Raw genomic sequence first — 72,089 nt, forward strand, 5'->3', positions numbered from 1 at the left:
GCATCCTATTGGACATATATGCTCCACTCATGCCCAAGTATACACATGGTCTAGCAGTCAGTCCAGGCTGCTTAGATAGCATGTTTTAGGAGGCCCTATTTCCCCTGTTATAAGAACTGTTGGGAACTGTTATTGTACCTGCAGGATTTTTGCCTATATATACTGTAAGTTGCTGCAGGCAGAGTCTGTAGTGTTTAGCAGTCAACATCATCATTGCTTTCTGCTCTTATTGTGGTTCCTTAAACTAGATTATTTTCAAGTGCAAGTTTAGTTACTTTAAAGCATAACTCCAGCAAAATAACAAAACTACCCCTGCACGGGGCTTCCCCAAACACTGCAAAAGTTGAAGGCTTGTTTTTGCCTAGAGTACTATTAAAAATAACTTTAATTACCTTACCCTGTCCTCCTCTAGCAGCTGCCTTGCTTCTTAACTTGCTGGGATTTGTGTAAGCCTGTTGCATTGTATGACAACAGGCCTGTTACCAACAAATGGAGAGCCAAAGATGCGTTAGCTGACTTCTAGTTTAGGCAACAACATGTAAGACTCCAACTAACACTCTACTCCTGAAACCCAGACAAATGGGAAGGAACAGGATCAAATCCGGATATGCAGCTTACTGGCCTAGCTTTTTTTTTTATATTGGGAACATATTCCCGATACTCTTTTATATTGGGAAGTGTTTCTAAAAAGCTTTAACAGTGGACCACGTTATCTGTGCATTCTTTCTCTCACAGCAATGTTTTGGGAATAACAATCTAATTTCTACACTGTGCTGAGCCAATGTAATTTTTTTCAAGAAGAAGACATGTGGTTGTAGGTAAATAATTTGTAGCATCAAGACTCCAGTGTAATGTTTCAATATCAGTAAAAACAAATTGAACTGTTATGAGATGCCCATCTGTCCAGCGACTCCGTGCTGTGCGCCATTGCAGTATAAAACACTGTTATTCTGTCTATGCTGTCATTTGCAGCATCCAGGAGAACTAAGATAGCAGCATCCCCTGCTTCCCTTTAGTCGTGCATCCTGATAGATTTATGGCATCCCCAGCATCCATTGTTAGGCTGTGCACAGCTGAAGGGGATTCTAGAGGCTGATCAGCTCCTGATTCAGTCCTGCCCTGCTATTGGCTGCTGGGACTTTATAGCCTCTCTGCTTTCAGTCACCAGTGCCTGTTGTAGTGTGTAGCTAGCCTAGTCTGTGCTGATGTGTGTGTTCGTCTGATTTATTGTTGCTGACCCTGCCTGTTTCTGATCTTGTGTGTTTTTGCTGCCTGGACCGACCTCTGTCTGTGACCCAAACTCTGCTTGTGTTTTGCCCTTGTGTACTTTGTTTGGTAGATGGATATTCTCTGTATGACCTCTGCTCTGTATTCTGGACGTGGCTCTGTTGGAATCTTGGTACTGCTTTATCTGTGGGCTCCTGGCTTGCTGCCAGCCAATCCCCAGACACCGTCCCTTGCGCTGTAAGTCCTGGGGGCAACTGTGTGCTAGGAGACGCAACCAGTCTCCCGAGACTGAGCAGGGGCTTGTTAAAGGTGAAGACTGCGGTGTTAGATTAGGGGACTAGTGTCTGGTGAGGACTGGTGCTGACCAGGGCCTTACATGAACCTAATTCTAAAAATGATTCATTTACATGCTTATAACAGTACAAAATAAAACAACAAAGGTTATAACCTTTTACTACATACAATGTATTAATACTCTTACACATGTATGCACAATTTCTTAAAGGGATTTCCTTGTTAAATGTTGCCAATTGAATAGCTTTGTAATTGGATTATTGTAACAATATTATTGACATTAGCTTTTGTTTGTTATACAGAAGCCTGCTATGTATTTTTGCTATTGAGGAAGTAACGAGGCAAATATTTAAGAAGCATTAAATGTAATTCTTGTTTTTACAGAAACCTACATATTTTGTTTAGTTGACAGTTTAGTTATTTATATGGAAAAAGAAAGTTGGCCTGGAGCTAGTTAAGTGAAGGGCCACATGACAGGGTAAGAAGGGAAGACAGGAAAGCAAAGGGTTACGGTTTAAAAAAAATAAAAAAAATAAAAGGAGGATGGAAGAGCGGGGAAAAAAAGTGCAGGAAATTAAAAAAAAAAAAAAATATATATATAAGAAAGGGGTGGGTAAGAACAAATTATGATTGGGGGGGTTTTGGTGCAGGGTGGAGTGTTGGGCATGATTTAAAGGGGGCATTAAGAGGAGGGGTCAGACAATTTTCCTGGTCAAGCAAACCCCACCCTCCCTCCCTGTTTTGTGTGTTTATAAAAAAAAACAACAACCAGATGACACATCGGGAATTGGGCATTTGTCATAGCAGAGTGGGCGGCCCTTATCAGGTCCATGAATGGGTTAAGTTTAGAAAAAAAGGGAATGAGGGGGTAGGGCCTTTCAGGGGACGGGCTCTGTCTGGTTAATGGTGGTCCTGCACGACACTCGGTTGTTGTGGGGGCTAGGTGTTCGCTAATTGTCCCTGAGGCGGTGTGATAGCGGCTGGGGGCCTGGTTAGTGAGCGGAGGTATTTGTTAAAAGGATTAGGTTTTCGAGGAATTGATTTCATGGAGCTAGAAAAGAAAGCAAGGGCCGGTGGAATTTAAGGCTGTCATAAAATGTTTGTTGTTTGAAGATTGTACATATGTGGATGTTTTTGTTATATATAAAAAGTATGGGAATGGGAACGTTGGGTTAGATTGGGTAAGGGGGCAGTTCATGGCTTCATCGGCTGTGCCCTAGTCAAGAAATTTCAAACTTTTAAGGGGACTTTTAAGGCATCAATATAAATAACCTAAACAAAGTCATATTTTAAAACATTGCAAAATACATTTTTAATTAATTCCATATTATATACAAAAAACAACACAGCACAGAACAATGATTACAAGTTAAAACACCATATCAATCATTTGGTAGTCTCCTTTTCTCACATATGTCCTAAAAATAGGCCTAATGCATTTCGCAGACCAAATTGTCTGCTCCTTCAGGAGAAAAGTAGGGCATATCAGACCCATATCTCAAACTATTGATATAATATAAAATTCATAAAAAAAACACAAAATGAATAAAAAAAATATTATAGGTACATTTTCAGAAACAAACAAAAAATACATTGTGCCTGATTTATTAAATCAGGATACACTTTCATCAGTGAAGCTGGGTGATCCAGCAAAACTGGAATGTACCCAGTCTAGGGTTGAAAACATTTGCTAACAAATAGCTCATGACATTAAGAAATCCATTCCAGGTTTGCTGGATCACTGAGCTTCACTGATGAAAGTGTATCTTCTCCAGCCTTGGAGAGTTTTAATAAATCAGGCCCATTGTGTTAATGAACCTCAAAAGTTTTTTACACATACAAAAATTTACCTGAAATAACCCTATCTATATTAGTCCTATAATTGGAAGCAGCAAAGGTACATCACATAGTATAGATGGGGTGATGACTATTTCAAACTAATTTTGTAAGTGTAAAACATGTTTGTGTTTCATTGATACATAGAGACAATTTGGTCTGTGAAACACGTTGAGCCTATTTTTGGGTTATATGTAAGAAATTGAGACTACCAAATGATTGATGTGGTGTTTAACCTGTGCTGATTTTTTTTTATATATTTAATTAATTAAAGATGTATATTGTAATGTTTTAAAATATGACTTTGCTTAGCTTAGGTTATTTATATTGATACTTATTTATATTGAAAGTCCCTGGAGTTTGTATTTTCTGTCCTTTTTCCAAATAATGAAATTATGGGATGGGGCATCTATTTATATTTTCATTACAGAATGTCATACACAAGAACCAGGGTACTAGTTTACTTATTCCAGGGTACTGGTAAATGAATACATCCATGGTGTATTCGTTTGAAAACATTTATTTTGAAAGAAAAATATTAAAACCATCTGAGCTCAACCTGTATATCTTATATATATTCCCCCCTTTATAAAGGTTAATTGAGTTGGTTTTGATGGGTAAAGTTATGGTAAGAACTTGTTACACACTTTACATAAGGACACAGCATCATTAATTGGTAGTACCAGTATTTCTTTCCCCCAGAATGCCATTAGTAAAAGAAACCCAGTTATTGAAGTAATAAATGACACATATGAGAGATGAGAAATAGTTGTGGGCCTTAAGGAGTGTACATTATTGGCCAAAAGTTTTGTCAATGACGTATGTTGTGCATTAGAGATTTTTTAGATTTTTTTTTACATGTTTCCTGAAGAGCAACTGTAACCATTCATTACGTTTTGAAGGTTTTTTTGGCAAATACATAAAATGCACTCCAAGCCAATATTTACAGTGTTCATTCTCTTTCTTCACAACTTCTGCAAGTTTCTCTGGCATGCTGGATTTCTGCTTGTGTATTAAATTTTGACATATGGCGATCCATTCTTGCCTCATTAGTACTTGGAGTTTATCACAGTTTAATTGCTTTTCTGGTAATTTCTTGTTCACCAGTTTTTAAGAGTTGACCATGGGTTCTCAATGAGATTAATATCTGGGGAGTTTCCTGACCACATATCCAAACTTTCTATGTCGTGATCTCTGAGCCAGTTTTTGTTATACATTTTGCCATGTGGCAATGTGCTGCATCTTGTTGGAAAAACAGCTTATCATCAAATTGCTTTGGTACAATTGATTCTTTAGTCATGACAATGTTTTTTGGCAAAAAATGTGAGTAAGCCCAACTTCCCTGTGAGATATTGTGGTAATGATATTGTGTATAACACCTCCAAATCAATGTGAATATGAATGATAGTGTAGACCAGGACTTCCCAACTAGGGTTCCTCCAGATGTTGCTGTTTTTGCTCCTTAGTTTAGTAACTCTGACACCAATGATCTATTTACTTATATATGAGGGTGACAATCTTTCCACTGGTCATCAGTGTAAGAGGTCTTCATCTTCTATTGATGACCAGGCCAGTGTACTATGAATTAGACATATTATTAATATTGGCAGGGGTTCCCTGAGACCTGGAAATCATTTCTAGGGTTCTCCTATGTTAAAAAGGTTGAAAAAGGCTGGTTGAGAAAACCTTTTGATCTCCATTCAGTTTTCAAAAGGGTATAAAGTCAAATGTTGTTGGCTACTCATGTTGCTGCTACCCTGTTTCCCCGATGATAAGGCACTGTCTTATATTTTTTGAAATGCCAAAATATGCCCTAGGTCTTATTTTCAGGGGGATGTCTTATTTTTCCATGAAGAAGACTACAGTACACATTTATTGTTGAAAATCATTTATGATCACTTATGTACTTTAAGTTTCGCTCTGCACTGCAGCCAGCATCGAGGAGTCACACAGAGGCACACAGTGGCAGGTATCAGTGGGTGTCCTATTTGCGGGAGGTGCTTTATTTTAATGTTTTGAGCAAAAATCGGGGGGTGGCTTATTTGATGGGGATGCCTTATCATCGGGGAAACACGGTATTGCTGCTGCTGTTGTTGACCATAGGATCAGTCATCATCAGGGCAAGACAGATGTACAGGGAGAGCCAAGTTCAACTCTCCTGCAGAGTCCTCCTTCTCCTGCTCCTCCTTCATCTTGTACTTGTCAGTACTCCACTGATGAATGTTTGGTCAGGAAACAGAAGTAAGCTCCTAGCCATCCTCTGGCATAACAATTGAACACCCTGCAGATCACGCTACTGGTAGTACAGTTCCTGCTAAATTTTGTACTACAGATGTACAGAAAAGGTCATCTTTGCCTCTTCTATAGAATCCACTTCTTTGTCCCTCTCCTTCTTCTTCTTCATCTTGTAGTCTTCAGTCCTCCATTTTAGAATGTTTGATCAGGAAACAAAAGTAGGCCCCCAGTCATCCTATGGCATGCCAATTGACTGCTCTTCTGATCAAGCTGGTGGTTCAGTCCCTGCCATACAATTTGTTGGAAGCCAGCTACTTTAAACAACTTAGGGAGTGTGCTCAGCCTTGAAAACTAGCTGTGATTATTTCCTAAACTAAGCCAATCCAGCACTTGAACATGTAGGCTGTTTTGAGTCCGCTTTCCTAATTTTTGCACTGTGCAGCCAGGTCCATGCAATAGCAGACACCTGGTGCAAGGGCAGAGGCTGAATACATTCTTCATGGTCCATTGGGTGAATGTCTTATACGACACTAACATGTCTGGTTATCACCTACTACATTGGTCAGGAGAATGATGAACTATGACTGTATGAATCTTCTACTTTCTCACCACAAGAATACCCCTCTCCACTGACAGCAACACTGCACAGCCTTCCACTCCCCAAAAAGTGCAGGCCCTGCCATGCAATCCTTCATCTATTAGTCATATAGAAACCATTTGCTTGCTAATTCTTCCCATGCCATGTGCTAAATGTTGTTGGTTGATCAAATTTATGGTCATGGTACTCTGGTTTCCTCCCACATTCCAAAACCAAACATGCAATTTGGTTAATTAGCTCCCCATCTAAAATTGTCCTTAGTCTGTATTAATTATAAATGACCGAGGTAGAGACATTAGATTCCACAGCAAATTATTTGCATAAAAAACAGAAATGTAGACTAGATGCCCAAGCATATATCATGTAAGTTAGGGTCATGATGAATATAGCGCTGCAAGTAAATTACAGTAGTGTGGAATATACAATATATTAAAAAGCACATAGAATCTGGTGGCCCAGATCCATGGTACAATATGGTACACACTGTGCCGCCTTCGGCAGAACATAAAGTACAGCGTGATGTGCAGAGTACAGATCATATAAGAATTCAGTGACAGTGTAATGTGAAACAGTCAGGAGTATATAGGGCTGGGAGCTGCATACTTAGTGAAGCATTTTGGTGCATTTTATGTACAGTAGAAGTGTATTGCTATCTGCATGGCCCCAAAATGCTCTTTTACAGTCGTGGTTGGTATGAATGCCTTCTAACATTGATAGTTAGTAGAGTAGTGCTCCTTTACCCTGGTGGTCAGTATGAATGCTTTCTAGAATTGGTAGTTAGCAGAGTAGTGCTCCTTTACCTTGGTGGTCAGTAAGAATGCTTTCTAGCATTGTTAGTTAGTAGAGTAGTGCTCCTTTACCTTGGTGGTCAGTATACCTTGGTGGCGAGTATGAATGCCTTCTAACATTGTTAGTTAGTGGAGTAGTGCTCCTTTACCTTGGTGGTCAGTATGAATGCCTTCTAGCATTCTTAGTTAGTAGAGTAGTGCTCCTTTACCCTAGTGGTCAGTATGAATGATTTCTAGCATTGGTAGTTTGTAGAGTAGTGCTCCTTTACATTGGTGGTCAATATACTGTAAATTCTACATTGGTAGCCAGTATAAGTGACCCATTAGGCTGGTTGTCAAGAGAAATGTGTAATCTTCCTCTATCCTCCTACATTCTGGATGTTGCAGACCCTGTTAACTTAGGTGGATTAGGTCTGGTTACTCACAGAACCTTTAGAACTATGTGTAGTTTCTGCTGCTAGGATGCTGGGGACACAATATATAATATAAACTGGGTTCTCAGCAACATGGTGGAAGGCAGGGCTTTTGACAGAAAGCTATTATTGCATGTCCGCACCACATGATGTGCACTTGGCTGCTGAATCCCGGAAAGTACAGGAGGTGTAAAGTAAACATTCAGTCATTTTCTTGGTTTAAGACTTAATGTAATGGGATGGGAGGGATTGGCCTTAAATAAATATGAAATGACAATGTATCATTTTACATACAATATTCTGTTAACACCTTGATTTATAACTCTAATTAATTCATTGTTTGTCATCGTTTGTATCACAAAGCCAATTTTTTTAATTTTTTTTGCCCTGACTCATAAATGTCTAATAAACTTCTTCCTTGAGTTTAGCATACTAAATAATGTGACAAACATGTTTCTAAGAAATAATTCATAAGGAAATGTAAATACTTTAATCACAAATTGCAAAATTCTTTTAATTGCCACAAAAAAAGAAAAGTAAAATAATGAAGCAAGAAGCTTCAGTTAGTTTACTGATTTTGCAATGCTTTTCTATGTATTGAAGGTCCCTGTAAATTGGTTTGTTGGCTTGCAACACATCATTACAAAATGATTAGTCACAAGTTACTGATTCAGTTACCACCAGCACAAAATGCTGCAAAGTGCAGCCCCCTGCTCATTTTGTAGCTATGATGTCACAGGTTTTAATCCACTCAAACCCTGGTCAATATTCCCTCTGGAATTGTTCTTTAGCTGTTTTTTTAACTGGTCAATGGGTAAATAAATAATTTCACAAAGAAGTATGTGTTTGTAGCAATTAGCATCTAATGTGGCAATGCCAGGCAATGCAAATGTGGAATTTCTGTGCATATTGCAATCCTTATTAATGTCAATTGAAAGGATGGAGGGGGGAGCAGTAAAAGAAAACATTATTTTGGTATTTTGTTAACTATATTTCAGAGAGAGATAGCAGATCAATAGGAATATGTCACCAGATATTTATCCACTATCAAGCTATCTATTTGTAATAATTCTACTATCTTTCATTCAACGGAAATGTTATGCCAGGTTGAACCTGTTATACTGGATGTAGCTGTTTACAGAATTTAGGTATATTATAAGATACCTTGTAGAGAGCAATGCAGATTTAATCTACATTTCTATTTAAAGATGAACGAATGTGCTGTTCGATAAGCAATGAATTCCTTACTTGACTGAAACTTTGCTATTTTAAGACATACATACTTTGCAAATAAAGACGGTTGTTTGCTTTTGCAAATGTAGTGACATCAATTACAGAGTAAATATGTTCAAGGATCTACTGTAAGTTTTATAAACACAAAGAACGGTCAGAACCTGCATATTTTGTGTTCTGTGTTATCAGCGTTACATTTATCTACCCTTAAAAGAAAATAGAAATGAACACAAAGATTTGGATGCCCATTTATAACTGCATTTTGTTTGGTCACATTGTAACAATTTTGCTTTATGTAGCTGCTGCCTATTCTTGAAAATTACACACAATACATACATTAAACTAAAGTATTTTAATTAGGTTAGATGCTCTTCAGATATTTAACACACCTATTTCGTGGTATAAAATGTATCTTTTAATATTCACTAAATAAAAATGAAAAGAAAAGATTGGTATATATTGGTTAAAACACATTTAAACAATCCTTCTGTTGTAATAGATCACCATTTTGTAGACCTTATTGAAACAAAACAGAGGTTGCTTTTACTCTTTTTTAATCTAAGATACTATTTCTCTGAAAGCAGAAAATCAGAATTTTTGCTTTTTGTTTTTAAAGTCTTCAGCAATACATTAAAAATAAAAACTGTAGAGGCTCTGGATACTTGAGATGATTTTTCAGAATAGTTTTATGGTCACTGACTTTAAAGAGAAGCAATAGTTCAGGTGGTACTGGTCATAAAGTATTTGATTAAAATAAAATGATATTAATGCAGGCAATTAACTCCTATTGCTAATTTTAACAAAAAAAAAAGTTGCCTTGGATATCATATATTTGACACGGAAGCCTGTATATTTTCTGCTTAGGTGTGCAAAGGTTGATCTCTAATTTTGAAAATGCTAATTTCCTGGTTTCTATTCATGTCCTGGTAAATACATAGTAACTGACCTGAGAATAAAGAACTTGCTGCATACTAGGTTAGTGACTTGGAAAGTATAAAAAGCAGACAGAGCTCTCAAAATGAACTGTTGATGGACCTTTGATACCACTGGTCCTTTTACAATTAAATTAAACTGAAGAAACAAATATTTGTCAATCTCCTGGCTTTTTGTTGCAGAAGGAACATGCTATAACTTTTCTATAAAAGAAACAATCTGTCTGATTGCAACCTCTTGTACAATGACCTGTGTATGTCTCTTTGATGAAATGAATGTTCTCTTGTGTGTATAAACAAGAGTAATGTCATTCCGGTCTAGCTAATAAAAATGGCTGGAGAACTTGAACTTAAAAAAGAGCTGGTTGAAGATGTTGACACCTACAAAGTTGTCATTGAGAAAAGAGTTTTCTTCTGATTTATAAGAAAACTTCAAAGACCCATTTCATGCATGTTGCTTTTTATCAAGGCCGCAATAATTATTTTGATTGAAAGATCAGCTTTTTCCAAATGTTACATTTCAGAAATCACTTGAGTATTCCACTAGCTTCTATTTCACCAAGATTTCAGTGACAGGATTCTTAACTATAATTCTTAATTCCACTTTATTAACCCAACTAATACAATGTCAGATTAATAGAGCCATCATACCACTACACAACAGAGATATGACTAGAGAATTCAACCAATAGTTCCAACTTCAAAGGATTGAAATTTTAAAGTAATAAAATCCCAGATAAATATTGTATTGTCATTTAAAAAACAGATTACATTGTTTCTTTTTTACATCTGCAGCTTTAATTATGGCCTGTTGACAGACTTTGAACTTTAATCACTTTAAGGTCAGTTCAGATGCTTCTGAGGTAATTTGGATCCATTTGACTGGATTTCCTTCTGACTTCTATTTAAACTGCTTTAAAGTGGATTTTGCATTCCCACAGGATACTAAGTCAATACAGAATTCACTTACAGCAAACAAAAACCTATCAACTTTGGCAATTAAAAAAAATACTTTTTAAATACTTCCTACTATGGTCACACAACTTCCTCTCCCATTGTGTCCTGCATTGTCACCCTCTCATTTGCACCCCCTGAAACAGTGATATGCAGTAAACACTGGGATTAGAACACTGGAAGTGAAATTGCCTGTACCCAGAAAGTACTAATTCAAAAAAGGTTGAATCAAAAATGTAAAAAACACAAACATTTTATTAGGTAATAATAGGTTTGTAGAACAAGGGAAGGTTTTATGGATGGAGGGAAGAGAAAAAGCAACTTCAGACAAATGTTGTTCACAGAGCACTAAAAAACTTTAAAGATGCCAGTTGGTAACTCAAATTATTCCTATTTGCATTAAAAATATGTTAGTTTGGGATCAATTAAGTTTAACCATTTGTGTATGTTATCTATAAAATCTGTAATCCTGCATTGTTATGTTTTTGAAAATAAACTTGTAAAACAGTAAACTAGTATGTCCATGCTGCAGCTAAAAATTCTCAGTAGGACAGCATGATCAGAAGTCAACAATGCCTATCCTGTAAAAGTGTCAGTATTGGTCTTGCCAGTGGGATTTTGTTGCAGGCACAAGAAAATTTCTATTGACCTGCACTAATGCTAGCAGGCCACCAGGCCCAAAAAGTCATCTAATTCACCTTGAGGACTCCTCAGGCATTGACTGTAGTGGAATCCAACTCATGGAGCAGGTGCTTCTAATATAAGTATTAGGAGGGGGTATATGAGGCCTGACAAGCTGTTGAGGGCAAGAAATGGTCTATATTATTGTAAGTGATTGAATATTGGAGTGAATTATGGTTGTATTGTTTGATGAGTATCAATTATACATGGCAGTTTTTAAATAATTTGTGGACCTACAGTTAATTATTTACAGTATTTCACTTTGGATACCACTTAAGCATGGCCTTAAAGATATTAGAGCTAGATAAAAAGGCATTTGAAAAAATGCTTCCTGTTCCACTGTTGTACATTATTTCAATGATTAAAGTCATTAAAACAAAGTTGGTACAGATGGCTGCAAAGTTTACTTTACTAAAAAGTTTCTGGTGACTGCTCTCAGACCCAATGCTATGTTTCTTTGTAGTCAATAGTGCATGAATAATGAGTCACATCCAATAAAATACAAGGCTTTGATTTAGCAGATTATCTGATACAGATTAGCATTACCTAGCATGATTCACTATTGCATATTGAGACATTCTAGGCTCTCACATGCTAATAAAGTGGTAAAAAAGCATGCCAATATATTAAACCACCTAGTCACAAAGGTTTCCCAGAAATGGCATTCCTGTAAATAAAGAATGTGACCTTCTCCGCCACTCTTACTGCTAAGCACTGCTTTGTTCATTGGATCCCACAGTTCACTGGGGAAACTTGCACTTCCTGGGTCTTCCTACTGACCGTCATGCTATTACACAATACATGTGTAGGAACCAGTGGGAGCTGTGGGGGACCCAAGAAAATCACACTTCCACAATTGATTTCTCATAAATGACAGTGTTTAGCAGTGCAGCACTAGTGGTGTTTTCACTTTTCTTTTTTACCAATGCCTTCCTTAAGAACCATTTGTATAGTAAAAATTTCACATTAAAGTGAAGCTGTCACTATGCCATACTGTAGTGCTAAGGGGAATGGTTATTATAGTAACTTTTACCATAATTACATGGAAGATAAACATTTCCTTAGATAACAGGAAATATCTTTACTGAAATAAATCTAGAAGTGATATACCTAGATAGATTAACAAAGATCTATAGGAGAGTGAATTTATACACACACACACACATATATATATATATAGACAACTAATATTTTAGCTACCCAACTCAATGAAAAATTACCTAATATAAATAATCATCAATGGACATTATTATATAATATGTAAATTCCTTGCATAGCTCCTATACCATTTAAATTGGTAGGTCTCATTTTAATATTAGATGCATACACTTTGAGATCGCCTGTAGCTAGAACTACTTGCAGATCCTGTAGTATTATTTGGGGTTCTTGGAGACTTCTTTTAATACCAATCTCTTTTCCAATCAAGATGTTGTAATCATTGGCACCTAATTCAAATTTTACAGATTTCAAAAGGTGATTAATGTAGCAATGTACTTTCTTTTTCCATGTCACAAGTCCGCATATTTCCTTCTAAGCAGTTTGAGCTTTTTGCACAACTTGAGCAGTGTCCTAGGTACACAAGGGAAAGCATATGCAAACGCTAAAAGACAAATGATCATCATTTTAAATTTCCCTATTGTAGTAATTACACACTATTTAGGCTGAAATAATTCATGCAGACAGATGTCACCTTAGTGTGTAATGCTGGTACGTAGTATAGTTAACTGGAAACAAGAATTCAATCTTTATCATTCCCAAGTCACCTAGCTGATAAAATATTGTATTAGGGTGGAAAGACAAATTTATACTGAATGGAGTCAGGTATGCTACTAGGAAAACTATTGCCAACAATGGTTTCTTTTAGAACTGTGTTACACTGGAAATTTTGTATCACCAAGAAATCATTGAGATAAAACTGCCTTAATCGGTAAAAGAAGATGATAATTTATTGAATAAAATGCTGCAAATTCTGAGGGAGTAAAATGTTGTAGGTTTGAGCAGTAAGGGAGAGACTCCATAGCAAAGGATGTGTTAGGCCACATAAAAACACAATAGTTTTAGTCTGCCAATAACTAGTTTCAGTGGCTATCTATCACCTAAAATTATTACGTTTTCTCCGTTATTTACCTACTCTGACATGTTGAAGGGGTGAATGTCAAGAACTAAATAAATATAATTTGTGAAACATTCAACATGAAAAGTAAGGAAAACAATATAAGGTGCAGTATGTCGCAAACTACTGATAGAGGTACTGTCTATATTACATACTCCAGATCATTGCATTCCCTATGGTATGGTGTACTTTATATACTCCTAATTTATATACTACCTAACAGTTGTCAGTGGTCCCCAACAATGTATATATATAGTTACATTTATTGTTTCCTTTATTATAAATCCTTTTGGATTTATATATAGATCCTTTTGGTGTATATGTATCAAAAATATTGTAACAGTGGAACAGTAAATAAAGCTTATTATTATCAGCCAAAAATGGCGAATGACAACATTTTCCATGATATGGAAGGGGGCTACAGTTTGTGTATGCTTATTATATAGCATTGCAGACTTAGATTCCCTATCATACTCCCAGAACCTAACCTAACTAATAGGTGGAAAATAACTTTGTAAAATGTGTGTCCTGTAATGTGATATATTTGATTAACACTTCCTTGTTTTCTCAACTTCATATTTTGTTCTGAAGGTACAGCAGCTGAAAGCTATTATTCTGGTAAACCATCAGGAAGATTTTTTATTTCCATGAAAAGGAGGAGGTATGTAATCTTCTCAAGAGCAATGAATGAACTTCTATTTATATATGAGGAAGAATAAAATATACACTTCCTAATCATCACTGAATCTTAGCCAACAAGGAAACTGCTTTGCATGCCAGGTGAGTTTCTGGCTTGGATCAAAGTCATGTGTATCTGAATTCATGGGTACATTAACGGTAACTATTGCATCATGAGGAATAAAGGAAATAAATGCAAATACATATGAAAAACCAGTCAGAGCTACTGTCACCAACCTGGATACATCAGCATGCCATGTTTACCTTTATATCCCTACCCATGGCTTTATGAGGAATGTGCCTGGCACCATCTTGTCAATATCAGTTTTTATTTAAAGCAATGTTAAAACTAAACTCCTGAAAAATATAAATTATAGATATAAATACATATTTTTAATTAATTTGCATAAGTAAATCTATTTTTTTAATAAAGGCAATGTATGTAACCAAATTTGACTTGGAATCAATTTCTTGCAGTCTATATTGAGCTCAGGAAGGGGGATGGAGAAGTAGGTCAAGCTCTTCAAAGAGCCATGCTATTAAGATAAGAAAGTGGAGTGAAAGAGAGATGATCACATCTGTTTTTAGATTCTTTCTTCACTGTCCAGTCGAACAGGGCGTAGGGGGAATCTATAAGTGAAAGTGCTGCAGGGTCACAATGATGGCTCATCATCTAATCATGTAATTAACAAGACTTCAGAGCCTTTCCAACAATCACCCTGTGTAAAGTATAGGAACCCACCTGGTGCGTCCATGCCAAGACTATATAGACTTATAGACTATACCAAGGATAATAGATACACTTTCCACTAGAATGCATATGCAATTAGTATATTCAAGGTCTCTAAAGAGCTCAATTTTTGTAAGTATTTTATATCCTCACACTGGGAATTTGGAGGTTATTAAAGGAAAGGTCCACAATGAGAGCACTTATCCTTACGGTACTAACCAACAATTTAAAATTAAATTCTCTTCAATTATTGGATAAATGATTACATAGTTAGGCCAAATCATTTTTTTGGTGTTGTCTATTATGGTGTTGTCAACTTATTTGTTAAGAAGATGATACATACATAAATCCTGGGTGTCTTTTTCAGTTTTCTAAAACAACAATGTATGGTATGGCTCCTTGGTCACTCATTCCAATAGAAATCCTCACCTGTTGTTCCCCTTCCCATGTTTCAAGTACTTCACAATTGTGCACCATCACGTGGTTTAAGGTTTATACTACCCATAAATGTTCCTCAATCACCATACCTGGACAATATTACTCAGAGTAGGGCGAAGTTAACCCTAAATAAGTTTACAGGTATAGATCCCAGGCTGCAGTGAATAAGTGGATGAAAGGAACCCTTGGGGAGTTTGTAGAAGCTGACTATCTGGGGTGGAAGGGTTTTGTTGAGTTGAGTCAGTCTGAAGGCCAAAATGATTCTACCCTCTTTCTCTTTTATCTGCCCCAGCATGTTCTAGTGAAAGAAGAAGCAGCACAGTAACATGGTCGTTTGACTACATTGCCTTAAGGTCAGCTTTAGGTAAAATAATATGACAATAACAAACCGCACACATTGGGATCAGAATTTGTTAGTATTACAGTGTGGAAGATATGCAGGATGTATCAAAGTATGTTATGTCTTACACATAGTGAGCAGAGTTTAGCTATGCTTATCTAACAAGTGCATATACACATAAAGATAAGGGTTTATAAATGTGTGACTTACATCCACTATATGTTCTGTGTGTAATCAGTTCATCCTACCTCGATAATAACCATGCCATAAATGCTGCAAATAAAATGTCTACAAGAATGAACTTACTTTTCTAACATACCCTTACCCATACACCCAGCATTTCATGCAGATGGAAAGCATAAAATAATAAAGGTATAGATATATCATATACAAGCCAGCGGCTGCTTTACTAGGTTCAGACCTGTCTTGTGATCGAGCAGTCCTGCCCGGGTCCTGGCTGGCACTCTGCTTCTTAAAAAACAAGCCTCTCCAAATTTGACAATGGATGTCAGTGAGCAGTTCACTGGCATGAGGAAGCTGTAACTGCACTGCATTCTAACTGCCAGTGTCAACAATAGCCTAAGGAAATGCACAACAGCAGGAATAGTTTGCAATATTACACTTGCACTGGATTTGTACTATGTCTCCAAACTTACAAATCTCCGAAAATAAAGAAATACAAAAAAAGTAACAAGCACAATTACTGTTTATAAGAATGAAATGTGAAGCAAAACAGGAGGTCAAAAAGACCCATAAACTGTCAAAGCTCAGCCCCAAACAGCATCAAATAAAATTGTGTACATGGTCCTGCCATATCATGAGCATGCATATCTCTACATGACTATTGTAATACCTGCAGTACAGTGTGCACCATGATATTTTTACTATTCATGTTTTTTTACATCTCCTATAATTATGTAAGTACAAACTTCATGTGAATTGCTCCACATGTACAATAACTGCTAGAGTGGAATCCAATACATTGGGGAAAAAAATGACATTTCTGTTTTAGAAATTTAGGAATTTATCTACCTAAATTATACACATAGATTGCAGCTTTTAGCTCTCCGCAAGCAGAACACTAAAAGTCTTACTTATTAGGATGAGGTTCTTCACCCCTCCTCAATGCCTTTAAAAATTCAAACAAAACTAAACCTAAAAAACTGCTTCAAAGCAGTATTTTATGGCAAAAGAGATTTGCAAAGTCTCTTCTGCCAAAAATCTGCTTCTTGTGCAATATGATCTAATGTTCTCTGTAGTGATTTGGCAATTGTAATATTGTAATATCTGCCTGTATTTTGTTGTAATACAAAGACTTACTAGGAAAAATGCCCATTGTTATAAGTACTGACAGAATGTTAGTCTATAATATGAATAACTAACAGATGGATGCAAAGTCATTTTATGGGTTTTAGGTCAAAGAATACAATTAAATGCTTCCTGCTATCTCTTGCTTAAAAGATCTTCAAGCAACACAAGTTGCACAAGATGTACAAGTAAAACTATACACGGATGGATGTTAGAATGGAAAAAAGTTTTTTCCTTTTGACTGGTGCAATGTTGGTCAAGCATTTCTTAGCATTTGCAGAAGTCTTCCAGCAGCCCTGTAATGCAATACCCTATCATTTCATTACACTTATGGTAATGCTTGAAAATGTGTGTTTACAATATATTTCATTATTAATGTATTGTATATTTACAATGTATTTTGAAATATTATTGTTCTAATGTGGTTCCTAGCTTCAAAAAGGTAACAAAGTCATTACCAGGTAACTACAGACCCGTTAGTTTAATGTCCATAGTTGGAAAGGTCTTAGAGAGTTTGATAAAAAACCACATTGAGGAGTTTCTGATGGAAAATAATATTATAAGTGATAGTCAGCATGGCTTCAGGAAAGACAGTTGTCAGACAAATTTACTCTCTTTTTATGAGGAAGTAAGTAAGCAGGTAGACAGTGGAATAGCAGTTTATATAGTGTACTTGGACTTGCTAAAGCATTTGACACTGCACCCCACAGACAGGTAATATGCAAGTTAGGGTCAATAGGTTTAGAAAAGTCAATCTGTAAATGGATAGAGAACTGGTCGCATCCAGAGAGTTGTATTAATTATTCATACTTTGAATCGTCTAAGGTTAATAGTGGTGTACCCCAGGGTTCAGTGTTAGGACTTTTACTGTTTAATCTTTATAAATAATATAGAGTTTGGGATTAAAAGTACCATTTCTGTCATTGCAGATGACACCAAACTATGTAATGGAATTAAGTTCATACAGGAAATCTATAATCTACAAGCAGACCTGGATGTACTGTTTGATTGTGCAGTCAAGTGGCAAATGACATTTAATATAGATAAATGTAAAGTTATGCACTTGGGCACTAACAACATGCATGCTTCATACTGTCTAGGGAGAATACATTTGGGGGAGTCAGAAATGGAAAAGGATCTGGGGGTTCTGGTAGATCATAGACTTAATAACAGCATGCAATGCCAAGCTGCAATATCTAAAGCTAGCAAAGTACATTCTTGTATTAAAAGAGGAATAGACTGCAGAGATGGAGACATTATCCTGCCCCTGTACAAAGCATTGGTCAGACCACATCTGGAATATGCAGTCCAGTTTTGGGCATCAGTTCACAAAAAGGACATTTTGGAATTGGAGAGAATGCAAAGAAGGGCAACTAAATTAATAAGAGGAATGGAGGAGCTCAGCTATGAGGAGAGATTAGCTCAACTGAATCTATTCTCCCTTGGGAAGAGACATTTAAGGGGGGATATGATCACCCTGTATAAATATATAAATGGTCCATATAGAGAACTCTCTTCCCAACTTTTCACTTTGAGATCATTACAAAGAACAAGAGGACACGATTTGCATCTGGAGGAAAAGAAGTTTAAGCTCTGGATAAGGAAGGGATTCTTCACTGTAAGGTCTGTGAAAATGTGGAATCAGCTCCTTCAGGAAGTAGTTTCAGGAACTACTATTGATTGCTTTAAGAAAAAGCTGGATGTTTTTCTAGAAGCACAGAATATAACTGAGTATTAAGGATTTAAAGTAAAAATAACAGTGACCATTAATCCGGGGAACCGATTGCCTCATGGAATCAGGAAGGAATTTTTTTCCCCTGTTGAAGCAAATTGTACCAGGGTTTTTTTTGCCTTCCCCTGCACCAACTATGTCTTATAGGGTTTTATATCTGGGATATGTTTATTTCCCTGGTGGTTGAACTTGATGGACTTAATAATAGAGCCTAACAAAATAGAGCACAACAAAAGTTGCACAATGGGAACATTGTCACACTGAAAATGTAAACTTTTGACACTTGTTGCACCATCTCACAGTACAACAAGGCAAGTTTTCAGGCAGGTTATAAAAACTAAGATGTCCTTTTTACCTGCTGCAGTTTTTGCCCCCACCTTAAACAGCAGAATATGAATATGAGACAAAACATAAATTGAAAGGAAATATTTTTAGTGATAATAAGGTATGAACAATACATTTTCTTATCCCTGGCTACAAGGGGATCTAATGCTTCCTCTGGTCTCTTTACTTCTATGAAAGTCCACCATTCAGATGTTCATATATGAGAAATGTATTCTGCATTGGGAGGTTCTCCATTCACCACAGTAAACAGAACAGATAATTACTCCTAAGTGACTGATAAAGATTTAAAAAACAGTTTCTGAATTGTGTTAGGACACTTGATGGACAATATATTGGGATGCAGATACTACCAAAGATTTTTATACAAAGACCAGTTTGTTTTTTGAAAGTGTAGACATTTAAATAGAAAATACTAAATGATCCAGCACAAAAAAAACTATTGTAGATCAAAACATTGGGATGCTAATGAGTTAAGTTGCAACTGCATGTTGACTTAGGCCAAGCTCTCCCGCGTTGTGTTTTTGGGTGAAACTACTTGTACCACATAAGGTTTTGAATTTCTGGGTTCCTAAACATCCAATATTGGTTCCTTGTTGTCTGCAATTGACCTTTGATTGGCTGTCATCATTAAGGTTATCATTTAGAGCTAATAAGTACAGAAACATTACTACTTTAAGTGTACTTGCTATCACTGCCTGAATGTCTAGTAGATTAGGCATCTCTACCCATCAAACATAAACATCCTGACTTCATGTTTTCACATTTTAGGAATGGCAGACAAAACATGTGGTGCAAACTGTAAACATAGTTGCAGTATTCTTACTGTCTTTTCTGTGGATGAATTTAGGAATTAAAGTTTCATGAACAAAATTTGTTTGTTGACCTTTTTGCTGTCATTACCATTCTTTGTTTCCTGCGCTCATGTCAAGCAATTTCCACTATGTTTTTTTTTATAACACAAAAGCATTGCAATGCATAATTAATACTAGCCATGTTTATTTCTGTCTTCTCAGCACCTTATCCTATGTGTCTACCAGCATCTGTGCCACTTCATCCCATGCCTTTTTATTCTTGCATGCATTGCTATAGAGTGCAAATGAGATTTCCTCCACAAACTACTAAGATGGAGCTCTCTGATCTATCTTCTGGATAAGCAGCGCCAGATCTATATCTACCATTTTGCTGGTGTGATGCTTATCCACTACTTATTCTACTTCTCTGCTGGTACAGGGTGGCCCCCTGTTGCTCTGTGGCCCCAACTTCGATGCATGTGCTCCATGTAATGAATGGTGCCTTAACCTTTATTTTCAATTCTTTTGCTGTGTTTTGTTGGTTATTTCCTGTTTTCTTTTTTTTTTCAGGACAGATGAGTCGGTGCTTTCCAATTTTAGTGCCAAAGACTTGTATCATGTCATCTGAACCCACAAAATGCCCAAAAACTGTGTGTCCTACAGTTTTCAAACACACACTTTCACAAATAATAATAATAAGAGAACACTTATCTGAACTTTCATATTTTCTTCAATGGTATCTTAGGAGCAAAAAGTATGACGTTTAGGTTTCACATACACCTTATAAATACCATTTTACGTGTGCATCCAAAAAAGAAGCACTAAACATCACTGTCACTGGTTTTCATTCTGACAATCTGATATCAGCAATGCACATTGATAATAAATGTGAATGACCGCTAATTTCTAGATCAAAGTCCACAGGAGCTAGACGTTTGAATAGGAGCCATTACATAAATGTAATCTGATTCAGGCAAAAGGAATTAGAAAATGTGAAGCTGTATATATGTATATATATATATATATATATATATATATATACACTGTGTGTTCTGTATATATATACATATATATATATATTATATTCTTTTTTTCTTGCTGTATTTATGATTGATCATACAGTATCTACTATCTAGAAATCTACTACAATTTCTTACTGAGCTGCTAACCTTCTAAAGTTTGAAATAGCCTCAAAATGTTCATGTTTTGAAAACAACTGACTTTGGTATTCACCAAGCTAGTATTACATAATACTAAATAATAGTTCATGTGTTTACAATGTCATAACATTCTTATTTTATGTAATTTTTTAGTTCATCATGTTTTACTTATATTAAAGAACCCTTTGAAACAGTCTCAAATTTTTTACCTTTTAATAGATGATATTTGGAGAAAAATTCCATCTAGACCTTATGTAGCCATTTTAGAGGTGTCACTGGCTTGAGGTCCATAGATCCAGCCATCCAGCTCATCAAGCTTCCTGTTTGCTCACAAATAAGTTTTCCACAGTTTAGAAATCTGCTGTAGATCCCTTTTTTTCTGCATGGTAACATTTACACCAAAGAAATACTGACCACATAGGATGGTGTGATATTGCAAATTAAAGTGGTAAACGTCCTGGTTTATTATTCCTTGTGCTCAATGTAATTCCCAGTTTACAAGCACCAAAGCAGCTCCACATAATTGCATTCAATTTAGTTGTTTTTTAGGACAACCCTCACGGTAGGGTTTACAGATTGGAAAAAAGATCCAAGGCCAGTAAACAAGATCCACATAATAATAAACTGATTACGTTTTTTCAGCAGTGATTTCGTCATTATAAGGAACATTTTCAGAACATTTATATGTATATAGGAGGATACTCCAGCATTCTCTATTCAGGATGTACGACTGATTGTGGATTTTTTAATTTGAGCTATAGGCAGACCTGTCTGCAGACATTTTCTGCATATGGGAAATCAATTGTGTTTTTCTAAAAGTTTCTAAAAGTATTTTTTTCTTCAACAGTTATCTGCTCATTTGCTTAGCAGGAGTGAAGAAAACCATTTGTATGATCTGACCCCAAACACCAAAGCTGTCAAATGGTAAGCTGGGCAATGTCACATGCTCCTCAATACCTGTAAGTATATTTTTTCTTTGATACTGGTGGCTTTATAGGGTGACAGGGAAATGAAAGATTGATGAGTAAATACGAACACTAAAAAGGACATTAAAGTAAATATGTTGGTTAAACCTGCATGGTCAAATTGCAGGTTTGCTTTAAACCTGTCCATAAATGATACATGTGTTTGTGCTCTCAATAGCCACAGGTTTGCTTTTATGAGATCCAGCCACTCAGCTAAATACTCGGTCAAAATGTATCAATGTCTTTTTTTACTTCTTACCTACTAACATATTTGAAAGGGCTTCTGTACATAGGTATTAAACTGAGTTTGCCAAGCATTCACCATGATTTGACATTGACTTATATGTGGTGACTTGGGGTTGGTCTAAGATCTCTGCACTCACAATATGCCATTATGCCATGTATGTTGGGTGCTAATGAACCTGCAAATGCAAAAGAATATATTGATGTGAAGAAGGTATTGCAAGGAAACGAACCAAAAATGAATTATGTTTCTTAACTGGAGCCTCAGTTTTTGATTTTATGGGGTCTGAATGAAAACAAAATGGTAAAATATTGAAGTTTAAAGTGACCCTACTACTTATTCATTGCATAGCCAAGATGTGGCAGCATTAGTTACTGTTTGCTCTAGCTTTGCTTTTTTGTATCACCCTTTTGCTCACTGGACTATAAGGAACAACTTCACTCTGCAACATTTTTTATTTGTAACACAAAATTAAAGTGTATATGAAGCTAAAACATTTTTCTGTAGGTATTGATAAAGTGTGGATGGGTAAGAATTGCGGTGCTGATTATTTTTCTCTTTGTATACCTGCTGGAAACCCTCACTCTCACTATTGGTACAGTTGACTACAGAATATATATTAATTTAAAATCCAAAAATGTTTTCCATAGTTACAGTAAGTGAGAGGAAATCCTTGGTTAGGGACACCTGTTCCAGTACCAACCAAAATGGACAAACCTATCACTTTGGAGAAATCTTTGTCACTTTCTGCTGTGTCTTTGGGCCAGAAAGAGAAGGAAAATCTTCCAGATGGGACACAGATTTATGTAAATCCTAACAGGGTCATCACCAGTACCTTCCCTATTTAAAATTAAAAAAAAAACCTTAGGCTTTACATACACAGAGACAGTCTGTCTTAGACAAAGTGCGGTTTGTGTGTGCTGCAGGCAAAAAAATAGTAAATGTGTTTGCAGCCCCTCTTACCCTGCCACACAAAAAGCCAGCAAACTTTCTGGACAACCGAAAATAAGCCTTTGTCTTAACACAACTGTATCTCAAGGTGGAATCTTCAGAAAGGTATAAACATAACCTGATAATATATTTTATTGCCATGTCCGTCCCCTTTAACATCATAGTAATATATGAAAGTAAACTCTTTGTACAGTCTAAATTAAAAGTTCTTTTTGTTATCCTGTCAAAATTGATTTAAGATGAGTCACAATGGCACGGAAGCTCTGGGGATTCTCTTGTTTATATTTTGAGTGAAATACCTTTCAAGAAAAGGCAAGCCTCGACAAAGAAAATGTCATTTTTACCTTAAAGCCATGTCGGCTACAAATAAAGAAGATGTGTGAGAACATTTGATTTATGTGTTACTGAATACAGTCTTATTTCCTGCTCTGGGCTGAGTAGTAACAGAAATATGGAAGCCACCACCAAAGTGGAACCACCCATTGCTCCTACGTGTAGCTGCACATGAATACAAGCTTCACAGACAGCTTGGGTGAGGATGCATATGTGACAAATAAGAACTATCATATGATATAAACGCGCAACATAGATTTTTTTATAGAGTACACTAGCACGGAGTTCTTATGTGCAGCAACCCATGACATGTAAATTATTATTGTTTTAATTCAGACTGTAAAAGGGGTATTCTAGGCAAGTAAAAACAATTAGTAGCCTGGGGTTAAGAACTTTAGGTAGGCTGGATTACAAAATTACAAAATCCAGCCAAAGATACCAAGATAAAAATGAATAGTATTCTAGCCAAAAATATGGTCTGGATAGGCAGAGGAGAAGCTTAACATAGTCTCTCTTTCCCACACTTTTTAGTTAGAAGTACTTTTGTGGGCCTGGGAATTTTAGTTGGGCATGGTGCAACATTTACAACGGGACAGCAAAAGCAGAGGATGAGCCAATCAGTGTATGTGCTGACAAGAAGCATGGTTGATAGAGCAGAAAGCAGATGAGATATGAGTTCATCCCTGTGCTTTCTTCTTGTCCAGTAACAGGCTGATGGCAGGCCTGAGAAGCCCAAGCTCAAAGCAAATGGGTTAAAGTAAACTCCGCAGACTGTCAGTATTAGTCTGGCATTTTTTCCCTCTTACTTCAATACGTTTATGTCTCTTACCTAGCATGCAAAAAAAAAAAAAAAACATTTTTATGTGTACTTGTTCTAGATACTCAGTGTACTAGCCAGACAATTGGCATATTTAGATGGGAATGGACAATGGTGGTCCCCATGCCCCTCTATCAAGAAAAAAATTGCTTTAAATGTTGCAGGCAATCAGCTAACCTAGAAAACTGGGCATATCGAGTACACATATTGGACATCTTTGGATTAAAGATAAATACTGAAAAAAATATAGTTTATGTTTTATGGACTATTAATTATCATTATTTGGCTGTTCTGGTATAGGCTGGAAAAATGGAATATGAAACCAGTTGAATCATAACTGCATGACAGTCCCATAGTTTGTGAGTTACAAATAAAAGCAAAACAGGAATTTGCAGAATCATCATCGCTCATAAAAAGAATCAATCCCTGGTTGTTTTCTGCTCGTTCATTGTTGCTTCATCTCTCACGCAAGGAACAATTGATTTGTAAACTGGGTGGGAAAGAATCTAAATGATCTGAAACACTGATCTTGTCCTGCTTTGTTCTTTTAGGAAAATATTTTAATTATTCAAAACAAATTAAAATAAATTGTATGGTCAGTGAATGTTTGAAATGTTTGGTAATGCTGTACATGTTTGAGATATATTCTAATGATGTGTAAGTAAAGATTGATCACAGAGAGCCTGAATGGGCTTGTTAATATTGGATGTGTCCAGAAGGATCATTAACTGTGAGATAGATCTAATGTAGTTTTCATTTTATGTGTTGCTTACAATTCATTAGGTTTTACTTCCAGAATCATTAGAAATTATGATCATTGATCATAGGAGTGAAGGGTGAAAACCACATTTATTTAAAATGTTTTTTTTTTTAATTCATTTTCCACAGTGCAGTCAGAATTTGATTCCTGACTACTTATTACCTATATTTCTAAGCCAAAAGTGTTAGCTTGGAAATGATGATATTACTAGTAGAACATGTCTGTCCATCAATATAAAAGTCAGGTGTTACTGACCGTGGAAACACTAACTATGAATACTCCAGATATTTGGTTGTAAATATTAACCCTATATGTAAGCCCAGTCACTACAAAAGCTTTAAGGTTATTCGAAAGCAATTTCAATATTTTAAAATCATCAGCTTTTGTTGGAACATTTGCTGATGATCCTGGATAAAAGTCCCTGTAGAGGCATTTGTTGTGACAAGGCCCCTGCCCTGTTGGGGCAACGGTTTCACATATGTCCGGAAAACAAGTGAAAAACATGTCTGTCTTCTACCTTATGGAGCAGCTAAAATAAATGTATATTTACTTTTTCATGGCTATGCTTTTAGATACAAGTGGTGCGACAAGTGCTGACAGAGCCCTTCAATTTGCCTTGACATCATTATGTGTTTATCTATCAGCATTACCATTGATCCTTTTTCTATAGCCTAGCCTTGTTTTAATGTCACTTTAACTTTTTGCAAATACAGATAACCTGTAATGGAGATTGAAATAATTTTACTATTTTGCAATTGTGTTGAACTGAGCTTTACCATCTTACTTCTATTGAAAGAAATAATTCACAAAGAAATTTACCTCAAAAATTCAGGTCAAAAGTAAACCTTATTACATTTCAGTGACCTGGTTTACTGTTTACCACAATCACAGATAAAGATCAGTTACAGAAATTGAAATCTTTATCTCTGGTATGTTGCACCAGTTCTGTGTTTAGTATTTATTAAGATGTAGACCATTGCTTCTTTTTGTTTGGATGTGCATTATTGTATGCATCATTATACTGCAGGGTACTAAGCAATGTATAATTACCATTTATTACTATTATCATTTGTAGTATACTTTGGTGAGGTGGGATTGTCTTGGGGCTTTACAGATTGCATAAACAGTGACCAAAAGTCCATCAAAACTAACAGAAGTCCTCATTGGGGTCTACCATTAAAGCAGCAAATCTGACATTCACAGAAACATTCCCAGGTGGAGAATCTTCCAGGTCCACTTATTACAACAATAGTAATACATTCTCCAACAGGAAACATTTTAGTCAATGTCAGACTCACTGATCCCCTCAAATTGACCCCATGAGTATGCATCTTGCATTGCCAAGGTGAAGTAATGGTTCAAGTTCACATTAAGAGAAAATGAGTACTTTAATTAATGCATTCACATGGAGCTCCTACACCAGAACCAAAAATGGAGAGTTTAACATATTTTATTTGGAACAGTATAAAATTTTGAATTTGGATTCTAACAATTGATAGTATAATTAAAGGTTAAGGTGAAGATGACTTTTCCTGCTCCTCTAACATTGTGACACCTATCATGCCCCTCATCCCTGAAGCTAAATAATGCTATCCTTGATTTTTTTTTTTGGGGGGAAGGAGGTTGGGCAACTAGTGCTGCATGTCTTGACAGAAATATATTTTGCTAAAAGTAATGCTGGGTTTTGTTCTACCTTAACCAAGCAGATATGTAAATGCTTCTTAATGTAAAAAAAAACGTTTTGTGCTGGAAAACATCCACCCACACTATTACATTACCACCACCCTGAACCATTGAATCAAGGCAGTACGCATCCATGCATCCATGCTTTCATTCTTTTGGTGCAAAATTCTATAAATGTCAAAGCAAAAAGAAATAGGCAACATTGTTTTCAAATCTTTTGTCTGGTTTTGGTGAGCCCGTAGGCTTGGTTTTCTGCTGTTGTATCCCATCTGGTTTAAATTTTGATGTGCTGTGCATTCAGAAATGTTCCTTCTACATATCTCTCTTATAATAAGTGGTTATTTAAGCTATTGTTGCCTTTATATCAGTTTGAACCAACCTGATCATTCTCCTCTGACCTCTGGCATCAACAAAGCATTTTTGCTCAGAGAACTGTTGTTCATTGGTATTTTCTCTTTTTTCAGACCATATTTTGTAAACCCTACAGATGGTTGTTCATAAAAATACCAGCCCATTTCTTCCTCAATCTGATTCTCTATTTGAACTTCAGCAGGTTGTCTTGGAAATGTCCACATGCCTAAATGCACCGTGCTGCTGCAGCATAATTGGCTGGTTAGATGTTTGCATTAAGAGCAGTTAAACTGGTTCAGCTACAGCAAAGAAGCTAGTGATCATATATATATTGGAAAGCTGTTACAGCACTCCATGTTAAGTGGCAACTGCAACATACTTTTTAGGAAAACTTTTTACAGAAGAGCCAACACAGTCCATCAACAATGTAGTGGTGCATTAGTTCATCGTGGTCAAGGGGTATTTCCTTATAAGATCCTTTTTGGGTAGATGGCATCATGGATTCTCAATCCAGTGCATTCTCTGCAACACAATGGGAGAAATAACCATCATGCACGCTAATTCACCAAAAGTCCACAAATAGGGGGTGAGGGGGTTTACTAAAATCAGTCAGCTCATAATGCTGTAAATTGTAAAATACTGAGACTGTCATGTTTAAACATTTTCTTGGATAGGGTTGCAATCTCTCGTCACTTTAAGTTAGGCTACATGCACCATTAAGCTCATTCTCATTTGTGAGCTCTTACTTATGTGACTTTCAAAGTCAGACCTTTACACAAATTATTAAACCTACTGCCCTGAATTGAAATGTTAACTATTTATATTTTCATAGCAACTGAATAAAACTACTGTTAAATGTAAAATACTGTTTGTCCTTCAGACTTTGTTTATTGTACAATACACATCTGCATTTATATCTGAAAAAAAATTATGTTTCCTGATATTTTAACTGTTTCCTTATTGCTGCTCATTTGATCGTTATCATGCATCATTTCGCTATCAACATTCCTGGTGCTGTTTTTTGGAATATTTACTGGTATGACTACTTAAACAGAATCTTTCAAGGTTAAGGATTCGGCTCAGTTAGAAAAAATGTTTTCTCTGTCATGGGTAATTATTTATTTATACCATCACAAAAAAGCTATTTGCAGAGAGTTCTCTAATGCTATAAGGGCTGCAACCTGTTTGTCACGATTTAATTTTTGGAACAGACATACCTTAAATTGTCCAATTACAGATGTCTCTGATATTATTTATATCATCATTATTAATACTTTTGTTATCCAATAGCAAAATAATGACAATGAAGCATCACCAAAAATCTCAGGATATGAAGCCATATCAACATGTTCAAAGAAGACAATATGAAATGACCGGTCTTATAGGAGTACATATATGATCCCTTGCTAACAAGGCCAAGAAATGGCAAGTTGTTTGTTTGCCCCAACATGAAAATTAAAAATCTGTACCATAAGTTCACTCATGCTAAGCAGTGTTCTAGTCAGTGTTCTATCAATTGTTCTTAATACCTTAAAGCAGGGGTCAGCAAACTTTTTGAACTACTAGGCAATTTCAGGAGCTCAAGAAGGCACACTAGGCCAGAAGAAACAAGGTGTCCAGGGAAAGGTTCTTTATTTAAAAATACAGTATGATCAATGGTAAACATGATGTTGCATGTTCTTAGAGACAGATACAATATCAGGCTCTAATGATGAGGAGTTCAGCAACAGAGTGTCATTAAGGTGATTGTCAGTGAGCTGAGAGCACAGCTTGTTATTACAAAACCCCATCTTGGAGAACAGCTGGTCGCACGAATAAGTGCTGCCAAACATTGCGATCACACGCTTGGCATGGGCTAACCACATTGGAAACTGAGCATGTGGCAGCTGACAGTAGAAGTCAATCAAAGTGTCTGTATGTGTGCGCGTGCTTGGCATCGAAATGCCCCTTGAGATTCAACCGCTGTTGGTGTCGTTGCACACTAAACACAGGGCTTTGTTGCCGCGTTGGACGAAGAATAATTCATCAGTCCATTCGGGGTTGAAGACACGATGCTCGAGGTCAACCTTCTGGAGACTGGAAGCTGCACCTTGCTTCTGCTCCTTAGGCATAGTAATTGAGGCTACTGTGTGGGAACGATGATATCGCGGGAACTCGCGATAATGCAACAATTCAATTATGTCGGATCCAACAATAAATAACTAGGGGGGCATTAGGCCAGTCTGAAATACTGGCTAGGCTATATCCAGCCTAAAGGCTGAGTTTACCTATCTCTTCCTTAAATGAACAGTAAGAACAGTAAGAGTAGGGAGCACTACACACAATCCAAACACTGACCACTTTCATACCTAAAAGTCATACTATACAATGTAATGCAACTTAACTGTAATGCAACATAATTCTTCTTCACTTATAAATATATAAAAGGGAAAAACATAACCTGGTATTGACTATATTTGATGGACAGTTAGAATGGGACTACACAGTTTACCCACTTCTGAACCTTGATAAATAAGTAAGAGTGGGTCAGTTGTTGTATTTAAAGTATATTTTAATTTATGAATACATAATGTTATGTTTAGGAGATAAATGTATGTTTATGCAAGGTACAATAGTCATGTTTATCCAGCTCTCTATGGATCAAGAGTATACCAAGCTTTACCCTCTAGCTCAAGGGAATACTTAGCTGAATCTGGAAATGTCCGTTCACAATGTTTGAAGTCTGTGATAAAAATCTAGCTTGTTATGGGCCACATCTGCCTGTTCCCTAAAAGGTTGGTCCTTATAAACATCTATCATACTGTCTCCTGCGTGCCTCCAACTTGAAGAGTGACTAGCTGAAAATCACAGATTAGCAGGAATGCATGTTACAGTGATCCCTTGACTGATGTGCAGCTACCAAACATATCTCCAAATGTGTTTTGAAGACTGATACAGATTGGAAGGTTCAGCATTAATAAACACTGGTAGGAGTGTGATGGTGAACATCTTTGTTTGTGCACTGTGAATACCATTCCAATAAATACTGGTTTATAAATTAACTATAGTTTGATTTTGGGTCACAAGCTATTATGCTATTCTAATATACATTTTTTTTCTATCAAGGATGCTCTCCTGATTTGGAAAGCAGATAGTCTAATCCCCTTAGCATGATATCATGGGAGCATAGTGGCTCTGGGAGGTTAGAACTATGGCCTTTGCAGCTCGAGATCCCAGGTTGGAATTTTGGCTAGGATACTATATGCATGGGCTTTGCATGTTTTCCCCATGTTTGCGTGGATTTCCTCCTGGCATTATGGTTTCCTCCCACATTCTAAAATCATGCAGTTAGTTTATTTGGCTTCTCCCCAAATTGACCTTTGACTGTGATGACAACATATGACTATGGAAGGGACATTAAATTGTGAGCCAGTTTGAAAGCATGTTAGTGATATGACAATCGATAATATAAAGCACTGTGTAATATGTAGGTGCGATAACAATAATTTACATGCTGCTTTTTTTTTGTTCTGCTTTACTTGTGCTTTTCCCAAGCTTATACTTACCTTTTCTTTATTCCCACACTTCTTTATTTGGCAGCTGCAAGCGAAATACTAGGTACTTCTAGGTACGGGGTTCATGTAACTCACTCCATGTCCTGGTGTTTGATGAGTGGCCACTCGGGCACCCAGTGATATGTTATGGTGACTGGGAGAGAGTTCAAATTGTTCTTCGGTCTAAGCAGCTAAACAGAGAAGTCATGACACAGCCCTGCATAGGCAAAGAACAGCTTCAAATGAAACTGTATTTTTTTGGAATTACAAAAATAACTCTCCCCCACAAGAGATTATATATAACACCCCATATCTACAAAGTACACCTAGCCTATTGTTGCGGAGTGCACTTGCTATAGAAAAGCCTTGTAAGTATTCAAAGCTAAGAAAACTTCTATTGAAATGGTTATTTCTCCAAAACAAACATAAACTACAGTTTCAAGTAACTGCCCTTAATCCTGAGGCTAGATTAGTTGATTTTCCCTGCATAGTTTTGAACAAAGGTTCAGAACATGAGTTGCAATTTTTAACTTCTATAATATTACATATGATTATATTTCCAAATTTGTACAAGATTTAAAAATACAATTTTTTTTAATGGATACAGATGACTTTCAAAAGCAAAAATGTGAGATTAGCTAACTAAACAGTTTTCCCAAAATACCATAATAGGCATACTGCTCTAGAACACTGCATAGTCCAACACCAAAAATTGAAATTTTTAAGTAAGTGCACCCATGGCACACACCATTCATCTTATGGCTGGTTTCTGGATCTTGGGATTGAATTGACAAACTAAAATTAAGATCAGTAGGAGGGAGGTATAGACTTCTCCAGAACAGGGATAAAGGGTCTGTCTGTCTTAACCAAGTGTCCTACTACTGGGGCAGTGTGCTGTTCTGTAGGATGAAGAATGTCCGTCTTTCTGGAATAATAAAGTCAGACCAGAGGTGCTGTAAAACAGGTCACAACCAGAAAATGTAAATCATTAAACCTGTATCTTCCTGGCAGTCCCAGAAGAAAGCTGAAGTTCCTGGGAAACAATTGTATATCTACATATCCCACTTCTAACCCTACCTGACTACTTTCCACCCCCCTTCCCAATATTACCATTTTGTTAGCCTATGCCCCTTGCTTTTCCAGTCCAACTTGAATTCCGCGCATCACTTAGCTAGCAACACTTTACAATTAGCAATATTGCATGCTTTAACAAACCTGCATGCCAACCCCCAATTTGCCGCTGTCTCCTTTACTGCCATCACTACTGCTAATACCCACAATGTCAACATTCCTACACCACAAACCTGAAATGAACCAGAACTGGACTTTAAAGGGGATCATTTCTATATAAAGTATGCATATAACTATGCATTACTACATAAGTCTAATAAAGGTAACATTTTGGAACTGTTAACATCAAGTTATTAAAATATACATTTTTGAAAACTCACACTTTTACAAGTAATAGGAAATTAAGTACCCAAAGTCTTATAAATAACTTCCAAATAAAATCCAAGCTAAATTCACAGAAAAGCCAGTCAATGCAGTGTGACTTGTGACCACTTCCCTATTGTGAAGGTAATTCCGTCACATATTCTTTAAACGCATGTCAAAGCATATAAAAGGGAATTAATTACTCTGTTTCCTTATAAATGCTTTTCTATTAAAAGTCATTTGTTCTTGTTTCTGTGCAATGATTGCACATTCTGTCACATTTAAATAATTAAAAATTCTCTGTTGTATTTTGTTTCTTAAAAGTAATTTGGTTATACATGGAGGTATCATTACCATTGTAATTTGTAGGGACATTTTATAGTTCTGGTACTCATTGCAAGAAAAAGTATCTTTGACACCTAGTTTTCTTTGTAACTGTGTTTAAGGCATTTTTGTACTTGTACACTGTATATGTGATGTATATGATATATTGTATATTTATTGACCTTATCACATAGCTGAACCCTGGCATTGTTAGTGTTTAGCCATCTAAGATGTTTCTTGTTAAAATGTGTCTGAATGATTAAGTGCTCTTATCAGGAAACATGGTATGGCATAGTATTTCTGTTTGTTTTCTGTAGTCCATGGAGCTCCATGATATGGATAGCATCTGTTTAGAATACAGATTGCATTCTTTATTTTATTGATTTAAAGTGTGGATTATTAAACTACATACAGACTACAGCTACAGTTAAACTGGAAATGATCATTAGTGAAACAAAAGAAGTAAGCCATAATAGATTACAAAACTACATTGGGGGACAAACACTTTTTTGATGACAGATGAGTTTCGGGTATACATGCCAAAGTGCACAAGATATCAATTGCCTGAGAAAAAACTATAGAGAATATAAAAACTATTGAGGTCTGAGCCTGTGATGAGAGAGTGGGCGGGTTGTGTCTAAAAAAACAACAACCCACCCACTGGCCTAAACCTGCGATGTGTACGGGGGGCATGGTCTGTGGTTCTGGCTTCTCCCTACCCCACTGGGGCGTGTACTGGCCAGAACTGTGGCCCACCTGTCAGACAGCCTGGTGGGCCATGGACCAGGGGTTGGGGACCCCTGCCTTTGTAGCATTGTGTTAATCCTCTCACCTGACAGTTACAATCCAAGGCTCCCAAGTTTTTTTAAAAGCTGTCATTCTGTCCTGACGAGCATGGCCAGCATGTTTTCACTGATAAAGTACTAAATAAAATTTCCACTTCATCAGAGCAACAGTGGGTATGCCAGGCAACCATCTTCTTGCTAGGGTCAGCTATCCTTAAATGTGCCTGGTGCAATTCTTCAGGCACAGCAGCCACAGCAGCTTTTTTATGGATATCTCTTTCCAGGAGGGTGTATATTATTTGATATAGTCAACAAAACTAATTGATTTTGGGACATTGCCACCAAATATGGTACACTGTATACGGATAGATCCACAGCAGCGGACTATTGTAGTGGATCTGCATACCCAATAGTAGGTAAAGAATGGTAAGTAAAAGAGGATGCCCTTACTGAAGGAATCACTGTCACATTGGAGTAGAGCTCAAACAGGATTTCACATATTTCAAAGAATTATGCACAAAATCTTGTAGTTGCGGGTACAGAAGATTTTTGGAGGTTGGTGCCTCATCAGTTCTCTTAAGAGAATCAAAAGTGGACACACTGTTTATTGTTGTTAAATCTTTGATCCTGTGAAACCCATTTTAGAGCCACCAAGTTGATGTGTTTTCTCACTCCTGAGAAGTATATTTTTTACCATATAGTAAAATAAGCACTTGCTAGAACTAATGGAGTCTCGTCTTAGGTCTTTCACTACGAAGAAGGCCAGGGACCAGAAAGCAGTGGATAGTTCGAGTCCAAGACAATTCAATTTTACGTTACGTCTCTAAAAGATCTGTACCTTATGCTAGCCATATAGAATACATTTTACATTGGCTGTATGTAATATTATCTGTATTTTATTGATTACAAATGATGCCCATCCCTTAAAAGATATATTCAATGAAATGACCAGGTAAAAAGTACCTGGTTCAAGATATTCATGGCATCTTGAAAAAATATATTACAATGTGAATACTTTTATTTAAACATTTAAATTTAAAAAGATGCACATATTACACAAATATTCAAAATAATGAGTGAGCAATGTTTGTTAGAATAAGGGAGAGTGACACAAGTTACATGAAGGTTACATAAATCCAATAGATATATCCTTATGAATACATATACAAGCAGTTAAAGCAGACCAGACAGTAAGGGCCTGAATTTATTAAAGTTCTCTAATGCTGGAGAAGATACACTTTCATCAGTGAACCTGGATGATTCAGCAAACTTGGAGGAGCTTTGGGGCCTTTATAAATTAGGCATTAGAGTGGGATCTAAGCACAACACACTGCACAGGAGGAAGAATTGATATGGCAGTGTAGCTGGCTGGCTACGAGTGATTGCGGAGAAGCTGTTGTAATTAACTATGAATGTCAGGGTGTGCTTGGCAGGATGGAAACTTAAGCTTCCTTCATCAGGACCTACCCCTACCCCAGGCCCTATTTCATATATGTAAACTGCTATGGTTATTGCTACACCACTGAGTATAATACAAAAATACCAGTGCATATCAAAATACTATCAGCAGCTATAAGCGTATAGACCATTGTGAAACAGGCCTTCATGTTTGTTAGTTATGGGGTAAACACAGATACATCTTTATAATCCCAGTGGAGCTAACACAGTAACATCAAAGATGAAAGTACAGAATGTCCACTCAGCTGGTTACAAAGCAAGTCATCATGAGGCATTTCATATATAACAGAACATACAGTAACATTAAAATTAATTAAAAAAATACAATGAAACACTGGAATTCTAAGTTTATTCATGCAATCAGACATATATAAACCACTGTTAATGTGGAATAACCCACTGGGTAACCAAAGTATTAGCCACCCAACCAAGTGGTCTAGCCAACTATATCAACAGTATTGCACAGTCTCTATTATAACAACATAATTAAGAAAGCATTTTGCTTACCATTTTAAAACATTACAATTTTTGTAATGTGTACAATCAACAATAAAATAATTGCAATCATCGGTTGTGAAATGGCACACTGTGTCATTTCAACAGGTCATACAAGTCATTGAGTGGAAGGGTCAACTTGTTTTCATGATCCAAAAACTTGTGCAGGTCAGGTATCGTGACCACAAAAAGATGTACCAATTGTGCTCAAACACAGGGTAATTAACTGAAAGCACACATTTGCTGCACTTTAGTGTTTCTCTGGTTCCTAATTACCACTTCCAGGTCATATTTTCCATAATTAGAGAACATGAATATTAATTATTAATATTCTACTTGAAGCACAAGTTAATTTTGTGTGGGAGCTTGAAAGGGAATGAGGACCAGTTCTGAAACACATGGCACTGTAAAGACAGATACAATGTAATACATACACATTATCACATTTTCTATAGCATTGTGTTATTCCTCTCACTTGACAGTTGTAGACCAACCAATGGATTTTACATTTGCATCAGATACAATATGTATCAACATGTCAACTGCTCTCTAGCAATTGTTTTGTTTATTTCCTTTCATAACATTCAGATGTTAGGAAAATCCACTTATAAATCTGTTCATATCCTATTTTGTAAGGACATGCCAGGTTTGCTTAAAACATAGGGATGTACCAAATCCATATATGGGAATCTGACTGAAAGCCAAGACCCTATAAAACAGGTATACCTTGTTCAGTACTACCGGTAGTTCTAATTTACATCTGGCTCTGAATTGTACTGTTTAAAGTCATAATTGAAAGATGTAATTTGGAAACAGTTTTCTTCCCTGAATCCTTTGTATAATTTCTTTAAAAAAGAATAGCCCAATTCCATATATTGGAATCAGTGCATCCCTAACAAAACTTTTAGGCATCTGTGCACAACAGACATAAAAAAGAATAGCTCTGGAGAAAAGCATGAGCTGAGAAAATAGCCTTGTTAAAATGTATATGAAACATACAACGTTTCATTTCAGATAAAATGTCCAAATATCCAAAAATACAGTGACTGCACAATAATAAGTAACATTATATGTGAGATCACCTAAATCTTAATATACAAAATAAAGGTAAAACAGGAAAACTCCATATTTTAGAAAAAATGAAGAAGACAGCTAGAGGTGATGGTAGTAGTAGAGAAAAATAATATATGCAATTCTTCTAGAACAGGCTTAAAAAGGAAAGTGGGAAAAAATCCCAATAGTCCTCATATACAAAAATGTTTAAAAAGAAAAACTATCTTACATGACTAATGCAGCTGATCATTAAGTTTTGTAATGTGCAATACCTCAACTTTCTTTGCTTTTCTCCATCTTTAATGAATACCACTTTTGTCTGGATGACAACAAGTAATTACTAATAGTTATAATCAGTTTAGAATGAGTTAGACTAATAGTGATATGTTTAAAATAGTTTCACATTTACATTCCAGATAGCCAACAATTCTAAGTCATGGCTTGTTTTCATAAACCATTATATATCACAAAACAATAACCTATGGTAATTGAAACAGTCAGAGGTGTGTTGTTTCGGACATTGGTAATAAAAGCCATCATTTTTCAACATTCATTTTGTGGCTAGCCCGATAACATCTTCTTTCACATCCGGATTTGTGATTTGTAATTGAATATTTCTGCTGCTAATATCTGTGGATCCATCTGTTGTGGGTGCATTTTCATAACAATATCAACTAACTGTGGATTGAAAATAGCACAAAGCCTAGTGCGCACACTTGATCTCTCCGATGAGCACTGTTCTTGGTTTTGCCATTGGGGGTAATCATTATTTGAAGCTTGAACTGGTATGTACCCTTGGTAGTTTGACTGGGATGTAGTTGAAGGATGATTGACTGGAAGTGGATCACTCCAGAAATCACGAGAGCAAGCAGCTGAAGTGCCTGGAAGACTATGATGGGCATTTGGACCTCTTTCTGACCTTGTGTACATGGGAAATGACAAATTTTGGGCTGGCCATAAGGAGGACTGATTATAGGGAAAGTAAGAATCTGAATGATGAGCATGTGAAACCATTCTCTGAGAACTATAGTGATTATAAAGATCTGAATTTAAATCAGATCTATGATAGCATGGTATCTGTTGTCTGCAACTGCCATATTGTACTGGCTCATGAGAAGAATCACAACAACTATTTGATTTACTTGTCCACGACTCCACACCAGAGTCACAAGAGTTATGAGGGATGGAATCCTTCGAGCTGACTGATGAAGGGAAGTAAAATTGTTTTAATGAACTGTCCATTGGCCTTGCTTTTTGAGAAGATCCAGTTCGACCTAAAGAATGTTTCTGAAGAGAGGATGTGTCTGAATCTACAGTAGAAGTCTCAGCAAGTGAATGCTTTTTTGTTTTCCTGTCTTCCAAGTAAGTAGTGCTCTTGGTAGGAGAAAGCCTTGCATTTTCACGAAGTTCATCTGCCACTGAACGCTGAGTGTGGTTCAACCTTTCTGGGTGATAAAACTTGCACTTCATTCCATAAGTGCATTTCTTACCTGTAATAAACATCGAGAAATGTTTTTTTAAAAAAGCCCTGGTCATAATGCAATTAAAAAAAAGCAGGCAAAATTCTGTGTTATTAGAATGTGTTCAAATGGAAATGTAATGGTACTACAAAACATACAACAGCAGCATTTATGATTTGTAAATAAGCTGTCAAAGTTCAGAGGCTCCAGCATTTGATTTATACAGAGAAAAAAAAAAATATAGAGGAGACAAAAATAAAGTACCAAAATAGTATAGATGAGTTTTCCTTACCATAAGGACACTGTAGTTTTTTGTTTTCTGGTCCAAGGGGCCTTTTCCTTAGGAAATCATCTAAGTTTGGGCCCTTTCTACCCATAGGATCATCTGGAGGCATAAATCTAATGTAAAAAGAACAAAAAACATAAAATATAGCACAAGCCACCACATTAGAACTGATTAACATCAGCAAACTTAGTGTATACAATTATTTTATTATCAGCACATGGGCTAGGTTCTCTCAGACTTCCCTATTGGTCCAAAGCTCTAAAGGGAGGACATTAAAAACCAAGAATGTGGTTGTGGGTAAAAAAAAAAAAAAAAATGATAGGTGGGAACATGAATAATTGTAGTTTTGAAGCCACTGCCGATGCTCCCACTAGCTTTGCAATCAACAGTAAATGTATGTGTGGGCTTTTCGGTAATTTACCAGCTTTACACTGCATACCGCTTTGCTTTAACTCTACCAGTTCAGCATGACACGTTTCCTTTATGCCACAAGATCTTTAATAAGACATAAAATGTAAATCTCACATTGACTTTTCTCACTACTACCATTGCTGTAATTCTAAAGTCCTGGACCAGGCTTGGAGTCATTGATCATTGGGTTCCTAAGATAAAATATTTAAATGTATGTACCTTTTCCAAATTAGTACTAGCACAAAATGTATAAAGACTACATAATATTTTTTCTGCAATTTCATTTTGCTGCTTGTGTGACCCACAGCAACCTTATTCAACATACATTCATCATGTTATGTAATTAGAAAATTTAAAAAAATATAAAAAAAATGACTTACATATCATTAACAAATGAGTACATGAGTAGCCGCTCCTCTATGAACTTCTTCCACTCTGGCTTCTCACTCTGGAGGTCTCTGTAAGTATCATTTGAGACTATGATCCCATCGCAGCTGTAAGCCAACTTTACAATAAACCTATCGTCATAGCATACTAGTCGTTTCCCATTAACCCGCCGAGATGGAGTAAATACTAAGATTTTCTTCTTTTCAAGCTCAGTTAAAAAGTGTTGATCTAGAAAAAAAATAATAATTGGTTAAAAATAAATAAAGCAGATTTAGTTATACAAAAAAAGTATCTTTATCTGATAACAATTCTGTTGCTTGAAATTAACACTTTGAATTTTATCTACATGCTATTTATTATTGAAGTCAGAAAACATTTTTCCTTAACATGATAACAAGCTAACATTCATAACAGACCTACAGTATAAGGTTCCATCTAGATTTGATATTTTTTCATATAGTGCTCCTTTCTTTGACTTCTGCCCCACCTTTTGCCTAGGTCCTCCGACATTTCCTCTGTTAACTTTGTGGATCTGATTTATTAAAGCTATACTATAAAGCTAAACTATCATGGGAGTACCTGGGTGATCCAGCAAACCTGTAATGAGCTTGGTCTAGGATTGAAAACATTTGCCAACTAAAGCAAATTACTTTTAAAAAATCCATTCCATATTTGTTGGTTCACCCAGGTTCTCCCATCATGGTCTGTCTTCTCTAGTCTTGGAGAGCTTTATTAGGCTATATGTCTCCCGCCTTGCAATTTAGCTCCACAGTGCTTTGCCTAATCCAAACCATTACTTTCCTTGTGTCTTTATTGGTATATCATTTCTGCTAACCTCCTTTTTAAACTGATTTAGTTTGGATTAATTTTTCTTAATCTCTGTACAGACACTAGATTTTCATTGCTGGAGACGATTGTTATTGTATTGGGAAAAAATCTAGCTTCATTACTGGTCTCACACAATGCCATTTAGGGATCCGCCTAGGTGGCCGCCTAAACAGGTGTAGTTCCTACAGTAGGTGTCCTCACCTTACACTCTCCATATAACAGAACAAGCATCACAGTTCCTGTCACCCAAAACAATCACTGACAATTGTTTCAAGCAATAACTACTAAGCATTCATACAAGGCTGTAGTCTACTGATCTAGCCTTGTGGTATATTGCTGTTATCCCTTCCATTCCATTTAGAATAATATTCTCACCCAAATTTACCAGATTTTCTGTTTTTGGAATGCTTTTCTGGTCCCTCTTCAGTTATTAGACTGTCTTTTGATCTTGTGTGTTTTATTTTATTTTTTTTGTTTCAGTACAGGTTTGTATCAGTTTTTTTGCATGTTTATTTTTAGCTTAGTTTTTGTGCTTTGCAATTTTTGTAAAATAAAGTTTTTCAGATTTTCTACTCCTTATTTTGTTTATATGTGTTTTGCTTGTCCAGTCTGTGATACATTTTCTGGCAGTCAAAAGCTTGGCTATTTAATGCCTTTAACACTGCTATTAGTTACTGGCTATGATCCTGTTAACAGTTTTCTAGCTACCACAATAAAGTGTCCAACTATCCCACCCACAGCAGCAGTCTTCTGCTCTTTAAAGGACAACTGGCATGTACTGAAGTATTACCATAAATAATTTTGGCATCCTGTCTGTAAACACATATATTGTATCCAAAATATTTCACATCAAGGCAGGATAAAGTTTTGGGTATATAACTGTTGATATAGTTTTTCTAATAAAGTCAGATCAATTTTAGCTACTTGCTACAGTAATCATATTTTTCTAATTGAATTTGGACTATTAGCTATTCTAAAAAAAAACTGTCATAACTTATGTTGGGGTGATTTTTGTTTCATATCACATTGTTAGTATCAGTATTGGTTACCTGTAATAGGCATATCAGGCCTAGGTTGCTCTTTTCTCCATGATGGAACAAACACGGTTATATCTGTGTGGCCTCTTTCCAGGAAAAAGTTGACAGCAAGATAAATTCCACGGCATGAGAACACTTCTTTGTTTCCATGGCTGCAAAAAGAAAAGTAAATGGGTATTGAGTTTTGAGAAAAATAAATGAGTATTGCAGGACAAAAGAGAGTTTATATTTGCTACATTGAGGACCATAGATTTGTTTTCCGGTTGAGTGCCCGTGTAAGTTTAAATAAAGCACATCCAAAAAGCATAGACATGGTAGCTTAAACATCCATACAACTTGATAAAGCTGTATTTATCTCAACCATCCAGTCACATGAAAACAGGGGAAATCATATTTGTGAAAATATGAAATAAGTGCCACCTCTTAATTCCGTGACCTGATCTTCATAGGTTTATTCTGGTCATATTATTTCTGTATATAGCATCATCAACCCATCAAAATATTCTTTCATTGGCCAAGGACTGAAATTATTATAACTAATGCATTGCAATAATATTGTAAAAGTGTGAAAAATCATTATATGGCTCTGAGAAACTCTTGTGACATTATATAGCTATTATTAACTTTATGAGAACAATAGGTACTTTCCAGACTGACAAACCTGCACTATAAGAAATCATCAATTTATTTAAACTTTCTTAAAACAATCAAGTAGAAGGGTATATAAACACACAAGCTGTGTTTTGAAAAGTGTGAATGCCTATAATGTGCTGAAACTGAAATACAAACTCTTAAGAACAAACATATCTAGTTGTTGTCTGTAGATCTTTACTTTTTTGCTACACTAAACTACAGTTCAGCTGGTATTATACTTTCTGGACCAGAAAAAAAAATAAAAGTAGTAGTGCTAACACTCCAAGTCAACAAGCTTAGTAATTGAACAGATATCCCCTTCTAGCAAAAATGTCGAACTCTTTTGCCTTTGTTGTCTCTGTTCTGGATTGTGAAGTTTGGTGAGTGCCTAAAGTTTCTTGACCTTACCAAGCTAAACTTGTTCAACAAGGTCTTTCTCATGTAGGTCTTAGTGGGTAGAGGAGATGACCAGGGGAACTTTGGGACAATGGTGATAGATGTTGGTAATATTTTATGTGCAAGTCATGTCTGTTACCTAGTCACAAGCAAACTTGGTGCTGACTTCTCCCCGTATATTCATCCATCCATACAATTTATCTAACACACAACCGGTCATAGAGTTGTGCCCACAATTCTCCTTGGTAAAGGTTTTTGGGAAGTCAGTAATTAGAAAAAGATAAGCAGGCTGGACCATAGTCAATATTATTATTTTTTTGCCCTCTCCCTGCCTTTTTTTTTGGCGTGGGGGGTGAGGGCACAACTGCCAAAGATTAAATAAAACTGCAGCTTCTAGAAATGCATTTAAAGGAATACATCTTTTTGTTTTTAAGTAAAGAGATAACATAAACACTTTAATATAATAAGAACTTTGTAAAAAAGATTGTCCAAGTAAAGTGTTAATTTTATTGGCACCTCTAGCTGAATTTCGATATGCTTTGCTATTAAAGTCAAGAGTGACAAACAACTGTTTCATCATAGGTTACAGAACGGGAAATTAAAATGAATTAAAATAGCACTCATCTCATATTACAGTCGACCTTCACCTTGTTATTTTGCAAGTGTATTTTTGGAGATGATTTCCTGGTTCTGTGTTAAACAAGGTTCGTTTTCATGATCATTAAGGCTGTTGTTTCAACTGCATAGTCTCAGGCACACATTATGTGATTTTTTATTTTCCTGGTGTACAGGTGATGAAATCACAATCTTACAAGCATCACTTGTCCCTACATGTTCCAAAGCTTGAAAATCCTAAGGTACCCTTAGACAATTGGAAATTTTAGCTTAATCGAGAAATTTCAGCTGAATAAATTGACAATCTTTAAAATAGCAAATTTCACCAGACTACTACCGTCTCATGGTAAAAAAAAGCCAACCTATACTTCTCTCTGACCTTCACTGCCAAAACACAAATAGTTGGGGACATGAGCATGCATTTTTTTTAGAACAAATCATGCAAATTAAAGAACATTTAGATTTCTGATTGATATGGGTAGTTTTTATAAATCTAAACTTGCTGTTCCACAGAAACATATAAACTGCATTGACTTTCTCATTTACTGATCATTGTTCATAATCCTCATTCAAACAGGAATTTTGAATTGGGCCTAATTTTATTGAATTACAATAGCAGTCCCTGTGCAAAACAATGCACCAGCAATCCACATCTGAAAGAAATCTTAACAGTGACAGAGGTCACTATGGGCACTCTGACTGGTCTGCAGCTACATAGTGTCTTAAGCTACGTACACACGGCAGATTTTTATCACCCGATAATCGGCATCGGCCAAATATCGGGCGAAAATCTGCCGTGTGTACAGTCGGTGTCGTCCATCGTCCGAACGACCGACCTGCCGGATCCACGGACGATGGACGACGACCGATCCTAATGAAAGGGATCCCTCTCCATAGAGCATGAACGGTGCTGTATGTACAGCACCGTTCATGCATCGTGCAGTCCCTTGTTGTTGGAAAGGATCGTGAAAGATCCTTTCCAACGACAAAAATTGCAAGTGTGTACGCAGCTTTACTATGCAAGCTACAATGCACTCTGTATTTTAGCACATTTCTTCCATGGCCAGCATTGTTATTTTTTTTTTTTTTTTTTTTTTTTTTTTTTTTTTTTAACAATTTGTGATGCAGTAGCGCTTTTGTAAATATTGACCAGACAGGATAGCTTTGGAACATGCATCAGTGAGTGGCTCCCATTGGATGTTGTTTGTCAGGAAACCTAAACACCCATTAACTTGATGCTGGTTCTGGTTATCCTTTATTAGGCTACTTATGGTAGGTACTCCTAACTACAGCATACCCGTAACACCCCACCCACAAAAACTACTGTGTTGGATGATGAACCTATCCAGTCATTCAGCCATCACAGTCTGGCCCTTGTCAAATTTGTTTAGATCAGTGGCCACTGGTTTTAATGTTCAGTGAAATTTTTAAGAAATGAATGGAAGATTATATAGTATAAATCAACAGCCCCTAGGGTGGCATTACATATCAGTATACACAAATCTAGCACGTGAACTTTCTTCAAATTAAAAAAAAAACCTTGTCCTCACTAGCCCTTAACTATCTGTAAAATTTGCCTAAGGCTAAAAGGTGTGAGCACTTTAAAAAGGAGGTATGAATTTTGCAAATGGTGAGAAATTCCCAGGAGGAGGAAAGAAAGAGTATATTTACATAAACTAAATTTGCATAATGTTGGTAGTGAGCTGTTTAGGCAGGTAGGACTTTGAGCATGTGAATCAGCAGAGAACAATGTAGTACTAGCAGATTAAGCATACAGGAAGTAAAAAGGTGGAAATTCCCTGCTGTCCACCTGACACCAGATTAAACTTTGTATTTGTTCCGCAAGGTTTTCAAACATTTTTCTTTGACTGGATACAATAAACAGGATCTCAGTATTTAAACATAGTATCTGCAGCTGCTTTCCTTAGCCCATATACCTATTTATTCTGCTAACAAAGTTATTACTCCAAGGAGTGGAAAAGCAGGGCGCAATGAAATATAAAGCTAATATATTATTCCACATGTAGGTCTCACTTTATAAAGTGTCTGGAAGAGAAATTATCAAACCTACACTGTTAAAGAAAATCCATTGAAACGTTCTGATTGATTGTCAAAGTAGCCAAGAGCTGACTTCTAGCTCAATTAGAGATACTAACTGGTTGATTTAGGTTATAGCACTTAACATATAACATTTTATAAAATTTTTAGAGTACTTTATGGCATTAGCTTTCTTGGTAATAGGGCCCAGTTTTGTCCTTTAAACATTATACAGATACATTTTTCAAATATAATAAATATATTTTCTCAAGGGAAATGCAGATAACCCTATTTAATGTACAGCGCTGCGTAATATGTTGGCGCTATATAAATCCTGTTTAATAATAATAACAGTAAAAACCCTGACTGAGTTTGTAACCAATGGTATTGCTGGGGGTTATAGACAACATTGCATCTGATGATCAGAGGGGGGACTTAAGTAAGCATTGAATGCACTTTGCAGAAAAGCATGGGGGCTCCAGATGCTGGAACACTTTCTGATTCCAACAGATGGTCTCCTAATAGGGAGAGAACAGCACACAAACATGTACTGATGACCAATGACAGAAGGGGCTGGGGAGCGTAACAGCACTTCTGCTGAGCAGAAATTCAAGGTGAATGAATAGTCCAGGGGAGGGGGAAACAGCACTGCCACCAATCAGCATTGGAAGGTGGTAGTGGGAGACACACAATGGGGGACACCAACCAATACTAGTATTATTTTCTAAGGCCAAAATGTAAAACATATCCCTTTTTTAGTATGTATATAGTATGTTACTAAACTCAAATAATAAACACGAGCCCCTGATCTACATAGAAAAACTGGTTTTAGTCCTTCTTCTCTCAGTGTAAAACTTAAAACATCAATTTACTTTGTTAGTATTCTAAATACATTTCTAAACTCCAATACAAAAGCAAAACCTTGATCTAAAAAGAAAAAATTAATAGGAAAGCCACTATAACTGCCATTGTTGTATTAGTCAAATATGGGTCAAAGAGTGTGCATGTTGCATAGCTAATTTCTCTGAAAAAGGTTTCAAAATCAGCTAACAAACCCACTCTAGAACAGGAAATGATTCAGCGAGTCCTGCTTGTAAAGTACACAAACCAACATAGTCTAGGCATCATTACTTAGCACAGGGTTTATAAAATGATATTGTGCTGCTTACTGATTATCATAAAAGACACATCAGACTTACTGACCTACTTAGCTGAGCTAAAAAGTCAGCAAAAAGTTATGCTTAGAATTTGTGTAAAACTCCCAAATTAAGTAATGTTAAAGCTCGGAATTAAAACAAATAAATACATATATGTGAGCTAATTACTTTGTAAAGCATGCAGCAGATACATTTAGCTGTTATTAATTTAAACATCAGCATACGCATTCAAACCAGTGACTCAGTGTGCTTGCCAAAATCAGGAGAAAAAAATTGGGATCACTCATGATAAACTTTGCAAAGTCCTAAAGTCCCTATTTAATGTACAGCGCTGTGTAAAATGTTGGCATCATATAAATCCTGTTTAATAATAATAATAAAAGTGCAACTGAACTATCCCCCACAAAAAAAAAAACAGGAAGTTTGTTTTTTTGTATAGCAAAATTTCTTTTCCTCCCCCCAAACTTTTTTCCTAACTCATCATGTTGTATATAAGCAACAAATTCCTTGTACAGAAGTGAAAAGCGGGTTATAAATGGTCTTAAGGAAATCTGCAATGGCTAGGGATCATTTATTTACTCAAATGGGAAATAAAAAAAACACCTAAGTGTATATTAGCAAAACAGCTCCATTCTATATATTTATTTTTTTTCCCTTATAAGTAGTGAATGATTAACTGATGTGGATTGGGTTTTTTGCAAACTGATAGTGAAGGAAAAAAAAAAAAAAAAAAAAAAAAAGAATTTAGTTAACCAAATGTACAGCAACCAAACAGACAACTTTCCAGCATTATGAACAATAAGATATTTTCGTTGTTGCTGTGCATTGCTATATTTTATGAATTGGATCTTAAGTTCTCATAAGAGCTGGTTCCAAAGAAATAATGACCCGTTTTACCTACATCCTGAGTCATGTTTGCACATATGCATACAAAAAAATACTTCAATTGATTACCTTATTGGCCAGATTTATTGAGGGCTTCATATTTGCATAGGTACATGTATGCAATGAGTCAGCCCTGCACAGTTCTTCATTTGCTTAGGTTACAGAAATAATAAACATTTAGAAATGATCACTAAACAATCTATTTAGAACTTCTTTGGAGGACATTTTGAGCCAACATCCCCCCCCCCCTTCCCAAACAAAGATTTATAACAAACCTCATAGCAACATTGCTTCCATCAATGACAATGGGTCGTAGATTGTTACTGTCATTCTCCTCAGTTGAAGTTGTGGTTGACCTTGTCCCCAAACCTCCTCGTGGGACTAAAGTTGGATCTGTGGTTTCCTCAGGCACAGACTCCCGTTCTGGGTTTCCTCCATGTTTCACTAGCTCTCCCAGCACAGTGTTTGTATCTGCATCAATACCAAGATTTTGTAGAACTGAATAAATTTCTTCTGAGGAGTACCCCAGTTTTCGGAAAAAGTCCACTTTCATTTGCATTTCTGACTGGTCCACAACATCAGGAGAACTGGACTTTTCTGGTGACCAATCACCTCTGCTTTTAGGAGCCTTTATATGGGATGGAACTATGGGATAGTTTAGGCTTTGAAACCCAGAGTCATATGTTTCCACATATCTCACTGTTGTGTCATTTTGTGGAATTTCATTCTTCTTACTGAGTTCTTTCCAGTTTAAAGTATCCAAACAATAGTTGAAATCATACGGCAGACTCTCCATACCGAGTTCCTTAGTCTAGTATATTGTGATGACCTCCAGCTTCAACTGCAAACACAAAATAAATTATTAACCTCAGTTACTTCTAACAGTGATATTAACTGCAACATATCATACCTCACTTCCACTCATTACAATAGTTCAAGAACTTTCCACTAAGGTTAATGATCAATGGCATTCATTTGGCAAACAATTTTTCTTGTAAAAAAGAACCAAAACCAAAAAAAAAAAAAAAACAATGATAAGAGTGACATGTACAAATACAAGTTTTAAAAAAGGCCTTTCACAAAGACATCTGCAAGGTTACTCTAACCTGTAAATTAAGAAGGGCAAAAATTGATGCCAAAGTAGGTTTAAGTTTACATAGATAGCAGCATTTGTGATATTAGAGTTTGGAATACTGAGAAAAACAAATTGCCTCTAACATTTGGATGATCATAATAAATTATTTAGTGCTAACAGAGCTGGGGTGCACACGCTCAAATCTGATCAATGTTTAATTGCCAAAAACCCTTTACACTTGTACCTTACACAGATATAAAAGACACAAAACAATGCAATCCTATAATTATTAACATAACAAAAAATACAAATTTGAATGTAAAAATTGTAAGTACCTGAAAGTGACATAGTATCAGCCTAGATAAAAAGATGCAGGGTGGCAGAGAGATTAACTAATCATTGTTCCCCATTCTCATAATATTATTTAGGCACAGGCTACAGCTGGTCTAGGTAGACCTGAACTCAAAGGAAAAGGATAAACTGATAACGACTATCAGATATGAAGTCACAGAACAAAATATTGCAGTAATCTATTAGTTAAAGGTGAATATTCCAGCAAAGATGGTTTGGGTCATTTATTTTAAATGTGATGTTTATTGTGTTCTGCTGTATTTCAGGTTGATTTCCATAATCCATTACATGCTACTATCATTGCCCTCACACTTTATTGTATCATATAATACTGGTGTCAAAGTATAACTGGATAACGTCAGTATTGCCCAATTAAATTAATCTGATATAAAAATCAATTCTTTAGATAGCAAGACACACGAAGGCATGGTGTATAACTCCACATTTTCATTCTATAGCACTGTTGCTGAAATGCCCTTTTCAATTGACCAATGCAAGAACACTTAAAAGCAAAGTCATTACTGGTCATTAGTACTGGTAATGGAAACTAAAAGTTATTTATAGTGTTGAAGTTTCCCATAAAAGTGGTTTGACTTCTGCTTTTTTTTTTTTTAATAGTTATAGGGTTCAATATTGAAGTTATGAGGTCAGTAACACAATTACGTAAAACAAGCCTAACATTGAGAAATAAGTGTCCATAAAACTGTATTGTTATTAGACAGAAAACAATCTTTAGACATTGAAATCACAGTAACAGATTACTAGTATCCAGGTACTGGCCTATGGCACTCAGAACCAGAAAAATAAATCAAAGAGTGATAAAGCTAACTGCACATGAAGCAGCAGAGGATGTGACACCAAGTCACTCACTGCCCAACAGTGCCCATCTACAAAGGACCCCACTGTAGGATAGCCAGAAGCAGGTGTCCACATCATGTAGACAATGGCATGAAAACAGAAAGAAGTACATTTGCTCAGTAAACTTCATATGGATCTGGTATACATTGAGTTAAAATGGGTTTTATAATTTCCTTAACCAGCTGTCAATTAGAGAAGTCCTGGAGAGAGGTGGGATAGGATTATTCTAAAGATCAGCATTTAAGAAAGTGTTCCCGGATGCTTTTAATAAAGTGCAACAAAGTGGGACCATTACAAAAACATTAGGGTGTTGTTATTTCATGTTCTGTTCTAGACATTTTTCACATAATACAATAAAACAAATACGACACAGGACATACCCAGTATATTAACAAAAATAAATACAATAAAACACATCAGCAACCATACACAATAAATGCTCTATACATTTCTATATAATTTCAATATAACTAAACAATCCTAAAAGCTGTGTTTTGCTAAATCAGCTCCAAAATAGGATCATGATAAGCTATCATGCATTTAAACAGATACACATGCTATTTATTTAAACAAAACAGCAATTCAAACAAATAAAGATGAGTTTAAAACAAATACATGTATTAGAACATATACAATATAACCTAAATTCTAACTATGTTGCCTTTATTGTAAATGGTAGTTACTCCATTTGTCTATTAAGAAAGAGGAGTAAACAATAAAAAGACAGCAAAACATACATTTAAAAGTAATATTCTATACTATTGTTTGATATCTACAGACCACTGGTGTCTCCATCCTACAAGACAAGTCTTTCTATACTGCTTACCAGACGATCAGGGCTGCACATACAAGTAACATGGAAGTTGTGAAGTTTTCAGGCTCAGACTTGCAGCAAAGGCCTGTGACATTTTTGCTCTGTGTTTTATGTAACAGGAAGCTACAGTACAGTCAGTAGGGCGTGTATATGTGGGTGGTAATGACAAAGGCAGATCCGGTGATTTAAAGCTACATTTACTGCAAACACTGTAGTTACTAGAGATACAATCTGCTGCTATTGCCTGTCACTAATCACAGAAAAAACTGCATGTATATTCAGTCATTGCAAAATCCTATACCACAATTCTTACAACTGCAACATAAACCTGTACAATAAAGTAAATAAAACTATTAAAATATTAAAGCAAATATTATTTGGAAACTTTATTTAAATATATAATTTATGCATGTAGATACACAAATCAACACTTTTATTACTGTATAAAGTGAAATACAGTTCAGGTATTTAAATAAAAATAATAAACATGAGTATATGTCTTGATCATGTATGGAACACCTCCAAATGACTTGGCGTCTACATGTCCAGAGCAAGATCAGGCATCAGCCAGAGGGGATTGGCAAAAAGTCATGTAAACCATTTTAAGTTGCACCACAAGTATAAGATCAATGAATTCTCCCAATCAATACTGACATTTATAGCTCTGCAATAATGTACGTACAATAATAATTTTTGGATAAAGCATGGATGTGTTCATATCAGCTGTCTGTGTCTATGCTAAAGAAATTCACCCTATTTGACCTGTAATCTTAGACACTGAAACAGAAAGTGATGAGAAATTCAAAATGTACTGAAGTTGGAGATGAGGGGAAATCTGGGACACCTGTTCCTGTAATAGGTTTAAGGGGGTTTCCCCTCACATTGGAGAGAATACCTTTTGGCTTTTAGCTGTATTGCCAGGACAAGAAGCGAAGGGTATTCATTATTAATGAGACACAGATAGCTGGTCTAATTATTCCCTTCTCTTGCCAACCCCCCCAAAAAAGTATACATATTTACAATGAATCCACCTGTAGCATTGTGGAGATGTATTATGTAGACATTGTGGCACCAGTATTTTTAAAGGAACTGAACTATGCACCAGCACTCACGTTTATAATGCATGTGAATGTCATACACAGTGACAATCACAGGTAAATATACATCCAATGTCTATCAGTCTCCATGAATCACTGTGACATGCCACAGATGAATGGTAAAATCCATAGATTACTTCAGCTTGGAGAATTCCTTTTTACACACCTTCAGTTCTTCAATGGAAATTCTATGAATAACTGCTGAATTATATTTACTTAGTGATGAAACAAAGGTGGATCCGTTGACCATGTTTATGACTGGTCAATCAGTCACCTAACCACACCTTACAAAAGCTCCCACACTTGATTTGTACTGCAATAAGTATGGGATGCAGAAAATAATACACACAAAAGAAAATAAAAACAAGGGAAATGCTTTAGTATTAAAATCTCTGCCAGAGTAATGGGGTTTATATAAAACAATATATATGTAAACCCAATTATTAAATCTCACATAAGTTTTAACTTGCAAAAGTGATTTTATTCTTTTTAAAGATTTTATTAAAACATTATCTAGTGGTCCTGTTATTAAATGTCCTGATTATAGTAACCTCCTGTTATAGAAGGTGACAACGATCTCTGTCCTTTTCTTCCAATTGTGCTCCTGTGTAGTCACATTCTTAGAGGGGATTCTAAGTCAAACTATGTGACTGCCTAAAATCAGTTTACACAGTCAGGGTCCACTGTAGTCCATCAAAGCCCTGATAAATACCATGTGGCCGTTTCTGGAATATATGGAAAGTGGCAGTAGAAGAAGAGCAGCACTAGGATAATGCCAAGAATAAAAAAAGGTAAAAAACAAGTTTTTTTTTTTTAAACAATTGGGTACATTACACAGTTCTTCAGTATACTAAAGGGTTTATGTACTTTATTAACACAAGGGACATTAGATCAATAGGATGCTAGACATACAGGACAGTACATGTCACCAGTATAGGGCACAACAACTTCTCCAAAGATTCTTCCATCCTGTTGCATTGCCATTTTTGTGATATATTGTAGGTTATTCTGCATAGGAAGGCATTGTGGGCATACTCAGCAGTGGGATAGGGAATCTAACTTCTCAACTGTTTTATTAGATGACATAAAGACTTGCATGTAAGGAGGATCAGAAACATTGTACTCACAGTGGTGTCCTGGATGAGTGTACAGTGAAGGTAGGACTGTCAGCATTGCTCTTCTGATCACAAGCACTTCACAACAGACTCTTTTATATTGTAGTTTTCTCAAGCTCACTGACACCTTAGCAGGGAGGGCTTGCTTTAGTGGCAACTCCACACCCCTTTTGTATCAGGAAAGTAATTATACACAGGGGAGGAGGAAGCACAGAACACACACCAGGAACAGAAGCTAAAGAAAGGTAGAACTACCTGCCAGTATTAAAAAAAAAACTTCCTTTAACCCTTAGATGACTGTATATAGCCACAGAGGAATGAACTGAAGAGGAAGGACAGCCCTTGCCTGACCAACATTTATTCTCCATATATTCAAAGTGGCTCTGTTTGACCTTTATTTCATTTGAATATAAGTGTAACAATAAAATTATGTTGTTTTTTTCCTTTTTTTGCCAGAGAAATGAAATTGTGCATATAAATATTAAGGAAGGAGCAAATCTGTGTGGATTCAGTTGAGTGAATCTTGTTCCTGACAAACCCCACAACCCTTTATGAAGATGAATATTTTCTTCAATTATGGGTCAAACAACAAGCCTATAAGCAAGCTTTGAGAAAACACATAGCATGGGAAACTGAGCAGTGGCATTAGGCACATGTATCAATATCCAGGTTAAAATAAATAAAAAGTTTAAAATATTAAATACAAATTAATAATATTGAAAGCTGTAAAGATCTTGTTATCTCGGCTAGGTTCACACTGGTGATGGGATTGTTTCGTCATGCCAGAAACAGAAGCCACTACATGGTATGGTATGTATAATGCTTTTGGTAGGAAATGCTGGCAATAATTTATTTTCCTTGCATACCAATTAGCAAATACATTGTAACTAATTTTCTTTATATGGACCCCAGTCAGAGTAATGACTTATCCTCTTTTCTCCCTGTACTGCTCTTTTTTAGGTTTTATTAGGATGCAGAGAAATTGACTAAAGTAATTTGGGTTGTTCACTAACCAAGGTAAATTTTCATGTTGTAAAATGCATTTAGCCTAATGAATGTGGTGATAGCTCACTTTGTAAAGAATGCCAAATCGCATGCAAGGAAATATAAAAAAAAATGTTATTTTTCTTGTGCATGTTTAGGTCGTTGAAGGCAGCAGAGCTTCATTTTGTTTGCTATGCTAAGTAAACTATCCCTTGTAAGTATCCTCATTTCTAAACATTAGGACTCAGAGGTGCTACCATGGTTTGCAACAAAAGACGCCTCTGCGATACTGGTAGCCAATATTAACAGGGGGAAAAAAAGTCAGGGTCTGTTGGACATCAGCTTGTATGGCCTGTTCCTTGCTAAGAACGCCATGGGAAAGCTGTCTCATTATAAGCATGCCCCATTACCTTTTGTCTCTGCTTCATGTGTACCTAATACATTATTAATAAATCTATAGATGGCTGCGTGTTTAGGTTTTATACAAATTTATATTCCCCATCGTTGCTTTTTCATTTTGAATGCAAGGTTTATTCCATCAGAAGCAGTTCAGAAGATTCAGAGGTATCAAAATACATATGTACATTTTTAGCAACCTATGTGTACATGACATTGGTCAGCTAGGCAAAAGAAGTATCATAAAATGTACCTGTCAATGTTTACTCATTATAAAAGAGTAATGGATTTAATTCATGGGTGAATTGGATTCAGCATTAATGAAGCATCATACCAGTCTAACTAGGGCTGTTTACAAATTTTCTACATCCCTATGCAAATCTTTTTGTAGTATTATGTTAGCATAAGGTAAGTTTAAATTACAACTTTATTTATTTGCAGAACAGGTCTGGAAAGAACCAAACTATCCAAACATGTAATGCAGACTAGTAGAACAATAGCAAATGATGCAGCCTAGCCTGCACTAAGCCTAATCTGGAGTTCTTTCATGCTACAGCTGATGTTAATAAAGTCATAAAGATCAAGAAAAGGGCATTCAAAAATATAAAAATGAAGGATCACCTTTATTGTTTGAAAACTATAAAGTATATAACAAAAGATGTTAAAAGGAGATAAAATGTGCAAAACTCAAAGTGAAAGACAGATTGCAATCCCTAACTTTTTTTTAAATATAATAAAAGCAAAAAGATCAGATCCAAGCATGTAGGCCCCTGAAAGGATGTCTCTGGGTTGGTAACGGGATAAAAAAGGCAGAATTACTAAATGCTTTTTTGGCTCTGTATGCACAAAGGAAAATGGCAGCGCTCAAGTCCAAATTCATATTAGCAATGTCACTGCCCTAAATGAATCACAATGGTTTAGAATTGATATGATTGAGAAACAGTTGGGCAAAAATAAGGCTGACAAAGCACCAGGACCCGATTGATTACATCAACGTGTCTTCAAAAAACTGAGCTCAGTTATTTCCAAGCCATTATTTCTAATTTTTAGAGACTCTTTAATCAATGTCATGGTACCAATGGTGGCCTAAGGCCAGTGTGGTTCCTTTCTTCAAAAAGATAGCAAAGTCATTACCAAGTAACTACAGATCGGTTAGTTTAACGTCCATAGATGGAAGGGTCCTAGAGAGTTTGATAAAGAACTACATAGAGGAGTTTCTGCTAGAAACTAATATAATAAGTTATAGTCAGCATGGCTCCAAGAAAGACCGAAGTTACAAATCGACTATTTACTTTTTATGAGGAGGTAAGTAAACAGGTAGACAGTGGAATAGCAATTGATATAGTGTACTTGGATTTTGCTAAAACATTTGACACTGTAGCACACAGACGGTTATTATGCAAGTTAGGGTCTAAAGGTTTAGAAAATTCAATCTGTAAATCGATAGAGAACTGGCTTAAGGACTATATCCAGGGAGTAGTAATTATTGATTCATACTCTGAAAGGTCCAAGGTTATTGGAGTTGTACCCCAGGGTTCAGTGTTGGGACCTTTACTGTTTATCTTTATAAATGCTATAGAGTTTGGGATTAAAATTACCATTTCTGTGTTTGCAGATTACACGAAACTATGTAACGGAACTAAGTCCATACAGGATGTCTATAATCTACAAGCAGACCTGGATGTACTGTTTGATTGGGCAGCCAAGTGGCAAATGGCATTTAATATAGATAAATGTAAAGTTATGCACTTAGGAGCTAACAACATGCATGCTTCATACTTTCTAGGGGGAATACATTTGGGGTCAGAAATCAGAGTCAGAAATGGAAAAGGATCTGGGGGGTTCTGGTAGATCATAGACCTAATAACAACATGCAATGCCAAACTCCAATATCTAAAGCTAGCAAAAAACTTTCTTGTATTAAAAGAGGAATAGGCTGCAGAGACATATTCCTGCCCCTGTACAAAGCATTGGTCAGACCACATCTGGAATATGCAGAAATATGATCACCCTGTATAAATATATAAATGGTCCATATAGAGAACTCTCTTCCCAAATATTTACTTAGAGATCATTACAAAGAACAAGAGGGCACTCTTTGCATCTGGAGGAAAAGAAGTTTAAGCTCCGGATAAGGAAGGGATTCTTCACTGTAAGGTCTGTGAAAATGTGCAATCAGCTCCCTCAGGAAGTAGTTTCAGCAACTACTATAAATTGCTTGAGGAAAAGGCTGGATGCTTTTCTAGACGCACAGAATATAACAGGTATTAAGGTTTTAAAAAAAAGATAGCAGAGACTCAGGAAGGAATTTTTTTCCCCTGTTGAAGCAAATTGTACCAGAGGTTTTTTTGCCTTCCTCTGGACCAACTATGTCCATAGGGTTTTTATATCTGGGATATGTATATTTCTCTAGTGGCGTAACTTGATGGATGTATGTCTTTTTTCAACCTGACCTACTTACTATGCTACTATTACATCTTCCACTCTTTTGGGAAGACCTCCCACAAGATTTTGTTCCCTGAAGATTTGTGAGGTTAGGTACTAATGTTGGTGGAGAAGACCTGGCTAGAAATTGGTTCCAATTCATTCTTAAGGTGTTTAGTAAGGTAGAGGTCAAAGGTGGACTGTGAAGCTTTAGCATAGGTAGCATACACTAGCAACTAGTCTGGCAGCTGGGTCTAAACAATGAGAAATTACAAATACCAATTGCTGTTTTCAATCAGGTAAGAAACACATACAAATATACAGCAGATATATAGAATGGGAATAGGGCAGCATACAGAATGGAAGAGTGTCTGACAGGGAAAGTACAACTCATTATGCGGAATGAGACAATATGGAAATGGAAATGTAATAGGGATTATACAGCACAGCATAAAAAATCAAGCAGCGGGGAATGGGAAACATACAGGCAACCTATAGCACATATTACAAAATAGGGTGTGGTGGTGTGGAATTGAAAATCTAAAGAAAAGTAGGAAAGTTGCAAAGGCAACAAAGGCCATGGTGTATATAATAAAGCAATGGGGTATAGAAATTGTACAGCTTCCATAAGAATTAAGTTTACCATTGCATCATAGGTAAAAAGAACCAGCTGTATATTTGCTTTGAAGAGCACCATAATTCACATAGATAGAATGCTATAATGAACCAAAATGCACAGATACAAAATAATAGGCTGCCTAAAGCAGCAAACCCAGGTAAAGAGAATACATTATAGGGCATGTTTTGTGCTGTAAATGAGTTACTACAGTGCTGACATATTTAATGTTATACCTGGCTGTATAGTTTGACCTTATGTTCACGTTATGTTCATGCCATAAGCTTCCAGCTCTGACAGTCTGACCAATTCACCCCTGATTTCCTCCTCTGCTCAGCAAACCTTGTGCACACATCTTAAATAAATAGAGTGCATAACCAAACTTATAAAGTGACATCTTCAAGTTTCTAACATTTACACACTTGATAGTGGCACTGTCACTGTAATGATTACATGGTTGACTGTATATATTATCTGTTAGAACAGGTTAGCAAGACTAGCCTGACAAATACCATAGACACGGACAGGAAGGTCTTACAAAATTACCAATACTAAAGCATTTTAACATTGGAATACAACAGGGCAATTTCAGTTAGAGAAAAAAAAGGCTTCCTTAACTTTTTAATAAGGAGATAAGGGATTTAGGAAATGGAAGTTATATAATGTGATGTGGCTTAGATGCTACTTTACACTGTTCATGTGCTTGTTTTTTTAAGTTTTCCTTTAAATGATGCAATGGTATGCTAGGAGCAGAAGGCAGCTTCAATAAAACAAATGGTCAGCAGCACATGAAAGCTGCACTTTGAGCACTACAAATAGTCCTCCTGGGACCACACACAAAACCTACCAGGATGCTAATGGGAGGATGCCAAAGTACATCCATTCCCCAATGTTCTCTGCAGATGGTGAACCTGGATGTGCTAAGCTTTAGGCACTTCTGAGTTTAGAACTGTTAAACTCCCAGCTGCAAAGATGGATTAACAGTGGAGTGAGCACAGGGGTCCTTATGTCTCCGTAAAGAGTATCTCAATCTCAATCATCCACTTTATTCCTATTGAAAGCTCATTATCTATATTGTGATATCAATAAAGGTAAGTAAAAAATAACCAGTACTAAAAAAAAAAACTAACTGACATATTTTGTACCTTTTTACGCAAGATAGCCTCACCTTTCATTGGTTGTGTAAATCAAAATTCATTATAGCATTGATTTGTTGTGAACTCAAGTTGTAGAGAATGCTCTAATGGTAACCAAGACACAATAACTTCCATCTGAGTCTGGAATTTTCCTACTTTTATTGACATTCTGTGTCCTTTATCCAAAATATACATATTGAGTTAGTGCTAGTGCCATGGGTAAGGGGGGGGGGAGGGGGCTCATCCTCTTCCTTTTTCTTTTCAAATCCTTTCCTCCAGTCCTCTCTCCTTTTCCCTCCCTCCCTGCAGTTTCCCCTTCACAAAACTCAGTTCTAAATTTTACCCCTTTACGCCCTTCTCTCTCCCTACTTACTCCAGCATAACTTCATTCTTTGTATTCTACAGGGCCTCTGCTTTCAGAAAATATATAGTGTTTGGGGGTTAAAATAATTTTCTAACCAAAGATACATATTAAACATCTAGATGCAAAAGTGGTAAAGAAAACTTTTCTTGTATGATTTTATTATATTACTAACACTTCTAAGCTAACCCAACAGCTCCTTCCACAGGCAACAGAAAGATGAGGTGGGGGTGATTTCAGCAGGACTTTTAATCAAGTTTTTTTAAACAGTAAGTGTTTTCTTTAAATAAAGCAGTGGTTTATTATAGCATTATTTATAAACTAAAGTTCACTTAATGCGGATCAAACCATGCAATATACTTTAACTTAACCCTTAAACAAACTGTAAACTTTTACCCTTAACTCTTGAAGTCTACCATTAAGTAACAAATCCTAGGCATGACACAATACCAGTATCATTTACAGTAACATAAAAAACTGTACCTTTTATCATTACAAAGTAAACTATGATTCCAGTCTAGGCTCATATGATGTAATCAATGTACTGCTGGCAGAAACATTTCCTAAGTATCTTTATTCTCATGTTTCATGTTTGTGCCAGCATTACAATCAAGAAGCAGGTGCTGGCCCTGGATGACCACTGACAAAAAGGCTTTGTGGTTCTGGAAAAACAAAGAGTGTTGTCAGCAAGAGTGCTGTAATCACTGGGAGGGACACAAAAATACTGCATCCACTGTATTTGGTGCTGTTGTACCAGTCAAATGTTTTTTGACTTGTCTTAAGAAGTACATATCCTTGCCAGATAGCACAGCAGGAAATTTTCCCTACTGCAGTACAACCTTCCTATCATCAGCTCCCAACTAGTCAGTGAAGGAACAGCAGAAGACTGATGAGGTCATTACTTTTCTCTACTATGTCAGCACATTTCTTGTCTGCACAAAGCTATTTAGCTCACATGGATGGCTCTTGGCTCCTTCCCTCTCACTTCTAGTCTTAACATTACTGTGCTAGGAATGTTAGTAATCAAATTCAGTCAATGTGAACAATGGGGGTGTAGGAGCATGCCCTAAGAAATTTTCTTTTCAAGCATAAAGGTTGAAATGCATTTTTGTTAGCATGCAAAGTTAATTAGCATCAGAATTATACTCATAACAATCCCAGTGAGGTACCTGCTAATAATAACTTGCAAACATATTTAAACATGTCTTTGCGATATGTTGAGGGTGACAAAAGAGATTCAATGCTGGTCTATATGGTCGAAATTAAAATCTCCACACACACTTTATTATTCTGTAGTCAACAATATTTTCAGGGACTATTACCATACATAGTATACTACCTATACTACATAGTATACTACCTATACTACATTTTTAGGTGTTCACGTCCCGTCTAGTACTTCACAACTATTTCAAGCTAATTTCCCTTCTTTATTGACAGCATTATCCACGGAATCGGAAAATTATAAGAAAATTGATATCTCTATGGCAGGTAGAGTAGCGACGGTAAAAATGTTTATATTGCCTAAGATTTTGTATTTTTTCCGCACCCTTATAATTCCCCTCCCTAAGCATTATCTGATCTCACTGCAAAAATTGATCACAAATTTTATATGGAAAGGGAAAAGACCTAGGTGCGCATTTCGAATACTCACACGACACAAGAAATTTGGAGGAATGGGGATACCACACCTGTCTCATTACCATGTGGCTTTAGTTCTTTCCCAAATTTATGACTGGTGGAACCCATCTCCGCATAAGTTGTGGGTTGAGATTGAACAATATTTGCTTTCTACGCCTAATGTAAAATATCTACTGATAGCTATTAAGCTGGGATTTCCTGTAACCATTTCCTTATACCCCACAATCCAGGTGACCCTGAGATGTTGGACAGATTTTGATTTGTTGTCCACTGTTTCAGGATCTTTTTTGGCCATACACCCTGATCTAAAAGTATTGGAAGTATTTTCTCCACAGCTCAATTTATCAAGATGGGTGATTTGTGGTATTTGTGGGGTGAGGGATATCTTCACCCCACATGGTATTAAATCCTTTGCTGACTTGCAGACAGAATACCGATTAGCCGATACTGAGCGTTTTACTTACTGGAGAATCAGGCAACTTATTAAAAAGGTTAATTTTCAACCTGAGTTACATATACATACGTTACTGAAACAATTTTTTCAAGCACCTATATCGCATAAAAACAGTATTACTAAATATTACAATGTGCTTAGTGGAAATTTGGAGTTTTCCCTATCTACTAATATCCGCAGATGGGTTAAAGATCTAGAAATAAATTGTACACCTATTGAATGGGCTACTGCCATTAGAGATACCTATAGAGCCACTAGATGTGAAAATCATTGGGATCTTTCCAGCGTATACTTAATTTCTGGTATTTGACTCCATACAAATTATCTAAATTCTCTGATTCTCACTCGGCATATTGCTGGAGACATTGGGGGGAAATAGGACCATTATCGCATATTCTCTGGTTTTGAAAATCCCTCCGATCTTATTGGAATTTAATATTTCATTTGATTTTTGATATCACGCTTATACAAATTTCATACACACCTGAATTGGTTATTCTGCATTTAGATACTGGACAGTTCCCTACTCGTATCAGATCTATTATTATTCAAATTCTCTTATTGGCAAAATTGCATATTACCAAATTATGGAGGAGCACTCACATACCTAATTACAATGATGTTACCGCGGACCTTAATCTCTGTTGTGCGTATGAAAAGACGATTGCTATCATAAGCTCCAACTATGACACATTTTTTCTTAAATGGGAAATTTATCTGGCTCCTTCATCCTTTCTGTAATATTTCGTGTTAATAGGTTATTTATAGTGGATATTGTACCTCAATTGATTGTATATTTTTTTTGTATAGACCAGAGAAGTTGGTGCTTTATATGTTCAGACTTTTGTATTTCTATGTATATTTAATTTCCCTTTGATTCTAGATACTCTATACTTTCTTTTTCTTTTTCTTAAATGTTTGTTGGCTATTTTTTTTTTTTTACTTTTTTATAATTTATGTATGTTTTGTTTGTAAAAATCCCAAAATTTATAATAAAGAATTATCAACAAAAAAAAAAAAAAAATTCGTCCATCGAAAATCCGGTCACTTCAGATTTCCGGCATGGATTTTGGAGCACATTTTCAAATTTTCACAGTTTTTTGGAGGCACCATTTATTTTTTGATGGCGCTGTACTCCAGAATCAGTTGTTGGGTCTTGCTTGCATGTGGTTTCCTGCTCATTCCTACTCATTTATTTGCTGCTGTATAGCCCTATTATGGATTCAGCATCCATTTAAGTAATTTAAGTTAAATATATAACTGTAAAAAATCTGGAATTTTCGAAAATCCGGCACTCCTCAGGTCCAGAGGTTGCCAGATTTTTGAATGTTAACCTGTATTTGGAATGTGTGGTTAAATAAAAGCCCCACCTACCTTATGTTGCTTCCTATGCTCTTACGACACTTGACATGTCCTTACCATCTTAGATTCATCAAGTTACAAATTCTGAATTCTATAAATACTTTTCTGTTTTTTTTCTATATAGGTTTTTTCCCTCTAACATATGCAAGTGATAAATGCAGGAGGTACAGAGTTTTTCAGTTAAACATGTTTGTTGTAAAATGTATCTTTAACATTTACTACAGGTCTGTAACTTTGTGATCTAGTAGTGGCTAATTCCATAAGTAAACTAAATTAAAATAAATCAGAGTTGGGTTGAATTCAGTCCGTTTGCTCAAGAAATCTCGAGTGGATTTAGAAGTTGCAATTTTTTTTTAAATGATTATTTATTGATTTATTTTACCCAAAAACCATGGAGAAAACAGGCACATTGTTACATCACCATGGGATTATTTTGCTGTGTATAATTATTTGCTGTGATTTCGCTAAGTTAACAGTCAAAATTTGACTGTACTTTTTTCTATCTTTCCTTTTTTCAATAAATGTTTCTATTTCTTTGCTGCTATTCTTGGATTTACATACACTACATAGATAGATATTTGGTCACTTGAAAATTAAATCAGGAGGTGATCTAGGACTGATGGAGAAGTAATAAAGAATACACGAAAAAAAGGAGCGTGTACCTGTGTGCACAGCATGAAAGAGGAACATACATACAACACTATACTTGTTGTAAAGAGTTACTTGGTAGGTAAATATATTCTTTTTTTTTTTTATTGTTGTTTTCCCAAATTCCACTTTAAACATTTTAAACAAGTTATTTAGTTAAACAATTACGCATTTGTTTCTCTTGTAATTTTGCTTTATTTGGCTGGTATAATTAACCTGCCAAACAGGTCTAGCAAAATGTTCTAATATAGTGTGTTGTAACCTAATTACGGAGTACAGTTAAATACCCTCTCTACTATAATATTCCTTCATATAAGGATGGGAAACTGCAGTCAATGAAAAAGTATATTTCTATCATTAGCAGTTCTTAAGAAAAAAAAAAACAGACTTTATAGTTCCATAAATCTTGATAATAAAATAGTGTAATATTGTATTTCAATGCCAATTGTCAAATAACTAGATCATAAATAGGAATGACCCCGATACAATTGTTGCAAATTTTTGACATGACAGATCCCATAGATAAAACATAAATTCTGCAGTGATTGGGGTTCTGTCATTTAGCATAGTTAGTTTGTTGGGTTAACAACGTTGTCTGCCGTATGTCATGACTGGCGTGGATTTACAATTCTGGTTGATATGACTGACTTTGGATTTACTTCTGAACCATAAATAACGTTTTTTAAAATTGGAAATTTTTTTAAACTTTTGTTTATCTTATTTTAGGAGTTATAAAAAAAAACACACCCACGCCTTAAAAACACAAAAGGTAGGCCACACACCCATTACACTCCTTTTCATGATAACCCGCTAGGTAGTGTGGTATTCTATCATATTTTCCACAAGGTACTGCCTCTTTAAAAATGAAAAACTGATGTGCGTCCACTTTATTAACCAGACACCCTGGTGGCAAAGAAGAGATAGGGTGACGAGTATGTGTTTCTGCCCGCACCAGGCCATATGCCTTCCTTTAACAGTGAAGGGTCCCACAGTTGGAGGGCAGGGCTCCACAACCTTTCCTCCAACATGGGTGTGGATGTTTGTTGGGGAGCCTTTTGTGAAAGCTAGAATCTTCCTAGATAGCTGCCTCATAATCCAGGAGAATGGGTAGAAGGTTACACAGTGCCCCTTTATAATTATCAGAAACGGTTAAATGGGTTAATAAAGATACTGGATACCTTTATGTAAACACACAAACCTTATTTATGTCCCTAGAAGTTAATGCAATGATAGTCACATCATCTAACATAAAGTTTTTATAAGTCAATCAGACATGACGGACAACAAAGGGCCCTGTAACTCACAGATGACAGCACAGGGAATACTGAAAGATGTCTTTGATCAATGTCGCTCTCTGCAGCCATGTTTCATTCACCTTCTGTCTACATTTAAGTTTCTCTAGTGGTGACTGATTTTCTCAGGGCAAGTTTATTGATGGTAAGAATAGTGGTCTACTGCGAATTACTTGCATAATGTGAAATATCTATCATCATTGCAGAATCACCATTTTAAGAATGTATTCAATCTAATTAACATGCTAAAGCTTTATTTCGATTTTAGGATATTGTTTACCTAATGGGGATTAACAGCAGAATGCAAAGTCGGTGTTTATTGGTCATTATATGTATATACTTGTAATTTGTGTTAAAACAACTGTTCTAAAATCTAATGTAAACATACTTGTATGCATGCGATGATGATGAAAATAACAGGTTATAGGAGGAAAAAACATTTTTTAATTGGAAATTGACTTATGTACAGTAATATGTTTTAAAGCCTCAGGCAGCAGAGAAGGAGAAATATCCTAAGAGACACAAGTCACTGCAGGAAGCTTAAATAAAATGCAAACTAGCAATAAATGTTTGGAGAAAACAAGGAAGATAAGATCATTTGCTTAAGTATGAGAACAGTCTGTCCTTCACTGGGTAACAGTTTGAATTATACTGTACATGTTGTGTCTGACATCTATGCTTGACTAATTTATGTTTACATATGTGTATATATATATATATATATATATATATATATATTACTACACATTGTGTTGCCAGAGCATTATTGATGTGTTCCTATGGTGTGCTAATGTAAAATACATTAATGTGTGTTACCCCTTTGTTAGTTCTTCTTTGAATTGCAAAGATAACTTTGGAAACAGTGGTCTATCTGCAGAGGCCTGACATGCCCCCCCCCCTGCAAAATCAGATCTATAGTTCTGCAATTAGCAAAGTTCGTGCTCCATACTATTTGAGCAGCTCCAGCAGGGGTCTGCTAGATCCCTGCATAGACCACTGCTTTCTGGCACTGGACAAGTTTCTCTGGTCAGACTGTGGCTAGTTTTTAATTAAAACTGTATGTCTGGACTCATTTAATATGATGCAACTGGGATGTATTTAAACTGCTTTACACTGAATGTTTGCTTAGACTTTAACTTATTTTGCTACTAGAAAAAAATAAAGAAGTGTAAAGATAAAATTTGAAAATGTAACTTTTTGAATTTAAATGTAACTTTTTTGCATTAGGTTTTATTTTTGTAATATGGAACTAGGAATGAGTGAGAAAGATTTGTAATTTCGATCTTGCTGCAAATCGGACTATTCTCGCTTACCCAACATGTAAGTGAGAACAGCCTTGTGATTGTCCATGAGGTTGTGTTCTCGCCGAACAAACGAGGGAAAAAGCGGGGTCGGTAATGATGAATATTTTTTAGGCGAGAATTGGGTCTGGGAGCGAATCATTTGCTCCCAGGATGCACAGCAAGGCCCAGCAGCCAATCAGGAGAGATCTGAGCACAGGCATATATAGGGAAGGAGGGAGGGGTTGGTCACTCCATCTTGTGTTCTGTGTGAAGGCTAGAAGTAGGGAGAGATGTGGATTGTGACAGGGACAGTTTAGGAGCCTTCTGTATATCTGTTTATATACAGATATTTCAGTTTTTTATGTTACCCGTTCCAATTTACCAAAGAAGCCCATTTGGTACAGAAAAATGTCAGTCCTACTATAAAAAAAATACAGATAATTTAGTGGTTGATACTTCTTGCTATTTACTAAAGAAGACCGTTTGGTACAGAAACATTTCTGTCCTACTATAAAAAAATATACAGATATTTCAGTGTTTGATACCTGTTCCTATTTACCAAACAAACTGTTTGGTACAGGTGCATTTTTGCCCAAAAAAGGAAAAGATGAGCAGTAGACACAAGGGAAGGCGTGGTGTTGTGCGACCTGCCACATCTGGCAAGGGGCATACTCCCCCGGAGTCCGTCACTGTAGGACAGCAGCAGCAGCAAACTGTTGGATGCAGCAGCACAAGTTGTCAAACAGGTCTGAGATGTTTGCGGAGCACCAGTACGCTGGTAGATGTATTGAGAGGGCGGAATACATTCATACAGCCATGTCATGTGGAGAGTATTGTGGACTGGGTCCCAGGGACCTCAAGTGCAGCATGCTCTTCTTCAGCAGCAACCAGCACAGCCATGACGGGAGCAAAGACAGCAGTTAGCGTGGCTAATGTGCCTGTACCTCCCAATGACTATCCCTTGTTGTTTGACAAACAGCCTGAGGATCTGCCAGTGCGAATTTCAGACCAGGAGGCAGACTTTGAGACCCCTGGAGAGTGTGGTCAGCACTTGCTGGGCGAGGGTTCTGGATCAGTGGCTGCATTTGCAGAGGTTGGCTTACATGAAAATGAGGATGTTGATGACCGTGATGTCACCTGGGAACCACCAGTGCGTGTAAGGGCTAGCAGCAGTTCCGAAACAGACATAGAGGTAAGGCAGCAGCAGCATCAGCAGCAACAGACTGGGGATGGAAGGGGTCGCCAATCTGCCTCATGTGAATCCCAAAGAAGGGACACAGGAGTGGGCACAAACCATCAGAGATGATGTGACCGTGGAGGAGGTAAAGCTGGAGCAGACGCAGGGCACCCAGCAGATGCAGGGGCAGGCAAAGAAAAAGAGCAGCGGAGTGGTTTCACCCACCTCTTCAGTGTGGTCCTATTTCATGCTAAAAGACGATGACGGGTGCGTACCAATCTGCATCCTGTGCCACAGGCAGATCCACAAAGGACGGGCCAGATCACATTTGGGTACAACATTCCTGCTTTCCCACATGCGCAAGAACCAAAAACCAAAGTGGGAGCAGTACTTGCACTTGTACTCTTGAAGGAGGTGCAACCAGGTCATCCTCTCTTCTTCCACTTCCATTGATTCTTTCTCCACCTCCAACTGTCATTGCTACTACATCTCAGGAGGTTGATGCCAGCCAGACTTCTAGCGGCGATGAAGTATCAGCTTCTGCCCGCAGGTTTCGTGGCGTCAGACGACGTTTGTCGCTGCAAGATGGGTACTCCAGTGACCCCTTCAGCTCTCTAGCTCCCAGTCCCTTCAGCCCACTCTATCGGAGTTCTGCACAAGGCATTAGGCTATGGGCTCAACTAACAAAGTGTCATTGAACTCAATTCGCGTCTAGCCAAACTATTGACCTTGCAGCTACTGCTGTACAGCATTGTGGACTCGGCTCCCTTCCGTGAACTGATGGCCTGTGCTGGGCGGTGGTGAAATATACCAAGCAGGCATTACTTTTCCCACACAGCTGTACCCAGTTTGCATGCACATGTAATGGAAAACCTCTTCCGGGCATTGACATTCTCGGTGTCTAGCCAAATCTACATCACCATGGACAGCTGGACAACCAGGCACGGAGTGGGACACTACCTGTCCTTCACTGGTCACTGGGTGGCCTTGCATAGCTCAGTGAGCGGTAGTCTGCAAGAAGTATTACAACACCTGGTACCCCCACCGAGGGGTGTGGTGGGAAAGCATGGGCCGCCCCGGTCCTATCCTCCTTTTCCTCCTGCATTCCTTCCACCGTCAACCCCTCTCTTTTCGATACTCCTCCTGAAAGGCCAGCAGCGGAGGACACTGTGGTTAAGCGGACACGCCACTACGGCTCCCTCAAGCACACGCGTTGCCAGGCAGTGCTGAAACTGGTGTCCTTGGGGGAAAAAAGTCACACCGCCAGAGAACTCTTGTCCGCTTTGCAAAGAAAGGTTGAGGCTTGGCTGACGCCCTCCCGGGTCAGAACAGGCAATGTAGTGTGTGACAACAGGGCCAACCTTGTGGCCGTGCTGTGCATGGGCCGCATAACACATGTGTCCTGCTTTGCGCACGTACTGCACCTGGTGGTGCAGAAGTTCCTCCGCACTTACCCAGGACTGCAGGACTTACTGAGACAGGTCTGTGTGAGCAAAAGCTAGCCATCCGCCATTACTTGGTCAGCGTGGTGCATAGAGGCAGTGGGGCCCTTGGTACAGCCTTGGTACAGCCTTAACACAACTGAGATATTTTATCAGTGACCAGTGGCTGCAAATGGAGATGCTGTGCAAGGTACTGGCCCTTTATTGAGCAGGCCACAAACGTTGTGAGTCGGGGACGGTCAGGCTGGAACAATGTCATACCCATCATCTTTCTGCTTGACAATACCCTGTGTGGCCTGATGGAAAGTGGCGATGGGAGAGGAGGGGAAGAAATGGGGGAGGAGGATAAGGGTGACATTACACTCCATAGCGCACAGCCAGCATCAGGAGAAGCAAGAAGGGACACTGGCCAGCATCTGGAGTTTCAAGAGGAGGAGGAGGAGGAAGATGATTATGATGATGATGATAAGGGAGACCATGTTGGGGCTGCTGGACAGGGCCTGTCCAACCCGCATTTGTGCTGTCATGCCCCAGGCATTGTGCAGGCGATGGAACAACAGGAACTGCTGCAGCTTGAAGAGGAGGAGAGGAGGTGGGTGATGAGTAGGAAGATGTTTTGGCACCTACTGAGGAACAGGAAGAGGATGAGCCCAGGGAACCCCTGTTTCATATGGGTGTCCACATGTCGCGATGCCTACAGAGGGACCCTTGCATTTGCAGCATCAAAAAACAAGATAATTACTGGCTGGCCACCCTTCTGGATCACTGCAACAAAGACAAAATGTCACAGTTTCTACTCAACCCGGCGGAAGAGAAAAAAAAGGTGGCCCGCCTGAGCAGAATACTATGCGACAGGCTGTTCGGAGCTCTGCGCACCACATTCCACACAGGGATCTCAGGCGGACACTGACTCCACCGTATCCTCCTGTAGTGGCAGCAGGTCGCACACATCCAAAAGTCTAGGCCAAGGCAGGGGGGATTTTCTGGATGCCTGGCGAAACTGATGTGGTCACCTCAAACAAGTGAGGTGCGGGGGCATATTCATCGAGAACAGATGAACCGCATGGTGCACGATTACGTTGGCTCTTTTCTGGCTGGTGGCGGTGTTGACGACAGCAGTTATGAAAAGGACAGTAGTGACGCCATTCATTTTTGGGTAAACAGGCTTGAAATCTACCTGCAGTTGGCACAGTATCCTATCAAGCTTCTTTCATGCCCGGCATCCAGTGTTTTGTCCGAAAGAACCTTCAGTGCTGCTGGCAGGGAGTCGTCACGGACAACCGATTACGACTGTCACCGTTAAATGTCAATCGCCTCACCTTTTTGAAGATGAACGAAAGGTGGGTTACTAACAACTAACATATCACCACTGCAGATGTCACTGATTGACTGACACAAGGACTCATTGGCCAACCAAGATGCCTCTGTGAACCCACACTGCTTCTGTGCTGAGTCTGTGGCAGGCTATCAACAACACCCTGACAGCTGAGCCTGCCTCGTTGAATTTTTTCGCTGGTTATGGCAACGTCCAGAGGTGGCATTCATCGCCAATGTCATGCTTGTCATTGTGCCAGCTAACAATATACTTTTCATTTCTGCTGCTTCCAGGAGGCCAACAAACTGCAGATGAAAACCCCCAGTTCTGCCACACTGATAGGTACCATTGACTTTGCCTAATTTTTCAGCTAAGTATTGTAAGATTGAGGTTTGGCATTCATGTCATCCACTTCATGATGCAAACTAGCAATATCGTCTACCTTCCTACCGCTTCCGGCACCACAGACCATAGCAACAGTGCTGGCGAACAAAACATCTTGGTCTGGCCTTTCTATGTTTAATGACAACTTTAAGATATTTGTTTTACACAATTCTGGGTGGCATTGACGATGGATTACACCGAGCTCTAGATGCCAGTTACCAATGCAGTCCCTGCTCGGTCTCAGGGCCCACCCCCTCCTCCTGCTGCTGCAGCCACTTGTCAGTACTCCATTTACTAAAATTGTATTACACACTTCTAGGTGGCATTGACAATGCAATACAGCCAGCTCTCCATGACACTTACCAATGCAGTCTCTTTGGCTATAGCTGACCAGAGGCCACACACTGCTACTGCTCTCGCTGACCCGCGCTCCGTCTCTGGCCCTCCATCCTTTTGCCTAATGTCACTGTGCTGCTTCTCCACAACTTTATGGGTGGAATTCCTAACACATGTCATCCAGGTCATGATGCCAGCTAGCATTGCAGTCTCCTGCTGTTTTGACGTTAGAGACTGCTGCTACTGTGTTGAGTTCACACGTAGTGCGACCCTTTCTCAATGTCCTAGATTTTTTTGCTGCCTTCCGTAAGCTTTCCATCATGCAAAAATCCTATTTGCCTGCCGTCACTCTAGCTGCCATTTTCTGGAAAACCATAAGGTCTTTTGGAACTTTTGTTTCAAATACCTAGCAAATTTGGTGGTTCTAACATGTATAGGGGCTTTGCTATTAATGTTTAAAGTCGGCCCTTTGACTTTAATAAAATTTGCAAAATCGGTTTACCGAAATTTTGCGGACCAATCAGGAGTCCGAAGAAATTTTCACGGGACTGTCAGAGGCCTTCTCGCTCATCCCTATATGGAACATAGAACCACAAGAATGGATGTTTATTTTAAAGTATGTGGATGAATATGTTACTTATTTACATTACTTTCTGGTAAAAGATCATTTGGATATATATATATACAGTTAGGTCCATAAATATTTGGACAGAGACAACTTTTTTCTAATTTTGGTTCTGTACATTACCACAATAATTTAAAATGAAACAACTCAGATGCAGTTGAACTACAGACGTTCAGCTTTAATTCAGTGGGTTGAACAAAAAATTGCATAAAAATGTGAGGAACTAACGCCCTTTTTTCAACACAATCACTTCATTTCAAGGGCTCAAAAGTAATTGGACAAATTAAAAAATAAATGAAAATAAAATGTTCATTTCTAATACTTGGTTGAAAACTCTTTGCTGGCAATGACAGCCTGTGGCCTTGAACTAATGGATATCACCAGAGGCTGGGTTTCCTACTTTTTAATGCTCTGCCAGGCTGTATGTTTTGGGTCATTGTCCATTTGTATTATGAAACGCTTCCCAATCAATTTGACTTATCATTGATCAAATCACAAGTCCGCTCTCGCTTACATGTTCTGTAAGCGAGAAAAGCCTGATTCCCCACGAGATCGAAATTAAAAATTTTGCTTATTCATCACCAGTAGGAGCATGATAAACAGACAGTAAAACAACACAAATATTGCAAAGACTGTAATAGTAATATGTGTTTGAATAGTGTTTTAGAAACTATATAACTACAACTTGGGAGCAGGTTTAATATAATGCAAATCTCTACATGGGTTTTTATATTTACTGTGTGTTCTCTTCCTTCAGATTTTATTAATCATCTTCATTGTTCTCCAATGATTTTTAGAGACGTAAACCAAAAGCAGTCATTATTCTCCAGTAAACTGTACTCTACTGGATACAATATGTTTCAGCTTTGCTTGTTTCCCCTTCCTATTAAAAATCTTTTTAAGTGGGGTCTATACCAATATGCAACCTAAAGCAGTGGGCTAAGCATGCAAAGAGAACAGTACATGTTGTCTTTCTATTTTGTATCTCTTTAATACCTAACCAATAGTCTTGATATTTACAGTTCATATGCCCCAGGCAACCTTGAGTCATGTCTGTTAGGTCTGGAGCATTTCTGGCATCTCCCTCTTCCGCCTGAATGCATATCAATGCCAAAAGTTAGCCAAGGACAGAGGGGGAAGCACCACAGCTTGTAAATTTCCACATTTTAACCACTTTTGGACATTTGCAAACAAATTCAGCAATATAGAGGGGTAGGGAATGAGATACACATGATGCTGAAAACTATTCATAATTTAGAAAACACTCAGAAAATACCTTTCCTTTATATTGTTTTATTGATCTGTACACTGTCTCTAACAGTGCAAATATAGCTACATGACAAATCAAGTCTGATTTTTTAAAGCTCTCCAAGGCTGGAGAGGATACACTTTCATCAGTGAACCCTGAAGCGATTCTGGTCCAGGATTGAAACCATTTACTAACAAATAGCAAATGGTGTTTAAGAAATCCATTCCAGATTTGCTGGATCATCCAGGTTTACTGATGAAAGGGTATATACCACATTCCATATGTGTTGTAGCTACTACATTAAGACAATTTTTTTTTTTTACTTTAGTGCCACGTTAAATACTCCAATATGCATATCTTGTTTTTTTTTATTTATTTGTTTTTTTATTGTGTTTTAACCTCCTGAGCGTTACACTGATGTCTAGATTTCTGTACCAAAAGTGATCCACTGTTTTTCATGAACAGTTTGTTTCCATGCTTTTAAAATTCCTCTCACCCCTTGCCCGAAATAAACAAAGTAGAACTGAAGGGGATCTTTATAAATCAATGAAGGTTTTATTTGCCTGTTGGAGAGATCATCTGCTTTCTTATCACACAGTAGATCCAATGGTTTCAAAACCAACAATCAAAACTTCATGAAGACCTTATACCCTCTATACCAGAGCTGTCCAACTTTGTCACCCATTTTTAGTATTTCTCCAAGAGACATGTGATCTGTATACAAAACCCAGTGTTCCAACAACTAAATCTACCCGTGAAATAAATCTACCAGGGGGCATGTACAAATAGGCATGTACAATGACGTCATCTTCGAGAAAGTTTCACAGCTGTGTTTGTGTATGAATGCTGCATGTCATGTACTGCAGCCTTTACATCTTTCCGAACACAAACCTCCATATCTCCTAAACAGTATGTCATACCGACTTGAAAGTTTTAGGGTACACAGGGGAGCCTCATAGCTAGCAGTATCCCAAATTTAATCTCCCCACCTTTAACAACTTTTAAAATATGGGGGTCATAATTATAAAACTAGCGAAAATTTAACATCAGGGTCGCTGTTTTAAAAGTAAGTGTAAATGTCATACTACACTACCCTGTCCCCTTCACTGCTTTGAACCCCAATTTCTGTGAAATGGGGAGATGTACAAAACCATAAATGTAGGTGCAAGTGGGGGAGACATGTGACTAACACCCACTAAAATTTCATTGTTAGGCCATCGTCAGAACATAAAAAACTCTGCCCATCAACAAAATCTACCCTGTTACACATTGGTGGAGGCTTCAAGCACCTGGACCCTGATTTTTCAGGAACGGGGGGTTACAGGTGAACAAAACCAAAGGTGCAAGTGGGGGACACCTATGACTAACACCTCCTAAAATTTAATCATTGGGCCTTTGTCAGAACATAAAAAACACTGCCTATCAAAAGAATCTACCCTGTTACCATTGCTGGTGGCTTCTAGCACCTGAACCCCAATGTATAGAGAACGTGGGGGGGCAGGTGAACAAA

The 72,089-nt window shown here is 37.0% G+C and overlaps 1 protein-coding gene across 2 annotated transcripts; it reads right to left on the reverse strand.

The window, feature by feature from the left end:
- Nucleotides 1–34,006: 34,006 nt before the first annotated feature.
- Nucleotides 34,007–51,577, reverse strand: ZC3H12A (zinc finger CCCH-type containing 12A). 2 transcript variants are annotated; one of them, XM_072419765.1, is made up of 6 exons: nucleotides 51,467–51,577; nucleotides 46,420–46,985; nucleotides 40,434–40,573; nucleotides 38,550–38,784; nucleotides 37,765–37,871; nucleotides 34,007–37,502 (listed from the first exon to the last, which is right to left on the reverse strand). In XM_072419765.1, the coding sequence occupies exons 2-6, from the start codon at nucleotides 46,938–46,940 to the stop codon at nucleotides 36,595–36,597; spliced, it is 1,911 nt and encodes a 636-aa protein (XP_072275866.1). In that variant the 5' UTR covers nucleotides 46,941–46,985; nucleotides 51,467–51,577; the 3' UTR covers nucleotides 34,007–36,594. The 2 variants fall into 2 exon arrangements, with proteins under 2 accessions (XP_072275866.1, XP_072275857.1); XM_072419756.1 differs by lacking the exon at nucleotides 51,467–51,577 and adding an exon at nucleotides 49,255–49,381.
- Nucleotides 51,578–72,089: the final 20,512 nt, after the last annotated feature.

The sequence above is a fragment of the Pyxicephalus adspersus genome, chromosome 1 (genome assembly GCF_032062135.1).
Source record: "Pyxicephalus adspersus chromosome 1, UCB_Pads_2.0, whole genome shotgun sequence".
Taxonomy (NCBI): domain Eukaryota; kingdom Metazoa; phylum Chordata; class Amphibia; order Anura; family Pyxicephalidae; genus Pyxicephalus; species Pyxicephalus adspersus.

What these genes read in the sequence shown, in the direction of transcription:
- ZC3H12A (XM_072419765.1), bottom strand. Translation starts at nt 46,940, where the DNA reads ATGGAGAGTCTGCCGTATGATTTCAACTATTGTTTGGATACTTTAAAC. An exon ending in GCCTGATATGCCTATTACAG is followed by an intron (nt 38,785 to 40,433) that starts GTAACCAATACT and finishes TTTTTTTTCTAG; the next exon opens with ATCAACACTTTTTAACTGAG. An exon ending in TACTCATTTGTTAATGATAT is followed by an intron (nt 37,872 to 38,549) that starts GTAAGTCATTTT and finishes TTTTTACATTAG; the next exon opens with ATTTATGCCTCCAGATGATC.